This window comes from Colletotrichum spaethianum, assembly GCF_022836535.1.
Source record: "Colletotrichum spaethianum MAFF 239500 DNA, contig71, whole genome shotgun sequence".
Lineage (NCBI taxonomy): Eukaryota > Fungi > Ascomycota > Sordariomycetes > Glomerellales > Glomerellaceae > Colletotrichum > Colletotrichum spaethianum.
The window spans coordinates 1-59,844 of record NW_026054841.1 but is presented as its reverse complement, the minus strand read 5'-3'; the positions used below and the strand labels follow the sequence as shown (position 1 = coordinate 59,844).

Below are 59,844 nucleotides of genomic sequence, written 5' to 3'. Positions count from 1 at the left end.
GGTGCTAACAGGCGCAGATTCGCCATCCGCACTTCCCAGGTTCCTTTGCTTCTCTCTGCTTGGGTCGAACCGAGCCGGACGAGGTCTGGGACATCTGCCTCACCGTCAGCATCTACCTACCTCAGGATACCCTGCCTTGGTCTGCATTTAGCGATCCACCGCCGGCGCAGGAGCTAAGTGACTGACGATTGCCCGTTGTCACCATTGCTGCAGCCGCCGTATCCAGTGCCGTCCAGTTGCCTTTGCCCGCTGTGGTAGCAACACCCGCAGAGCAGGACTAGACCTTGTTCCGGCTGCCTGCGACCTACACCTACCTACCCACCACCTACTTCACCTCCCGCATCACGCCTAACAACCTTCTTTACGCTGCTGTGTACTTCCGACCGGAGACAAACCCACTCGCACACACGTACCGTTTGACAAGCGCTCAGACGGGGGGCGACTACCTTACCAAAACACCAAACTCGCTCCATCCTGTCTTCCTTCCATCAACAACCAACCTCCAGGCCCCGTCGAATCCACCAGCCGACCCTCTCTCCCTCTCCCTCCCCTCTCGCCGTTCGTCGAGAACCCAACAACCTCTCTCTCCTCCATCGCTGGCTCGATTCGATCCGGCCAGTAGTATCCTTACCGCCCGTCCTTCCGTGCTTCTTTAGCCTCGCTCGGCCTTCCCGCCCGCCGCGTCACCTTATCACCCACCGTCGCACACCCCCCGAGGGAACTCCAAGGGCCCCCAAAAAAAACCCAAGCCCACTTGGCTCATCGAAGCGGGGGGCTTTCTGCACTACACAGCACAGCACAGCCTCAGCTCTGCCTTTCGCCGCCGTCCTTGTCGTCGTCAACGCCAATCCGGACTTACCTGACCTCATACCAGCAGAAGACATCTTTTTCTGCTGCTGCTGCTTCCCGACGTCGCCGAACGATCCCATCTCGCCCGTATCGCTGCGACCGGTCAATCTCAAACACTTTCGCCGCATCCTCCCCAACCCCTCATTTGTTCCAAGAACAAACGACCTTGTTCTGAGCACGACAGGTATTTTGGGAGTCGACACCGTTGTCGCTGGCTATCCCGCGACGAAATGAGTTCCTCCCGCAATGATGCCGGGCAGCCCAAGTAAGTTGTGGTCTTGACCTTTTCGATTCACGATGTCGTCTTGATGCCATCGACACCTAAAGTACAATCAAAGCTAACTGTGTCGTCTCTCAGCCGCAAGCCCAACCTCCGAGTAACGAGTTTGTCATCCCTACGTCGCGTTCTCGCGCAGCGTCAACAGTAACTAACTTGGACGCAGTCATCGCCGCAGATGGCTTGTACAAGCGAGATGTATTCCGTACGTTGTTCCCTAGAGTCCCACGTATCCAGCCCGTTGACTAACCATTGCCCAGGGTTCCCGGATCCCTTTGCCGTCATCACTGTCAACGGAGACCAGACCAAGACCACGACGGCTCAAAAGCGGACACTGAACCCGTACTGGAACGAAAGCTTCGACCTGTGAGTAGCCGTTCTTCTTGTGCCCGTCATCGATGCCCTGTTGCTGACAAACTACAGCCACGTGAACGAGGATACCATTCTAGCAGTCCAAGTGTTTGACCAGAAGAAGTTCAAGAAGAAGGATCAAGGTTTCCTTGGTGTTATCAACGTCAGAATCGGCGATGTGATTGAGCTGGCACCAGACGCTGATGGTAACAAAATCCCGCTGCAACTGGCTACGCATCCCCTGGGTATGAGCTGGACTGACCTATTTGTGCCGCACAGATCAGATGCTCACGCGAGACCTCAAGAAGTCGACCGACAACCTAGTAGTACACGGAAAGCTGATAATAAACCTATCCACGAACCTCACCACACCCGCTCGGGCCGGACAGGCTTCGTCTAGCCGACCTTCACTCGTCCCACCGGCGCAAGGATCTAGTATTTCGACACTCTCAGCCCCGACGTCTGACGGTAGGCCGGGCTCCGCGATGGGTGTACCGAACGGCGGCCCGGCACCCGGCTCTCAGGTCAACCTGCCGCACAGGCCGGCTAGTATGACATCAAGCGGGCCTCCACCGGCTGCTAACGGCGCCGCGGCTCCTGCACGCCAGTCCAGCACCCTCAGTCCCTTTGAAGATGCGCAAGGCCGGTTGCCAGCTGGCTGGGAACGCCGAGAGGATAACCTCGGCCGTACATACTACGTTGATCACAACACCAGAACCACCAGCTGGAACAGGCCGACTGTTGCCGGAGCCGTGGAACAGAGGAATGACCGCGAAGCAGCTACCCAGGTGGAGCGACAAAGACACCAGAACCGAACCCTTCCCGAGGATCGAACGGGCGCGAACTCGCCGACTCTGCAAGCCCAGCAAGCAGCCGCCGCTCAGAATGCGAACAACTCTACAATGATGCACACCGGAGCGACGAGCCCTGGCACCGGCGAGTTGCCGCCTGGATGGGAACAGAGATGGACTCCTGAAGGCCGCCCGTATTTCGTGGACCACAACACCCGAACGACTACCTGGGTCGACCCTCGTCGTCAACAATACATCCGTATGTACGGTGGGCAGAACAACCAGAACGGCACGATTCAGCAACAGCCTGTATCGCAGCTGGGACCACTGCCAAGTGGCTGGGAAATGCGCCTTACAAACACCGCCAGAGTGTACTTCGTGGACCACAACACGAAGACTACGACGTGGGACGACCCTCGCCTGCCGTCCTCACTCGACCAGAACGTGCCGCAATACAAGCGAGACTTCAGAAGGAAGCTCATTTACTTCCGCTCGCAACCCGCGATGCGTATCCTCTCTGGTCAATGCCACATCAAAGTCCGGCGTTCCCACATTTTCGAGGACTCCTTTGCAGAAATCACTCGGCAATCTGCCACTGACTTGAAGAAGCGACTAATGATCAAGTTCGATGGTGAAGACGGTCTCGACTACGGTGGTCTTTCCAGAGAATTCTTCTTCTTGCTCTCCCACGAAATGTTCAACCCTTTCTACTGCCTCTTCGAATACTCCGCCCACGACAACTACACCCTTCAGATCAACCCCCACTCTGGAATCAACCCTGAGCATCTGAACTACTTCAAGTTCATCGGTCGTGTTGTCGGTCTGGCGATTTTCCACCGTCGTTTCCTCGACGCCTTCTTCATCGGTGCTTTGTACAAGATGATCCTCGGCAAGTCGGTCGTTCTGGCTGACATGGAGGGCGTCGATGCCGACTTCCACCGATCTCTGCAGTGGATGCTGGACAACGACATTTCCGGGGGAATTCTGGAGCAGACGTTCTCCACCGAAGACGAACGCTTCGGCGTCATGACCGTTGAGGATCTTATTCCAGGCGGTCGTGACATCGAGGTGACGAACGAGAACAAGAAGGAGTATGTCGACCTCATGGTCAAGTGGAGAATTGAAAAGCGTATTGCAGAGCAGTTCCAGGCATTCAAGGATGGATTCCATGAGCTTATTCCTCAGGATCTGGTCAACGTCTTCGACGAGCGTGAGCTTGAACTGCTCATTGGCGGTATTGCCGAGATCGATGTCGACGATTGGAAGAAGCACACCGACTACCGTGGTTACACTGAGTCGGATGAGGTTATTCAGTTCTTCTGGCAGACTATCCGTTCGTGGGACGGAGAGCAGAAGTCGCGTCTACTTCAGTTTGCTACGGGTACTTCTCGTATCCCCGTCAACGGTTTCAAGGATCTCCAGGGCAGTGACGGACCGAGAAGGTTCACGATCGAGAAGGCGGGCGAGATTAACAACCTTCCCAAGGCTCACACATGGTAAGTTATCCCTCCAGATTTGTTGGATGAAGTCGTCCACGCACTAACTTACTTTTTAGTTTCAATCGCCTGGACCTGCCGCCATACAAGAGTCTCGAAATGTTGCAGCAGAAGCTCACAATTGCCGTTGAGGAGACTATGGGCTTCGGTCAAGAATAGATGTCCCATCGTTCCTGCCAAACCCTCTTGGTGTTTCTGCGTGGCAGAAGCACAACCAAGGCCTGTGCCTCTATCACACAGTGGTCAGGTCCTATTTTGACTCGAGGCTTGCGTGTCATACACGGCGCCCCCTTTGCGTCTGGGGATTGGGCAGACCTCGAAGCTTGTTAGTGTGAAAATTTGCAGCATCAAATTCATTCGGATGTTTGGCGTGCGGTAGGGATACTTGGAATAAACCTCTGTTTCTCTTTTCTATATGTGGAGGATTGTGGAAAGTGATGACGAGACGAAGCGGTTCGTGCCGAAAAGCGGCGTGAAGTACAAGCAGAGGATTGAAGGATAGGCCGTGTTGTACCAAAAGCTTCTTGGGTGCGGCGAGTTTGCATCGAGAACCTAGACGTCTGCGAAGTGAGTCGCAGCCAGAAGGGATTAATGACTGGCCTGGAGAGAAGACCTTGACCGACTGACACTCTCGAGAGCAGGAAATGGAGGGAGCTAGCCATTGGTTGAAGGGCGTATTTGATTACAACGGGCATCACAACACTAGTGCGGAATCCGCATCAGACATATAGTTTTATATATACACATACCTCACTTGAAAGCCTCCGGTTGCGTGACGTGCTAAGCAGTTTTGTCTTGTTTGCTACGATAACGCTGGGTTCGCTGCGAGATGTGTTGCCTGCGTGCCTGATACTCTGGTTCTTGCGATTCGTCCCTATTGTTACGCATTGATTAACATCCTGGGCTAGAGATGTCACTCGTGAATCTTTACAAGTGGTGTGATTATAGCCACCAACATAGATCCCACGGGAGTAGATCACTGCACAATGGCGAAAGCTGGGCATGATGAAAAGAAATGGAAGCAGAACTTGTAATCTACAATCCATCCGAGGTCGTCTAACGATGGATCCTCCGCATATGTACACACACGCGCACGCACATCCGCATACAAAAGAAACGAAGCCTCCTGGATCGGCTCCCATGCGCCTGGTGTATCTCGGTCTCTTTCTGCGGGCCAGGTTTGTTCACCCGCTAGGCCACAAAAGGGCCCCCTCGAAACACATACGACCAGAGCAGCTCCCCTCTGCGCCCCAGACTTTCTGCAGAATCCCCCCTCCCCGATTGCTTTTCTTTCCCTTCCTTCCTGCCAATGACGGAGCAAAATGGGCGAAAGCGTCTACTTGCGGTACCACATGCGGGTGATCTTGGTGTTGCGCATCTTGCGCTGAAGCTGGAAGATGCCGTACATGAGGGCCTCGGAGGTCGGGGGGCATCCGGGGACGTAGACGTCGACTGGGACGACGCGGTCGCAGCCGCGGACGACCGAGTACGAGTAGTGGTAGTAGCCACCGCCGTTGGCGCAGGAGCCCATGGAGACGACCCAGCGGGGCTCGGGCATCTGGTCGTAGACCTGGCGGAGGGCGGGGGCCATCTTGTTGGTGAGGGTGCCGGCGACGATCATCACGTCAGACTGGCGAGGAGAGGCACGGAAAATGATTCCGAGGCGATCCTGATCGTAGCGGGGCGTGGAGAGGTGCATCATCTCGACGGCGCAGCAGGCGAGACCGAAGGTCATGGGCCAGAGGGAGGATTGACGGGCCCAGTTCGTTATTACGTCGAGGGAGGTGCTGTGAAAGAAAAAGATCTGAGGTTAGTTATCTAGTCGTTGGAGAGGTGGCTTCGATGCGGGTATGGATCTGGAACGTTGAGGCGGTTGGGGATGTGGGTGTGGGAGCGGGAATCGTACAGAGCGTATTGCATAACACCCTTGGTGCCCTCCTGGCTAGGCAGAGGAACTTCCTTGCGCTCCTTCTTGATGAGGCCGGTCGAGTGCGCAGCGGCGGGACTGGCATCCTTTCGTGACGAGGAGGAGATGGAGGCGGCGGCGATTCTGAAGGGCATGACGGACGCGGTCGGCTTCGCTACACGGAGGCCAATTGAGGTTAGTCAATGTCCAGGCATATCAACACGGTTGAGCCTCAATTGAGTGACTGAAGCTATTCCGAGGTTCGATTCGATGATGGTGGCATATCGGGTGGTGGGCGGTCCGCGAGGGAGTTTCGAGTGTGTCGGGTGCTCGGTAGACCGGGCCGGGGGACAGAGCTTACCTCGCAGGGCCATTGAGGCCGCTGTCCTCGTGGAGGAAAGCATCTTGTCGTGTCTGGTAGGAGGATATCGTTTCTTTCGCGAGAGGAATCGGGTTTGATGGAGTGGAGAGGGTATATCGCGGGGGAGGGAGCGGCGGCCGGCGACTCAAAGGGCGAAGGGGGTCGGGGGGCGGACCTTTTTTGGGTAGGATGGTTGACGTTGTCGATGGCGGTTGATGGTTTTCGCCTCTTTTCTCGCTAATTGCATTGCGTGCCCTTTGATTGGTTGGCCGGCGGCCGGGATGGTCCGGGTGCTCGGTGTGCTCCTTAGGTAAGCGCGTGGGGACGTCGAGATCTCGCCGTCATTTGAGCGTCGTCGATAACGTTTCGGCGGCCGTGGGCTCGGGTCGAAAGGGGCGTTCACACCATCTTTTGCTGGGTCGTCGCTGTCCAACAGAACCCAAAGCTGACTCGATAACGGCGCATACAAACACAATCTTTGCCTGGTCATAATCGGTGTCTTCAAGGGCATCTAGCGTCTTTGGATGCTCGCTGTGGTCGTTCATAGGTAACGACTAGTTCATGCCACATTCAGCAATGTGACTATGAGGCGCCCCCAGGTGTAACTTGAAACCTAAAGATTGGCGCGTACCGTGCTCGATGTCTTTCAGCGGCATTGCCTCACTAGGTCTCGCCAAGACTGCAGGTGATGCGCATGTGCGATGATGGGCTTATCCATAACTCATTTACCGCCTTTGTCGTTGCAAATCACCGATATTATTGCTAAAGCTACCATCTTCAGACCAAAGTAGACGGCGACTTACCAGTCTACTGGCTATGTCCCAAGGAAAGGCGTTTGGTCATGCCGGCACCGAAGTCTCATTCTTGTGAATATTGCTGGGCAATGTCTGTCATCCATAGTGTAGATTCTGATGGTTTCGACATCCTCGGTACGCAGAACATTCGGCGAAAAGTTTCCTGCCAAGCGAACCCGAGTTGAAGTATCCTGCAATGGATGTCTGCGGCTGGCTGCAGCCTTGCCGCTTTTTGGACCAGCAGGATGATTAGGACGGGGAGCAAAGACTATATGACACGCGTGTTGTCCTGGTTAAACTTCACAGAACGCATGCATCTGCAGGTTCTTCTCTACCGGGCTTGAACCCAAATCAACCTACCCGACGAGCTCGCATGTATTGTGGGAGCTGTTAAGAACATGCATTTTATTTAGTCACATCTGTCGCCCTGCCAGTATTCGCCATGATGCGCAGAGTGCGTACCAAAACACAGTATCTAGGTTTACCAGCATTATTTACGCGGGAACCCTGGTAAGAAAAGAAGGTAGTCAGAGACCACAAAGTTCCAAACCTGGCTCCATGAACCCTTTCAATGTTGCAAATGGTTGGTTGACGGAATGCTTGCATAGCCATGTCTGTTGCTCGAGGCGCGCTCGGGATCCCATACGGACCAGAATTCTCGAGATATCACCTATTTCGCAAGTAATTTACATATTACAACCACGGTCTCACGCGCCATCTGCTGTTCTGTCCTATTGCTGGGGTGAGTTAAAGAGGCTAATGCTCACCAAGTCCGAAACCCGCCTCAGTGAATGGACCTTGGCTATCTCCACGTTGTCACAAACTCTGGGAGATGTCAATCAGTTTACCAAGGAGGTTGGCTTGAACTATCTCTGAGTTGAAGCCGTGTATTATCCGAGACGCAGAAGAATAAAGTTGGCTGGAATCGGTCGTATGTCAGAAGTTTAGTAAATTCTCACATGATCGTTATGATCAGCAGGGCAGAGTGTCAGAGGCTTTCCGCACTCTTGCCGCCCCATCTGTCCCAGGGAAGCAACGTCGAATTTCCCTCTGTCGGGTTGATGCGATGACGGGGGAATTGTTCCTATCATGGTAGCTGGTGATACCTTTCACGCCAACCCTCTCCAAAAAGGCGAGTAGGCGTTGCAGATGGTGTATCTGGAGCTCTTCTTAATATGACTGGAATAAGATGGGAAGACGGTCGCTGTGGGAGCCGTCCGTGATATTTTGCATCAACCAGTTACCGCACTGCTATACCTACACAAGTGCCACTTTCTTCTGTAAGCCAAAGCAGTTCGCTGGCAGGAACCTCCGCCTGCTCGACGGTAAAGTCAAACCAGTGAGCCAGAAAGCTCGGTTCAGCGCGGTTGAATCTTGGGTGTAGGCGGTATCTGGACGAGCAATAGCTACTACCTATAAGCATCAGTAAAGTCTCTTGTCAAACGTGGCAGAACATGCTCGTACCGAGTGGCTGAAGAAGGGAAACGTTAGGGAACATGCCACTTACCCAGATGTGGTGATACAAGATTTACAGGATGTCCGTGTTGGTAAGCTCGGCTACCTCTGTACCTACTGAATTCAAAAGACAAGAGTTATATTTGGAATATTGTTGAGGCAGTCAGATGACGGATTCCGTGTTCAAGTGGTGGAGATTCGAATCGAATTTAACGTGGACGATGGCACCATGGAAAACTTAGCAACGGGATACTCCAAGGGTCATGGCCACCCCGGTGAAACGTATGCTCAATGCAAAGAGACACTGCCGATGGAAATATTCACCATTATCTAACAACGGCATCGAGGAGCCAGTAGGAGGAGTATTCCCAATCTCCCTTGAAGGCTGAAGGTGACAATGGAGTTTGACACGTGTAGTCATGCGGCTTTCAGTGTTCTCAAGGGAACTTAGTAGCTTTACTACCCATTCGCTTGTAAGCGAGAATTAAGATAGATCGCTCGAGGCACACCCCATTGGTTTGCCTTCAAGCGATCGAAATCCGCTCGTGAGATTGTGTAATGGACGGCCAGGGAATTACTAACGGAGGGCCTCCAGCGCAAACCCATGAACGGAGTGACCTTACTTTAGCTTGCGCATGCATCTTTTCAAGGCTTTCTCAAGTGTTTTTCGTCCCTTTGGCCCGTCATGGACCCTCCATAGTCCCATAGCGCTCCGGCTAGCGGCGGTGTTCGAATCGCCGAGCCCCTACGCCAACCATGAACAGGAATCTGCATTTACAAATTGGGACAAAGAAATGGACAGCTCTTACTTCACAGCTCACCATACGCGCGGTCGATAACACGTTTACCGGCCGAGTTTGGAAAGGGCCAAAGGATGTTGACGGCTGAAGCGATGGGGCCGTGCTGGGCCGACCTGCCCGGCGGATTAGAACCGCACCGGTACCGAGATGACCACCAGTTGACGTGACGTGGTTCGAGGAGAGGATGAACAAAATACCTGGCCTATTTCCCCGTCAACCAAGTAGCCAACAATGTGGTCAACAATGCATAGGCAACAGAATACACTTGTTGCTCCCGGGCCGATGTCATTGAAATATTTGGGTCGATAACTCTCAGACAGTTGTGGTTCAAACTTAAAGTGGCTCGGCGCAATTTCACCCCACCAAGCAAAATGATCCCCATGTCAGTGAACTAGGGTATATCCAGTTTTGTCGCATCGACGGGAAAGGGGGTTCCAGAGCCGCGTATTCTATTTACGAAAGCTACCCGCAATGCAAATGGCTTACCGCTTCCTCGAATGAAGGCTGTGGGCTGTTGCGTTCGTGGATCCAGTTCCCTACCTCTCTTCAGGCTCATCATGGGCAGTCAGTCGCATCCAAGACCTTGCCGATGACCTGATTTCTTCGTGGGCTACCAAAGCTGAAGAAACCTCACCTTCGCGATGGCGTGGAAGACCAACCGTCCGCCGCCCAGCTCGGCCAAACCCTTGCTTAAAGGCGTGCTGGCAACCTTCATCTTGACCTTGCTGTTGACGAGCACCTACATGTATCGCGACACGATCAGCACCAAAGCCTCCCGAATCAAGTTTACCGACGGCACCGCGACCGATTACTTCAAGTACCCCTTCAACGCTAGCGACGCCGATGCGAATCCGATCGACTGGCTAATCCACGACGCGCGGACGAAGCAAGAGGCGATCCTCCAGAAACGAAGCCGTACTCTTCACAATGCCGCCCTGCGCTACCGAGAGCGTCGGGGCAGACACCCGCCCCCAGGGTTCCAGGAATGGTTCCACCACGCCATGGAGACCGATGCGATAGTTGTCGAGGAGTTCTTCGACCGGATCTATGACGACCTCAGGCCGTTCTGGGCCCTTGACGCGAAGACGATTGCGAAGCAAGCCAACGCAGGGGAGCATGTCGTAAGAGTGCGCAACGGCACAGCGATGGGCGACGGGAACGCAGAAGATAAGGAGCCGTGGCTGGAGTTATGGACGTCGCTGGTGTCCGAGTTTGCAAAACACCTGCCGGACGTGGACATGCCCATCAACTACATGCAGGAACCTCGGATTCTGGTTCCGTCGAAGGATATGGAGAAGTACGTTGCCAAGGAGGGTAAAACGAGAAGCATGCCTACCAAAAGCAAGGCCACAACCGACTTTCAGAGCTTGGTGAGCGTCGATGCCGCCCGAGAAAAACCGTACTTTAAGGGATGGGCAAGCGGCGACCGGCGCAAGTACTGGGACCTTGTTCGAGAGGCCTGTCCTTCGGATTCTCCAGCCAGAAACGTACCTGCGGCGACGGACCTATCACTGCCACCAACCTTACCATACCTGTGGAAAGCACCGTTTGCTCGTCGGGGCTATGTATCAAACTTCACTTGGTCCATGGACCCGTGTGTACAACCTCATCTACGCTCACTTCACGGCACCTTCGTCGAGCCTCTGAATGTTAACACGACAAAGGATCTCATCCCCCTTTTCGGGGGCTCCAAGCTTCGTGTCAACTCGGACATCCTCATTCCAGGCGCCATGTACCTCTCCGACGATCCGAGCTACACCGGCGGCAACGTCCGCGGCCCCGCGTGGCCCGAGAAACTCAATCGCCTCGTATGGCGAGGCATCGGGTCCGGAGGTCTCACCCAGTCTGACAATTGGATGCACTTTCACCGCCAACGCCTGGTGGAGATGCTTAACGGCACTACCGTGCGCGGCATGGAGGCCAACGACGTCCGCGCAATGACCTTTGACATGCCCCCACTAGAACGCTACAATACCCTGCGCCGCCGCGAGAAGCGGCTCGGAGAGTTTCTCTCCGGGTTTACGGACGTGGGCTTCACACATCTGCAGTGCGGGCCAAGCCACGATCGGCGCAAGGAATGTGACTGGCTCGCGCCGCATCTATCGGTGGTCAATGCCACGCCCATGGCGGAGCAGTTCTCGAGCAAGTTCCTTCCAGACGCGGACGGCTACAGCTTCAGCGGGCGGTTCAGGGCGTTCCTGATGTCGACGAGCGTGCCGCTCAAGGCGACGGTGTACGCCGAGTGGCACGATGACCGCCTCACGCCGTGGTTGCACTTTGTGCCGCTGGACAACACCTTCCAGGACCTCTACGGTGTATTGGACTTCTTCACCGACGGCGATGACGAGCCTCAGGGGTCGTGGGGCGTCCACAAGGTGCTGGGGAAGAAGAGCAAGGGCGACGACGCGGCGAGGTGGATTGCCGAGCAGGGCAAGGAGTGGGCGGAGAAGGCACTGCGCCGTGAGGATATGAGGCTGTACGTCTGGAGGTTGCTGTTAGAGTTTGCGAGACTCTGCGATGAACGTCGAGATACGCTTGGCTACGTGGATGATCTTCCTTGAGTATTTTAGGTTTTTTTCTGATGGACTGCACAGGCATACACCCTCCGGCATATACCATGGGATACGGCGTTTGGGTTGCAAAACCCTGGGGAAACTTTTTGATTAGCATTTAATAACAATAAGGAAGGATGGGCGGCTAAATAGGTAGGCAAGTAGCAGAAGCAAACGCAAAAAGAACAGCCTCGACGGCTCCCTCCGGCTAAGCTCGCAATCGCCGTCAATGAAGCTTATCGCTTTGGCTCAATACACCGTCATTGCAGTACAACCTTACTAAACCAGCCCCCGTCGTTTTCGTCAACCTTCACACGTTTTGCCTTGCGGGAAGTCTGTTTTATACGTCAAATATAAAAGACGGACAATTCGGACTCTGGTTAAGCTTTGCCCCCGCCCGCTAAGCTGGTGCGATGTTATTTAACTCAGCGAAGCCTTCCGTCTTAGCCCTTGGGCGGTGATCAGGTTCGCATACCGGACTATTGGCAAGCTCGGCCGTCCGTCACCGAAGCAGGAATTTGGGAGCTTGCCGGAAAGCTTGGATGGTCGTGACTTTCCAGATGGTCAGCACTTCATGAACATGCCATCTGAATCGAGGTACTAACTGCGCGCCTGACTAGGAGCTCGTTGACCAAGCGAATCATACTTTCAACAAAGGGGAATATTTAACAACCCCCTTTGTGCGACCAAGCCCTCCACTCTTCTTCCACGCCCAACGAGCTACAATTCCAGTCGCCGTCGAGATGCATGTTTGCGCAATTCCACAGGAACCGGCACCCAGCACCAACAGACCGTCTCGGTCGGGCTGGTCTGCTAATTGGCGTCGTTGGCGACCGAGCAACATACAGAGGCCAAAGTCTCCCATGTTCTCCAGGAAGGACCTACCTACTAGACCCAAGACACAGCAAGTCCGCTCTGCCTCACAGGTAGTTAGTGTCCCCTTTCGAGCCACATAGCAACGGCAAAGGTCTAGTACTAACTCGCTCCCAGACAATGCAAACCTCCCAGAAGGATGAGGAAAGAGCCTCGATGAGCAGTTCTGTGGACGAGATGCAGCTCGAAGAGAAGGCGAACATTGCAGAAAAGTCCGAGGCGGAGACTGCGTCAGTGCTCGAAGATGACGAGGACCTCTCTCGACACTCCACTAGAGGCTCCCTAAGAAAGCGGTCGATGAAAGTCCGTCACAGACTTCAGCAACTCTTCCGTTCGCAGGGCAGTCGCAGCCATACTGAAAACGACGACTCAAGAGAACCTTCGACGAGGGAAACAAGCGGCAGGTCAATGAACGACATGACTTACCACGTTGCAGCCGGTCTGTGTTGGTATCTGCCGGCCCCGTTCGATTTGATGCCACAGGGGTATCCGACGAGAGTGTTTTAGGGGTCATTATGGTACATTTTGGAGTATAAAGGGATGATGAGGGTTTTCTTCAGGCGTTGCTGGGTTAGTGAGGGCCTTTTATGGCCCAAGACTGGTGCACAGGATACTAAATGTTTGTTCAATAAGACATGATCACGGAACAGCATTTTTGAGGGTATGATGATATTCCTTTGGGCGATGGATACTAGAACCCCGGTGACCCGAAAGCTGGAGTCTGTCCTCTGATGTCAAGGGTCGAAATCTTGCACATTCAACCAGCGACGAGGCCAAAGAAGAGCTCCTCACACCGAGGATATCTAGACACATCATCTTAGATAAATCCAGCAATCTCCAAAGCCTTTCAAGTCGCGCTTGAACTACCTAGCTGATTGCCTATAAAACGGCGCAGAGCATTGTGAATTTCTTGTCAACTTCAGGAGTGAGGAGCCATCTCATACGTCATTTTCTCTCTTTTCTTGAGGTACGGCCATCAAGCAGTAAATAGGCTATTTCTACCTTCCAGGCTTTACTGCCTAAATGATGGAAGCAGATGCTGGGCGTTATGCTTACCTGAGGAAGCTACCCGGCTCAATGAACATAAGTGCCTGCCTTCTTCCTGTGGGACCATGTTGGCTAGGTTCGAATAATTCTATCGCCGACCTTTCTTCGTAGAGTTCGGGGAGGAGCTAGCTCGAACCACCCATTTCATGAGAAAGGAGGCATGCACATTCACTGACAACGCCCTCCGCGCCAAACATGACGATAGTTAGCCACCCCGTCGGGAAGCCTTTGACCTTGCGGCGGCGGGATTCCATGCATAATTGCCCAAAACGTCGAGACTGCGGGGCTCACAGGTACAACCAGGCATAACTCACTGGGACGCATCGCCGACGGCCAGAAACAGAAGTAACAAGAGTCATGGCAGGCTGGAGACAGCTTTAAGATTGGCTACTATAGGAAACTCTCGGTCACACACCCCCGAGGAAGACAAGTAATGAACGCAGGGGCTACGGAGGATAAATTAGAATCAAGGACGACACTGAGCTAGCGTGGGTGGCTTTGCTATGCTACACAGTACACGGAAAACGCTTAAAGTAGGGGAAAGATCTTGAGATCAAATGGAACAAGTGCGTGGTTTCGAAGTCGGGACGAGCTTCGTAGCTGGAGGTGGTTGGGGGAGAGGACGGGAGCGAACGCGAGCCGTTAGCCGGCAAAAGCGGGGCGGGGTAGACGCCACCCGGGCGGGACCCTGTCGTTCCGCCCACTGTACCGGCCACCTAACGTCCTGAGCAAAGGGTACTGGATCAAAGATGGGGGGAGGTGGGGGAAGCTCGAGCTGGATTACCAAGCTGCTAGACAAACGGACAATAACTTGTGAGACACTACGCGGGCTAACGGTGCTATCTAGTATTCACATGCACTTGTGCTCATGTGATGAGGGACTAGGGCGAAGATCCAATAATTGATTCGTGCCTCTCTCATTTTCTCCGACTCTTTCCACAACCACAAAACCCGCAGCAACCCTGTAAGCTTCGCTGAGGTGCAAGTGCTGAATGGCAACGATATCGGCCCCGTCGCAGCGTCCGTAACAAGGGCATTTTGGCCACACGAACCCCCAACATGGTGGATGGACGAGCACCTCCTCAGCTCTGGAACCGGCAGCAAGCCGCCGACAACGAACCCGGGCGACGGGAGGAGGCTTCATTAGCCGATGCCACCGAGACGACGACGCTGCTCAACTCCGAGACGTCGTCCCGGACCCTCCGTAATGAGTCGCCGGGAGGTGGCCGCCGAGATCGGAACTCGGACGACGACGACGACGACGACGATGAAGGGCCCAAGCAGTCCATAGGCGCGACCCGTGCCGCGGTTCTCATGCTGAGCACCTGGATCCTCATCTTCCTCCAAGGTACGTCGTTGCTCCCGATATCCTCGACTCGGTAGCCGAGTTGACTAAATAAACCAGCATCAAACACGTCGGGCATGACAATGACGCAGTCCGTCGTCGCCGAGGACCTCGACGCCTACGCGGACGCCATGTGGTTCACCAGCTCCTACCTCATCAGCATGGCCTCGCTGGCGCCCCTCTTCGGCCGCCTGGCCACCATCTTCTCGCCCCGCAGCCTTGTGCTGCCCCTGGGCGGCTTCTTCGCCGCCGGCGGCATCGTCACCTCCCAGGCGCCCTCGTTCTGGGTCTTCATCGCCGGCAGGATCCTGACGGGCATGGGCGGCGCAGGCATCATGACGCTGGCCGTCATCCTGGTGCTCGAGCTGGTTGGCAAGAAGAGGCGCGGCGTCTTTGTTGGGCTGGTGAACGCGGGCTTCACCATCGGGTTATCGTTTGGTGCCGTGGTGTACGGGGCGCTGTTGCCGGTTATCGGATGGGTTTGTCTCGTCTTCCAAGTCCCTGGTTGAGGCGGGAAAGCTGACACGGTTTTGCAGAGAGCCCTCTTCGGCCTCCAGACGCCCCTCGGGCTGCTTGCAGGTCTCGGCGCCTTCTGGAGCATACCCAGGTCCTTCAGCTCTGATCACGAGACAAAAGGAAAGTCCGTCATGCAGAAACTGGCTCGCATCGACTACGCGGGTGCGTTCATGCTGGTACGTCCCTAGACCCGAACATCTCACACAACCCCCGACTCACCTCGCCAGGTCCTAACCATCGTCCTCTTCCTCTACGGCCTCTCGGGCGAAATCCAAGCTCGCCCTCTCATCCTCTCGGTCCTTTCTCTCCTTTTATTCATTCTCATTGAGTTCAAACTTGCCGCGGATCCCGTCATCCCCATCTCCATCCTCTCCTCCCGCGGCGTCCTCTTCTCCTGCATTGCCCAGCTCCTCTTCATGTCCATCCGCTGGACTCTGCTCTACTACGCGCCCATATTCGTCCTCGCCGTCCGTGGGTACGCCCCGGCCGTCGCCGGCTCGATCCTGATCCCGACCAACATCGGCTTCGGCTCCGGCGGGCTGATCGTCGGCTGGCTACACGTCCGTCGCAACGGCGCTTTCTGGTCACCCTCGGTTATCAGCATAATGTGCTTCGCGGCGACCATGTTCGGGTTGTCCCTAGTCGGCACGGCAACCACCCCGTTCTGGAGTTTCGTGCTGGCCGTCGTGCTCAATGGGCTCGCGACGGGTGCTACGCTGAACTATACACTCGCGCACCTGCTGCACCTGAGTCGGCCGGAGGAGCACTTCATCTCGACGTCGTTGCTGGGCACGTTCCGCGGGTTCGGGGGCAGTTTTGGCACGGCCATTGGCGGGGGTGTGTTCTACCGCATCCTGCGCTCCGGCTTGGTGTCCAGCTTCACGGAGCTCGACGGCGGGAGGCTGTCCGAGGAGCGGAAGGAGCTCATCACAAGGCTCATTGGGAGTCCCGCGCTGGTGTTCAACGGCGGCCTGAGTCCTGCCGAGCATGACATTGCGGTGGAAAGGTATGCCAGCGCATCGAGTGGCACGTGGCGGGTGGCGGCGGCGCTGGCGGTTGTTGCGATTGTGATTCAGGCGAGTACGGGGTGGAGGGGCCCCGCAGGCAGGAAGACGGTAGATGATGAGACGGAGGCGAGGGCGGCGCTGATGGGGAACGAGGGCGTTGGAGAGGCATGATTTGATGTAAGCGGACTGGGTCCAGATGGACTTTGGCATTCTAGACGGACATGGTAGGAGCATATCGCATCGGTTAGAGGTTTGCATATAAGCAGTATTCATAACCGAGGAGTATAGTATACGGCATACTGGGACCAGCACATTTTTCTGGACATCTGTTCGAATTCACAAGTGTATCTATTCTAGGTTAAGTGGCGATGACTTGGGAACATACCATTGAAAAGAGCGCTAGTTTTCAATCACAGTCTGGGGAAGCTCATGTACGTCCGGACCGTGTGAGAACCTGGTTTGGCACAATCGCGCCATGATTATATGTGAATCATATGGTATCCCAAATCCCCCAGAGGTATCAGTGAAGATGGGCTTGAAGTGCGTGAGAAACACGTCATCATGTGAATCAATGGAGCCTGCTGTGGTGTGGACGTGAGGGGAATCCTGAGGGTGAAACAAGATATCACAAGTATTAACATCTTCAAGCTGGCTGCCAGAGCGAGCTGCGTTGGTTGGTGATCGAAACATCGGGCTCGGAGGTCACGCACAATCGTCGCTGTATTACCATCAACGTGACGGCAGTTACATCCAATCACTTCGCATCTTGAAAATGCCTTCACAAAACACCCAAGACTGCTTGGAGGCTTCAGTTAGCAACCCCTACGGGCAGATGTGTTTCCTCGAGGTACCAGTCTCGGACCCGGTCCGCGCCACCCCGCGTTTTGCACAGCGGTGCTCAGGTGGGACTGCGCCGAGACCGGGATACCGTCGCCGACTCCTGGGATCAAGACGATGCACTTCTTCAGCAAGGGCGAGCTCCACGGTGGATTCCTGCTGATGGAAGAGGGCAACCAGATTGCCGGCCACGACGCGGCGAGACCGGAGCGCATGGTGGTGCTGCCTACATTCTGCGTGAGGAACATCGAGGGGACCGTTGCCGAGGTCGAGAGATTGGGTGGAAGGGGTTCATGTGTAAGTCGAAACTGGACTGCGCGTCACCGCATCTCAAAATACTAGCCTAATGCTTGCTCTTAGGCCAGAGACTGAGATCGGCGTTAGGATGGGGTTCTGTTGCCGGATTATCGATTACGAAGGAAACATGGTTGGGACTTGGACCCAAGAATGAGTACTCGTTGGTCGCTGGTTCGGAGGATGCGACCTTGTATGATTGCTGTCAATCTTTTCGTGGAGTTGCTCGGATAGTCTCAAAGGACCCCTAAGCCGAAAAGTTACATTTAATCTGCATTCGGGTCGCTTTCCAGGTCGGCGTTGATTTGTTTCGTTGCAGCAAAGGGACCCCTCGCCTGCCACTTCACAACATCTCGATGTGAAGGTCCCTGTTCTTTTGGGAATCTGAGCCCGCATGTCCGGGCCGGTTCGTCCTTGGCGATGGTGCATGCCGGTGAAAGGGCGAGAACGGTCGGGTGGACTGATCTGCTTCCCTTTTATGCTTCTTCGCTTCGAGAGTCTTGGCCTACATATTGAAACGGGAAACTCGACAAGATGCTCCACCTTGGCACCGTATCTTTGTTTCTCCACCAACGGAGAATGTCGACACAGAGGTTCCGGCGAGACATGATTGTGCACCAATGAGCCCTTGGGCGAGCCGAATCGTGATGTGCTTCTGTTTGATTGTCATACGTTTGCCTTGCAAGCGAAGTAATATCGAGATCGAAAAGGTGAAACTTCAAGGTTGGGCCCAGGACTCTGATTTCGTGTTGGCCACGGCCGGCATGGGGCGATAGACGGGGCCGTTGTCCCACACTAGTGGAAGCCGGAAGAAGACGTGATGATATCCACGAATCGACATGGGAACAGCTTCATGGTAAGCCCACCTGAAGGAGGTGACTTCCGAAACAATGAACCGATTTAGAGGAAACTTTGCGAACGAGAAGAGGAATCAAAGGATACGAAGGCTGGCTGGCTCCACCTTTTGGTCGGATTGGGCCTCTCGGAGTCGTTACCAATACCCAACAGGCCAGCGTATGATTGTTGGACGGGCAGATAAGCTTGTGATGTAAGTAACCTTTTTTCTCCGAGCGCACATTGGCGTCTGCAGCAGCGGCTAGGTATGCCGGTTGCAGTGGTTGTAGGACCGAAGATGCGGTAGGCTGAAGGCTCGCGATCCGGGCCCGGTTGTTCGTCCGAGCAGCTGCAGCCTTCCCGCAGAGCTGAAGCAGTTCTGCCAAAGGGCTGGGCTGGCTGTATCTGGAAAATTTCGTCTGCCACGGGCGGGAAGACGAGGCCCGATCTCCGTCCGTCTTTAGCCGGCTGCAGGCTCGCGGCCTTCCAGAAGACGGCTACCTGCACAGCAGGTGTGGCTTGCGTGGTGGTCGTTGGGCGATCCCGAGATCATCGTTTGGCCGGCGGCGGGGGTCCAATCAAATATTTGCCGACGAGTGTTTCACACTTATCGACTCACATTAACAAGTGACCTCCGTTGGAGGCAAGTGTTGATGGTGAAGCAGTCGAAGAGACGCCCGGGATAAGCCAAGGGGTTTGATGCGGATGTCGACAGCGAGACTCGGGTCGCTGTCCCCGTCAGGTGACAGCCATCAGCTGTTTAATGAGGAGATAGCCGGGTGTGTTGTGGGTGTCGGCCTGGTATGAATTAGGTAACAGCTGCTTTGTGAAACCATGGTATTATCAATATCAACAGAGGCAGACTTGGCCGAGATGTTTCGAGGAGCGTGCGTGCAGACAACTCGGGAGAGGGGAACCCTACCGTTCCATGCTGATAAGGTGACATTGGCACCAAAGCAGGCAGCGACATGGGCGGCGGAAGATGTCTGCTTGCTCGGCTGCAACCATACATCGACAGGTCTGGAGGGTTGTCGCAAACGAGATAATGACTGCAGTGGAGGATACGGCATGGCACGGTAGAGGCAAGTCAAGTTTGGAGCCAAAGGTGTTCCGATAGGCTAGTGCGTATGGTGCATCCCGTACATTTGTGTCAAGCCAAGACGGGATAAAGTGATTACTGACGGGTAGTGATTGGTAAGAGGGAAAAGACTGGGGTCCAAGCTGACGATGAATAGGTAACGTATGCTCTACCGCCAGTCCGAAGCCTACGAGGCTAGAGGTGAAGTGTGAGGTGAGGTGAGGTAAGGTGAGGTGCCTGGAGAGAAGAGTACAGTAGTGTGTACAACAACAACAACAGCGTAGAGAGACCCTTGAACCTTGCAACAGGAGTTTCCCTCCCTGGCGGCACACTAACGGTGCCAAGTCGTCCCGAATGGCGTGGACGGAGCAGTGTGTGATTGGCGGAGAATCTATGTCGTCCAAATCCCGGAAATAGGGAAAATGCGGCAAATCTTTGTGGCGACGATTGTGGGAAAAACGTCCCCAGTGTTCCCCCATCCCCCCCCCCCCCAGCTCGGCCTCCCTCCAGAGTCTCCCCAAGGGACCAGTTGCCCAGCCAAGTGCTTCTTAGGGGAACATGTCACGGAGCCACAGGGGATGGCACTCCCCCCAGGCTTTCCCCATTTACCCCACCATTTGGCATGCAAGCTCAGTTGAGTCGCTATCGTAGCTGGACGGACAGTGTGGCCGGGTCCCGCACATCTCCAACTTTCTAGCTTCCCTCCCTCTAGTCCAGTGTAATAATGCCAATTAACGTCTCCCTATCTATCCCTTCCTGTTCGTGCCCGTGGTCCTTTTTCTCCCGCTGGCACCGCTTGAGCCAAGTACCTTTTTGTTATCCCCCTCAGGGAGGCACTCATAGACACACATACACCCCAACACACACGCTACGCACGCAAGAGCAAGTCTGTACACCCTCACCATCAACAGTCAGCTGAAGCAAAGGGGTTTCCGAATCACCGTACAGAGACGCCTCTGACTCTACCTTGCCTGTCTTGGGGGAGGATCATCGTTGGACGGTGTTCTGGTCGCCTGCCATCGAAATCGACATTGAAATCCCATCAAGTGTAGTTCATCTCGGTCTTATTATCCCATCCCACCTCGGGCCACGGTACCTTAGCCCGCCTCGCCTCGACTCGCCTTGACTCAACTCAGGAACGATACCGGCACAACAACACCCCTCCTTTTGTTCGTCGAGCACCGAGACCCAAGCTTTTCATCCTGCGGCCTCGACTATCCAGTCAGCGAGCAGCAATCTTCTTCCTTGGGACCAACACCCCTGGCTAGACTCCAGAAACGTGCAGCAGCAGCAGCAGCAGCAGCAGCAGAAGCAATAGCAGAAGCAGGAGTCGAAGCGGCAGCGGCAGCAAGGAGCCAAGACGCATCAACAGTCCCAGCTCTGCCAGCTCCCATTCCCAATCCCTGCCCCAGTCTGCCCCATGCCAAGCTTGTCGACTTGCCCCTCTACCCCCTTCTGGCTCTTGTCAAGCACCTCGGTGGAACGCAGCGTCTGTGGTGGAACAATTCGTCTTCCCCAACTTCCATCAATCTCTCCGTGTCCTCCACCAACGACAGGCCCCGGATTGTTCATTGCGAATTGTCTACGCCGGCTTTGCCGTCCCAAACCCTCCACCGAGCCTGCTCACACTCTAGGCCCGCCATCCCAGCATTACCGTCCTTCCAGTTGTCCCGGTCTGGCCAGGGATCACCACCCTCTGGTCTAGCCCAGACTTTCGTACCGTCCCATACCACAAGGAACTCAAACGGACGAAGGAGAACCTTGTCTATCCTCATTGTCCCTCACGACGACGCCGTGTTGTCCCTCAAAGCTACCGCGCCTCCGCCGCCGCCTCATAGCTTCCCTGTCGGCGAAATACTTCCTTGCCCAAGCGTGCCTATTGACCAGCCTGCGGCCCTATCCTTCCCGTGCCACCGGCCGGTTCGTCTCAACTTTTCTCGTCAACTCCTCATATTGCGACAACGCCCGCGCAAACGCCCTTCTACTCAGAGTCGGCTTCTAAGATGCCAATCTGAGCTCTATATGCTCCCTTGTGCTTGGCTGCTCTGACCGCGCTGACACCAAACTTGCCCCCACGGTCCAACTCGCGCACCACATGCGACTGGCCCCGGAGCACCATCACCAGAGCATCAATCGAGATTCCTGCCGCCTGCGCTTCAATTAGACGACCCAGCCCACCCTTGGAATCGCGAGTCTCCAGTCCTGTGTCGAGACGCACGAAAGCATCCCGCGAATTGGTGGAAGAAAGTACCTGGCCCCAGCAAACCGGTCCGTAGGGCTCTGCTCAGCGTCATCGTCCTCTAGTAATCCCACAGAGCTTCTCTTACGTCTTATCAGTCGCTACTCACGCAGCGCACATCGCGCCCCCGATCTCGAGGACACATCATATGCACCAGCCTCACGACGACCCCCACCGGCTTCTGCTTCCCGGCGCATATCTCTAACACCACCAGGTCACCTGACACGCCTTGGCCCTGCTCTCTCTCTCTCTCTCTCTATTCCCCCTCTCTCTACCATAGTACGCCGTCTATCCCCGCTGTGATCCCTCGAATCTCTCTTCATTCGTCCCTCGAACTGCCATAATCCTGCTTGGACTATCGGTTCGTCTTGTCATGGGACTTTGGCCTCACATATCCAACACCGCTAACCACCGCCACGATACTTCCTCACGATCATCCAAGTCGTCTTGACGGAGGAGAAGGGGAGGGAGCGGTTTATCGCGGGTTCGTTGCGTCTTATCCACCTCAGTACACCGTCCCTGGCGTGGCTGCTCGGTTCTCGCAACTCGGAATCAACGGATCATCAAGCAGCGCCATGGCATCGGTTCACCAGCTCGGGGCTGGCCCAACCCCGCGCGCCCGCGGAGTATGAACGGTTCTGGGAACCAGGATGTTGAGATGGACGTTGACCGGAATGCCAGCCCTGCCGTGACAACCGGCACGAGGTTCGGCAGTCCCCCCCAGAGAGGAGACACTAGGATCGTCGTCATCGTTTATGGCCACGGCCAAGACAACATCGTGTCAGTTTTCGCCGATGTTCTGGGGAAACCGTACGCCATCCGTTCGGCATTCCAAGATGTTAGCGCCGCCGACCAAGGGCTTGTGGTGGGCATTCCGGCAGAGCATGCGAAGAACGATATCAACTCTCGCGACAAGGAGCTTGTCGTGGCGATTAACGCTCACTGCGTCAACCTTGGGATGCCGCCGGACGTCTTTCTTTCGGCGCAGTGCGACTACGAGTTCCTGTACACGGAAGCCCCTTTCTTCCGGCGGGACCTCTCGAGATTCATCTCCTTCACCCTAGGCCAGATCAACCACCACGAGACGTTGATGTCAAAGCCACGGACCTACTTCATCTCCACAACGTTCCCCGACGTCAGCGCTGCATTACCAAACATCGACATTCTCACTGTAGGCGCCGACGCGGTGGAAATCCGAGTTGATCTTCTCAAGGAGCCTCTTGGCGACGGCACATACTCTGCCATCCCGAGTCTCAGCTACGTCGGACAGCAACTGATGCTCCTGCGCCAGCGAACGGAACTCCCCATCATCTTCACCACTAGATGTACGAGGGAGAACGGCCGCTTCCCGATGGAAAACCCAGATCTCTACTACGAGTATCTGTACCGAGCCATCCAATGGGGTGTCGAGTACATCGACGTGGAGCTATGGCTTCCTGAAGCTATCCGGAAGAAGCTCTACGAGCAGAAAGGAAGCAGCCGGATCATGTCTGCGTTCCACGATTTCTCTGGCACCTTCAGATGGCCTTCGTCCCATGCCGAGCAGGTCTATGTTGAATCGAGCAAGTACGCCGACATCATAAAAATGATTGCCATTATCAATGACCATAACGAGAACTTCGAGCTGGAATACTTCCGCTCCAAGATGCGGGCAGACTACCCAGATTCGCCCCCTTTCTCGGGAGTCAACATGGGGGAGACGGGCCAGTTCTCTCGCACTCTGAACAGAGTTTTCACGCCCATCACTCACCCGCTGCTGCCAATAGTCGCTGCTCCAGGCCAGATGAGCGCTTCGGAAATCAACGCGGCTCTAGCCCTGCTCGGGCAGCTGCCCAAGAAGAGCATATACGGCATCACGACCCCGGCTTTTCGAAGTTCGACACCGCAAGCCCCTTTCTATGAGAAGTGCTTCAACGAGCTTGGCCTACCACATTACTTCGCAGTCGTGGAGCGCTTGCCCAACAACTTTTCAAGCATGGAGGCCTGGTGCAACCAAAAGAACTTTGGCGGTGCCTATCTCAGCCCACCGGTGTCGTGGAACAGCCTTCTGAAGCACAGCTCGTTCTTTGCGTCGCTTAACGGCGGCAAGGGCCCAGAACTGACCGAGGCTGCTCGGCTCATCGGAACTGTGGACACCATCATAGTCAAGTCGGGATCGTCATCGTCGGCCTCCTCTGCTCCGGCGTCCATACCGTCGAGTCCGCGCCATGGACATCATGATTCTTTTGGCCATCTCGGGTCGAACTTTTCCGCTCTGTCGCCAAACACATCCCTGATTCTGGACAATGCCAGTTGGCGTGGCATCATCAGCACGCTGACCAGAGACATGGCGCCTTCGGCGTACTTTGGTCGGACAGCCGTCGTTCTGGCCTCGTCCGGCGAAGATGCCGCATCAGTCATGTACGCCCTGAAGGCTCTCCGCATCGGCAAGATATATACCGTCGGTTTCCGGACACCGCCAGCCCTGGCTCGCGATGGACCCGTCATTGAACCGTTCAATAGCCTCGAGAGTCTCAAGAGGGCACAGACGGTCGGCGACGATGCAGCCCCTTTCCTGGTCGTCTCGGCCCTCGGGGCGGAAAAGAGCAATCTCGTCGGTATGCTCGTCCGTGTGTTTGGCGCAAACGTCCGGGGAGGGTCCAATTTCAAAAAAGTCTTCCTCGATCTTGCCGAGGCCTCAGGTGCAAGGAAAGGCGGCGACCCGGGCCTCATCGCTCAACAGGCCGGTTTCTCTGCCTACGGTGTCGCCGACACGGCCGCCTTCACGACCGTAGAGACTCTCAGGCTGCTGGTCGGCCAGAACGTGCCCTACAGCTTTGTCAGATTGGCAAGCGGCAGGGGCATGTTCTGAGTTGTGTAGCAGACGTAGACATCTGAGCTTCAACCCCCTTCCGCATTTTCACGGGACCATTGGTATATCTGCATAGCTACGGATAAAGAATGGCGGCGATGCGAGCCCCAGATCGCGGGCTGCTCCGCAACGGCGCCCTGGAGGCTTGCAGCTCGGAGCGGGCGGCAGGTATTACGGGGCGACACGCGGCGACAAGCGATGCAGCCGACGAGTTCCAGGCCCAGGAAAGCTAGGTCACGCGGAGGCCTGTGGAGATTCCCACGATGGCCAAGGCACACTATCGGCCGCCAACCCCAGTGCGGAGAACGGAGGAAGCGATCGAGCCATGCTCGAAGCTGCATTCAAGCTGCATTTCCATGGCCTCCCCCGGACATGGGAGGACGGAGGTTGCGGCCCCCCTCATCATTTCCGATGTCAGGGTGAGAGAGCGCGCAAGCGGATATGGCCCCGATGAAACGTCCTGACTCTATTCTAGCACGGACGGCTCGTCGAGGAAAGGAGATGATTCATTGCATGTACGGCGTTCAACTTGGACAAGGGAATCTATCGATCGGGCAGGAGAGAGACGATTCGCAAGGGGGAGGGAGTATTTGCGAGATCTAGCTCCATCTAGCCAATGCGCGAGGACGGACCCCCGGCCCGGGACGTCCCATTGTCCTTTCACGGGGGGGTGGTTTATTATCTTTTTTCTTTCGTTTTGCGTGCGGTTTTCTCACAGCCATAGCGGTCTCGGACAGCGTTAGCAGACGGCGGCTGTAGACGGCCTTCTAGAGAGGGCGGTCCCTTTTGTGTATCGATTAATGCAATTCACTCTGGACACGGATATGTCTCAACAATGGTGAACCCTGGACTGTCGTACCGAATCACTTGTGGCCAGAAATCTGGGCATCACCACACGCAGATTTCATGGCCTGTTATGGCACCTTTCCGGCCCGGTGGCGGGCTTTCAGAATGGTACCTGCGCCGTCTATGAAGATCGACACTCGTGAGTTTCTTGGAGTCTCAGGGTCTTGGGGTCTCAGGGTCGTTTGCCTGATACGTCGAGGACCCCTCCGCCACTCTTTTGCTGCTTCACCGCGTCAAGAGCGCCCCGTCTCTGCGACGCTGGAAGACCACGGTGTGGGACGGTTCTTCTATCAGACGGAAACCACCCACCTCGAAAGAATAACCATGTGTGAGCTGCATCATGCTGAGTAGTCGGTGTCTTGACGCACACCCCCTTCTTGCCATATCGCCCCGGTGGAAGCGCTGCGCAGCCCTCCACAATCCATTTCCTCTGTAGCCATCTCAAAATGTCGTGGTCTTCGCATCCGTCCCAAGCCACGACGTCGTATTTGGGGGCTGACATTGGCACAGCCGCATCACTCGTTCGCATCTGACGCAGCATAGTGTAATCATTCCACGAAATGAAGGCTGGAGAGCAACGCTGGCCTCGAGTGAACACCCTCGGGGTCTACATCGTATCCGTTCCGGGAAAGGATGCTTGGAAATTGCAATCTGGGATAGTCATATGAGGAGAAAACATCGGAGAAACGAGCTGCTTATTGCTTTGCGTGACGGACAGCAAACGACTTGGAACCAACAGTGCGCCAATGAAGAAAACTCCGTCAGCAGACCCCTTTGTCTTCTTGCAAGACGGTACTCGGAAATCGTTGTCAAGGCGCTGCGGCCTTGCGTAAAGCATGCGGCGGCAATTACTGCTTAAGGGGTGACGTACTACATGTCAGTAGAAGACAATCGCAACGTCGATACGAGAAGACGACGGGATCTGTGAGAGCACTCGCCCAGTAAGCAGGCTAGGGGCTAAATATATCCCACTAGCTATCCTTAGCCTTCAAACGGGCGGGAGATCCATCTCCATGCTCCCATTTCAAGGTTCATCTCCAGCTGAAAAAGTCAGCAGGGTGAGGAGTTGCAGCACCGAACCGGCCCATCCATAATCTCAGCTCTTTCCACAGCCCAGATGAATGTGACAGTGCGTGGATCGTAAATTTCCCCAAAGAGGGAAACCTCGTCAAGGTTGGGCGGGAAAGCAGGACCAGGCCGTCCGTCTCCCGGGCTGGGCCTGTCGAGCCGATCGGCAACGCATTGTAGCTCTGGGACGACGAATGAGGGGAGGGCAATGGCCGCGATGATTCGGGCGAGGGGGCGCAAACTTCGACGAGGGTGACAACGGCGCCTTGAGACGTCCCGACAGCCCCGGAAGGTTTGTGACGGAGGGCAGGGGTGGCTTCGAGTTTGTCCCACAGCTGGAGGCCGGGAGATGAACAAAGAGAGAGTTGATTGCGAGTCCAATGCGGCCTCTTGTAAAAGAAATGAAAGGGTGAACCATCTTTCGTCAAAGTTAGCTGATTGGCTTTCCTGTGCTTCTTACGAGAAGTCGGCTCCCGTCACAATGATGTTTTTGACGTGCCACAAGGCAAGAAGAGCGCGCCTCGAAAATGCTCTCTTGTGGAGCGTACGTCGAACTTCCACAGCATGGCGCATATGCATATGCTGGTTTGACCGCTGGATATGCCATTCATGTACCAGGTTGTAAACGAGCCGAGACATGGTTCAGGACGTTGTCCTACCCAGCGCGCATGGCGATGCGGAACGCCCAGATCATCCAGCCACTTCTCGGCTTCGTCAAACTACCCACACTGGGGCAGAGTGACGATGTCGATTAAACAGTCAATGCAGGCTGATATGCAAATGTGCCACCTTCTCTGGTGGCGTTTGCCAGTAAGTTGCTCCTCAGCTAGCCCCGGAAATGCAGCTCAGAACATGATCGGTAGCTTTGCAGGCATGCCTCGAGTAGAATGACCATGAACATGGAAGGAGAGGGTGCTGTCAAGCCCGTTGATGATGACTCGCTATTCGCTATAGATGAGCGCGAGGCGTCGTCGTTGCACGGGACGTTAGCCCCCGTGTTTGCCCGTATTGGGTCAAGACTGTGTTGCCCTGCCTCTGGGGGCTCAGTGTCTGCCACGAACAATGGCGTGTCGGGCCGGCATTTCTTGATGGTCAGGTGTCGCGGGGTACGAGCGTTGTTATGGGTAGCCTGTACGAAATCAGGGTTCGAGACCTGCAGAAGTGGTGGATGTGTGGAGGAGTGTGGGGAGATGAACGGAGCGGAGTCACGAATCGCTGGTGTCCTTTCGACCCCAGCTTCAAAGAGAGGTCTTGACTCAGAAGAGGGTGGTCGGCTTCGTTCTCCAAATTCCCCAACATCTGCGAGGTCCATGAAAATGATTGGCACGGCTGTCAAAGGCCCGTAAATCGAGGGCGACGAGTCTGACTTGGTGCAAGAGATGTGGGACGGGTGCGCGCCTAGCCGCCCATAAGCTTAAACACAGAGTGCAAGGTAACTTTTGAGGCGAGAGAAATCTACAGAGGTATGGTCTCATGCGGCCTTCAGTATCGAAGGATTGCGGTGTTGGATACCGTTGCCCATAGGCGCGAATTGGCGGTGAGCTATGAGCAGAGCCTGGTCCGTCCTTGACAAACCCCAGACCTCCCGGAAGTTTGGGCAATGACAACGTGGGCACTGTCCTGGCTTTGGAAATCCCCCATGGAAACGGAAACCTCGCCACAGAAAGAAATTAAGGCAGAGGCAGGCAAGCCATATCTATCACTACCGTGGCAGTGGATTGGTTGCAACGGCGTGATTCTGGCCGCCATCGACAGGGGTTTGAGAGTCTTGAAGTGACTCCTCGACCCCGGATACCGAGATACGCATGCAGAGAGCATAAGAAGGCACCCCTCTGAGCTAGTGCCTGTAGGACATAAATTAACTGACAACTCGACGTTGGCTTCAAATCAGGGCAACAACGTTGCGCCGCTCAAACCGCTCTGAAAGGCTCGATGCACCGTCATAGGGCAATCTTGGGCGTTCCCGCCGGTCCGGCTGTCTTTCAGAGCCGAAAGACCAAGGATCAGCGCAGTTTCATGCCTGGCTGATAACTGAGAGTGATATAGATTCTCGGTTGGTGAGCCGGCGCGAGGATCTTCAGGATGCCCCAAGGAGCGTGGGAGGGTAAGAGATTGCTGAGAGTGGTAGGTGACATCAGCTGAGACCGCACCATTAGCTCCAGGTCCTTTTTCGTTGGTGTGATATTTGCAAGGAAGTGGTTATATCGGACATGGCTGCAGTTTCCTCTCGTCCGGGTTGCGGCAGTTGTGTGGGTGTAGGAGGGCAGTCGTTGCTTGGCGATACGAGTGTTGTCTCCCGTCACACTGTGACGGTCCTCCCGCCGGGCAAGGGACTGTCAAGTTCGTGTCAGAATCTCGGACTTGCGCAGACGCTGCCGAGCCGCTTTGATGAGGAACCAGCAAGGTCTAGAGATTAGATGCGGGTTTGTCTTTCTAAGATTGGATGGCTGACACCGGAGCCGAGACCGGCGGGCTCGAGGGAATTTACGATTGAGGACTTGCAGAGCAAGCGCGAACAAGAAGACCGTTGTTGTCCACAGTGTCTAGGGCCCCCGCAAGGCACTCAGCATATGAATGCAACACCGGCAGAGCGATGGGTGTATGGTCGACGAGGAAGCGGCCGACGGTGGTTCTAATGAGGCAATGGATCTCCGTCACTTGAGCTACCTGGTAAAGCCCTTCATCGGAGCAGTCCCGCTCTTTTCGAGTAGGTACCTGGATACATCAATCTCGAGATCGGGGGGGTTGCGTCCACGGTGCCAACTCTTGCAATCGATGGGGGTTGCTGCGCTAGCTTTGTCTTGTTTTCTTCGAGGATTACCCCTACGTTGCTGGTCGGTGTGCACAAGGCGAGATGCAGAGTCAAAGCTTTTCTCGGCAACCGATCTTAACTGACATCCTATAATGGTTGGCGATCTCTTCTCGAACAATGCTTTCCATAGTTGGCGTCTTAAGAAATGGTAGCTCAAGAGTCCGGATAGCTAGCCTGACCCGTGCGTTGCAGGAGACAGACACGGCGACCACGTGTAACGCGAATTTCTTTCGCGGAACCCTGCTCTCCCCAGCCGCCTCTGGCGTTTGTGTGGTCAGTGCTAGGAAGCATGGACATTGGCCCCCAAATCTGGAGAATATGGCCGTTGTTCTTTTCGCCTCGGTGCAGTAGCGCAAAAGCTGTCGCACGACGTGAGTGGCCGTCTGACGTCGTGGTTGCATGCATGCAATCGGTCTCGGACCTGAAGCGAAGCAGCATGGACAGCATGTATCCGGCTGCTCCCTTAGGGTCCCGCGGTTCCCAGTCGGTATGTTTGGCTGCTGTCATGCACCGGCCTGCGTCGGGCTCTCGACCTGCCAGCACAAACGGAAGTTTGGTCGCTGCTCGGTTCTAGAGTGCATGAGGGGTAAGGTCTTTGGAAGTCAGCTGTACAAGTGCGGGGGCAGCTTACTCTTCGTCCACGGCTTGCGAACAATGAGTTCGGCTGTGACAACATGCTACTCGGCGCTTCTGTCAGGCGCATAGCTCGACGACCGTAGCCCCAAGAAGTACTATGGTGTGATGGGTAAGTCTTTTACCCACAACAGGTAGTTCTTGGATTTGACCCCACAGCCAGCGAGGAATCACAACCCAACTGGCTGAACAGTCACCTAAGTGTGCGAAGTACCAGTGCTTAGATCTGCCTGCTTGCAAGCCACAAGATACCTGACAGGGGTAAAAGACTTTGGCCTGGTACCATAGTACTCGAGTGATATGTGTATGGCATCCCGGGCGTCGAGGTGTCCACCCCTGAGTAGGGATCCACGCGACGACCGGCAGACCAACCGAGCTGCCTGCCTGATCTCATCGACGCGTGCCCTCACGTAGATAAAGAATTTATCCTCGATGACGGAGAGGGAGGCAGCCAATATATCGGAAGGCAACTGTAACGACTTGACACTGACAACAACATAGTTGAGACCGAGACGCAGCGCACGTACATCTTTGGGTGCCTAACGAACGCAGGGAAGGATAGAGAGGCCATGACTCTGCTGCGTAATGATTGATGTGGCGTATTACTGAGCATTCTAGGGACGCCCTGGACCAGGGCGTTAGCTGTCGAGCGAAAGCAGAAGGATGTGGCTACGAGTGGCTTGCTTCGGTCCTACTCGACACTGGCCAGCATCTTCGATCTGCTAAGCAGACGCTCTGATTCGAGCGGCAACCAGCAGGTGCCATTGTCGTCGACGTCGAGGGAGGTTCAGTAAGAATATTGATCTTCGAAATCTCGTCTATCGTCGTAGGTGACCTTCGTCTGCTGGGTTTGGGGAAGAATTCGACTTGTCACCACCAATACAGAGAGTACTTCCTTGCCACATCGAATGAACACCCCTCCCCCGGCTCCAAGGGTGAGTTGAGACGATCTTGGCATTAGGCGTGACGGATTGCACCAGCAAGGAGACCAAAGCAGAAAACTTCTCCGCATCGATCAGCACAGTTCCCCGCTCCCCTTCGGCCGGAGGCTGATGGTGTGGCATACTCTCCCCCAACCCTTCTTTTCAACGGAGAAGTGATGCTTTGGTGATGCGCCTTTGGTGTTTTCTTTTTGCCTGTGCTTCTTGTGTGCGTGTGCCTGTCCCTGTGCTTTGCCGCCCTCCCAAGATCTCTCTGGTCCCGAGCCGCCCCTCCTTGCGCGACTGAGTGTTGGCAAACCGGGATCACCGCCGAGCATTCACCACATCTGGCTGCCATGTGGTGCGAATTCCTACGGTAAGCAGTCGGACAGGCCGGACTTGCTGCCTGGGAACCAAGGAGAGAAGTAAGGGACCTGACCATAGATGGATGGACGGATGGATGGGATAGATGGTGGATAGAAGGAGAGCCAGTGGTTCGGGGCCGAGAAGAGCAGACACCAGCCGTATCCCTATGGCTGGGTTGGGTTGGATTGAGGACGGGTGAGATTCCTTTTCCATGCGCAATGGGTTGCCTGAGAGACGTGCCACGGTCTCGACCGAGGGCTAAAATGTGAGACAATGGAACAGCATCTGGAGGGGTAAAGGATAGAGCAGGGTGTAGTGGTGTTATCTTGAAGCAAAGCTGCAAGCACTTTTCGCGATGCTGTTGCTGTTGGATGTCGACAGCAGAAAGAGTGGTTCAGTTCCTCACGGCTTGTGTACCCAGGAGAGGGTGCCCAGACGTTATCTCGGGAAACGGATTTAAACATGCTAATCGAGTAGCTGCGCAGGGCACGGGTAGGAGCCTCGAACCAAGTCTGGGTCGATCCCGAAGCGTCCTTCCTATTGTGCAACATTCTGACAGCGCACGCCGCCCGCAACGATGACGGTAGATACCACAGCATGTCGTCAATCAGCAATTGTCAGAATCCTGGACAGAAGCAACAAGGGCAGGCCGGAGGAGGGTGCGTGGGAGAGTGAGCTCCTACAACCAAAGGACAGCAGCCCGCTTGTCACAAGCTGTGGCCTGGGGCCGCCAAGCATCGGACATCGAGAGCGACGGGCCCGAGCAGATCCAATGAAGATTGGAAAGACTGCAGATGTGCATGAGGACATCGCCCGTGCCGCACTGTACTGCGCTTACACGGATCGAGGCATGTCACCTGCCGCCTGGGTCATCGAGGTCTGGCCGCACACTTTCACAACACCCCTGCTCCGTTACAGAGTCCTTTCCAACCCGTCCGCCGGCCCCCTGGCGCGCAACCTGGCTTGATTGAGGTAGCTCGTACAAGGATTCTATTTCATCCCATCTATTTTCCCTCGTCAATGACCCATTCCCCCCTTTCCCACCATACCTAGGCACAGAGAGGCAATATGGGTGTTCTCTGCAGCTGAAAGGTGCGGGATCCAAGGATCGAATGCCGCCAACTCAGAAAGGCAATCTTTACGAATGGGCAACAGGCCTAACCTGGGCATGCCGCGCTCGTCATTAGCAACCGGTACTTGATGAATTTTCACCTATAACAGACTTGCTCATGCTTAAACGGTGGAGGATGAGGACGGGGTGAAACGCCAAATTAGACCTGGTGTGCCGAGAGGTCACGCATGCTGCTCGTCCTTTCTTCTTTCGCTTCTCTCATGTTTGACTGCATCTCTTCGAGATCTGACACTGACACAGCATGGTCTTGTTTGACGGACCGGCCTTTGATCTCGGTGCTAAAGGTTGCCAGGCGGGGGTCCTGGAACTAATCAATCCAGTGCTCGCCCCAAACACCAACAGCAGAGCCTACGCACGAACTTGTAGGAAGCCACACCATAGAAAGAAATGCCATGATGCAGGCACGGCAAGGCTGCGCCAAGGACATCCCTACTGATGGACTGATTAGATGGCCCGATCTTGGCGGTCCGGTGAGTGCCGGCTTGACCAGCAGGGTCCGACACAATGGTCTGGCACCCAAGTCCGAGGACCCATGACAGGGGAATCCATCACTTTCCCGTGTCTCCTTTTCCGCCAACGTCAGTGCTGGATATCCGTTTTCGTATTTCCAAGTCTAGGTCTTCGCCCCTGCGAGTACTCCCAGCTGGCGAGCGAAGTAACATGGCAAGGTCTCACGGGGCGCCTTTGCCGGGAGCATCGTCTCAAACGGGCAGGATGGCGGAAGCCGGACGATGACGGCATGCCGGGGATCTAGGTTGCAAGATAGCAGAGCCCGATGGTTCCCGTTCATGTCATCGATCTGGCGGAGCATCGACAGGAGCGCATGGCATGGCACTTTGGTGCTTGAATGTTCAAGTTCGTCCCAAAATTGTTCAACTGCCGACACCAGCGATCCAAACGGGTTCCGTCTCAGCTTGCTGGAGAACGGCTGGTCCTGCTGCCCATTGGCGTTTGCTTTTTGTCGTCGTGGCAAGCCTGTTTGATGGGATGTCATACAGTAATTAAACGTCTGCCAGGGAGTTCTGGGGAAGTGCATGCATGCTATGTATGTAATTTGGACAAGTACCGGCCTCGACGGGTGCCGCCCTGGGTCGCTAAGACACCCATCAACTGGGCTCCTCTATGTCAGTGCGTGGCCCTACACATTGCATGGGTGGTACGGAGTGGCACAATATTATTCTTGAGTACCGCTCCAAGGGCATCAGATGTTCGTGGAAGGCCAACAGCGAGTTGCATACCTAATTTTCTGCCTTGCTTTGGATGCTGTGGGATCGACCAGCCAGGCGAGTTCCGGGTACTGCATTCTTCGTAGCGTGGTCGACGAGCAGAAGCTTGGGCCAGAAGCAAGTCAGGGCGGGTCGAGAACACGGCGTGGCGGAAAGTTGAGGCATGCGCGGCCCACGTGTTGATTAGCTTGTCAAACGCCAATAGATATATCCAATACAGGTTACAGCTGTAGTGGGCAGTTGCATATTGCTCAACGTCCTCTCGCAGGCAACAGGTGCAAGTGAGGAAGTTTAATGAATGAGATGTGGATAGGTCTTTTCGAGAAACGACCCATATTTACGAGGTTATGGTGAGTTGCGGAGTCATGCTCTCTGCTTGCTATGCGGGCGGAACGGGTGTTGCGTGCCTTAGGGTTTGTGGAGTTGGTAAAAAGATCACCATGTGCCCTCAGCTAGATCTGGACGAGTACCTAGCGCTATGCTGCTTACTCGAGGCTATGGCGAGGGCATTGATGAATGAACTCCATACCGGTCAGCAAGACTCGTGCGGTTTGAGTCTTCCGAAGGCCACCCCTAGCTTGTCATGTCGAGTCAGCCGAGGAGTCGACGGATGTCCATGGGGTACGGAAAGAATACGGAGCTATCCAAATTACAAAGTCCCTGATCAGCTCGGGTCTGCCCAGTCGCAGGGGAGGTAGGGGTAAAGTTCATCTGTGGCTGACCAATCCCGGTGGGAATGCGACTGGACAGGGTCAGGTTGGAATTGGCTCAGTATCGGCACTCTAGAACTCTGACGAGGCCGCCGGGATCATGTCAACGTCCATGATCAAGCTGAGGACCAAAGCCGAAGTCGGTGTATTGTCCTGGATCCAACTCCGCCTTCCCATGCCCATCGCACTGGGTCAACGAAACTTTGCTGGGTGGATTATCGTCTGGAACCTACCTTTCATCGGACATTGTATGTGCTTGATATTAGACAAAAACCCCCATTGGCAGGGAGGCAACGAAACGAAGGTGCAGGCAGAAACGGGGCGGCGATATCGATTTGCTGCTCGGGCAGGCCATGCTGCGGCTTGCCGTTGACTCGGGACTCGGTAACTTCCCGCGCACCTTATGTTGACCCCCGTGAAAGCCGCCAGCACGTCTGTGAACCGATTTTCATCTTGCATCCCAACCGCCCTGGATAGTGGGTACGTAAGGTAGGCACATGGCGCGGTCAGAGTACAAACGCAGGGCAAATCTGACCGTCGCTTATGGACATGGAAGCTCTTGGAGGATCAAAGGTACAGACAGGACACGACGTACCTTTTATTGGAGTAGGAGTAGGTATCGGCCTGTTCGTTCCTTCGTCCTCCATCCACATGGCATCTTGCCCTGGGCTGTCCTTCCAACCTTCGGCTCATCGATAGAGTTTCAAGGTCGACCCTGGAGAACTGAGAAAGCAACACCAATGCCAGTGCCAATGCCGTTAACAACAGCGTATTCCATGTATCTCACATATCATTTATACTTTTATTTCTTATTTCCTTTTTTGGCTTAGCAGGCGCAAGCTCCCCCGACCCGAGCCGACTGCTTGACTTGGTTGCAATTACGCCCCATTGGATTGAACTGTTGCAAAACCCCATCATCACTATTACACAATCACACTCACAGTGTCCGCTTGCCGCGTCGCCATGCCGGGCATCGACCTCGTCCCTGGACTGGTCCCTGGTGCTGGTTCTCCACGGGTACTGGGGAGACTTCCATTTCACGCATTTCCAGCTCCACTCCTTCGACACGCACCGTAGGCGCCGCCGGGAGGCGTGGAAACTGTGAGAAGCCGCAGTGGTTCACTTGGTGAGTTTGTCATGGGGGAGCTTCTGCTCCCCCCCCCCCCCCCTCCCCCAGCAGCAGCAACGACGTCGGAGATAGCGCGTGAATCCTCGCTCTACCTTCTTTCTTTCCTTTCCTTTCCAAGCGAGGTCTCCTAGGTAGCACTGTCACTGCAACCCGGCTTCGTCAGTTCTCGAAACCAAGCCCAACTTCAACCGCCCGAGCAAAACACGCCCAACCCGAGCCAATATCGCTTGTCCTCAGGCATCATATCACATCTGACCCCCTACCGTCTGAGATGGTCTGCTGCTGGTCTGGCCCATCTGGGAAAGGCGACCTGTCTATCTTGCATCCCTCCTCATTAGAGAGTGCGCTGCAGAGGTGCGCTGCGGTGACGGCATGTATTGCGCCTGCTCACAAGCTCGCTTTTCATCTCTTCACGACTCCACACATCCCTCCAACTTGACTTGGACCCTGGTTGTCTGGGTTCATTTTTCGTCCTCCCATGTATCTCGGGTCGTGTGAGACGAGAAGAAACGACGCCGACGCCACAAAGCAGGTACATCACAGTTTTTAGCCACGCGAGTCTGCAGCTGTCCCGTCTCGAAGAGGGAGGTCGGCCGTCACCTTGCAATAGTTCGTTGCTCTACCGGGCCCCAGTGTTGGCGCACCTTGTCGGATACCGGTAGTTTCATCCTCCTTCTTTTTTTTTTTTTCGTTCCCGTTTATTCTTCTTCTTTCTCCTTTCTGTTGGAGTTACTATTCCCCGGTACCTGTGGTGGAGCTTGTTTTATGTACAGAAAGAAGGTTGAAGGCAACGACGGGCTACATCAGCCCTGTCCTTGTCCGGCTCTGCTTTTGGGCTTGCCGCGACTCGCTCTCCTCAGACTTTCGGGTAATGCCCAGGAGGATTTTCTTTGATTTTGGCTTTCTCTCCCTGTTCCATTGCCACTCTCACCTGCTGCCGACACTCTCTGTCTTTTGTGTGAGTCGAAACCGGGCCAGGTCGGCTGGGCCTCTTCAAGCAGGGTCTTCAGGATCGACCAACGACGTCCCATTCCGTCGTCTTAGCGGGTTTTGTTGGGCAGGCCTCGATGGCTGGCCATCGTATGGAAGGCGTTTCTGAGCATTTCTGAGGTGTAGCTTCCAAGGCCTAGTACCGGGCTGCGTACTCGGAGAGTGCTGCAGTGCCGCCGGGTACAAAGGCAGTTTACGGCGGATCCTCTCCTTTGATGAATGGATCCCTCATCCGGGGCACGACGAAAGGCAGAAGGGAATGGGGACAAGGGCTGGTCGGCGGCAACCCCAACATCCATCATCCCAGCCTGCCAGCAAAAGCCCGGCTCCCCAGTCGCATCGAGACCTATGACAAAATAAGACAAGCCTCTCGACTTACCCCCCAGACCCCGGCCTCCACGCTGCCGAAGCAGCAGCTTGCCCCATCTTTCCCCAACATCGTACCCACCTCTTCTCCCCCGAGTCCCTCTCAAGGCGCTCACACGTTCCTCGGCCCTTTCCTTGAGGGGGGGGGCTCCCCTTCTCCTCATTCTCCTCAGGCCCTCTCTCTCTTCCTCCGCTCCTCCTCCACCTAGGTACCTTGATCCGGAGAACGCACAATACCTCGTCGCCTGCTCTGCTGGCTGCCCACCCCGATCGATACCTTGCTCAGCACTCACCTGCTCACTGATTCACTCGCATTCACACAGTCATCCCATTCCGAGGTGATCCAGGCCTGACCAGCAGACGTCCTCGAACGTCTCTCGACATGCTAGTGCGCTCTGCTACGACCCCCGGCTGCCCTACTTCTTTTTTCTGCCCCCCTCTGTGCAACCTCCTCTTCTCGTCTGCCTTGATTGGGTTCGAAGTCCTTGTCAATCTCTGCCCCCGGTTTTGTAACTGTTCCCTTCCAATCCCCCTGCTGCTTTTGCTTGATGCATCCGAACTGCTTCCCAGGGCAGGGCGACGAGAGACGAACACACCCTAGTCATATGCACTAGCCACCTCCACATGTCTACCTGCTCCTAGACGGACTGCACTGCTGGGGGGAGGGGCAGTCTTCATTTCACCTACTAGGCCAGGCCTGGCAACCTCTTTGCCTTTCCTTACTTCATAACTTCACCGGTCCCCGATGCCGTCTCGCTAGCCCGGCTTCTTTTTTCTGGTTTCTGTGCCTCTGCACTTCCCCACAGACCTCACCCAGTCACACACTCTTGGTCTATACTGGCCAGACGACTCGCACGCCCAACTGAAGCTGCCTCGACATGTCGTGAACGACGCAACTGTCTGCGAAGGAGCCCACGCTAAGCTACTCAGCTTGCTGAAACCAAGTGCATTGCTCGCCACATCGGTCGGTGCCGTGCCGAATTCCGTCACGACTTCAAGATTGTTCCTATCCCACAGCATCTGAGGTATTTGGATAATGTCGACATCTGTCTACGAACCAATGAACGGAATACCGCCTCCTGGAGTTCACCCTGTGGCCATGTCCCGTCCACAAGTCGGTATCGAGCGCCTACCGACCCGGCGGCTAAGCAATGAACCTCGGGAATCCATGAACTGCAAGTCATGCCGCAAGCGCAAGGTGAGACAGCATGAGTACCTCTCTTGGTACCGAGCCCAAGGGAGGTTTCTCTGCCACGCATGAACCGATGTCTAACTCAACTCAACGACCAGATCAAATGTAATCGGCTACGCCCATCATGCGAGGCTTGCCAGGTTTTTCAATGCCCTTGCGTATACGGTGAGCAGAAAGCCCCTCCTACCCATGCCAATCGGACCATAGCGTCAGAAAAGGTGTTGGCGACTGACGAGTGTCCCATTTCTGTCTTCAGATGCCGTACCTAAGAAGCGTGGGCCCAAGACGGATGTCCTGGAGGCGCTCCTGAAGAGAGTGGATGGTCTGGAGGCAAAGTTGAAGGAGAAAAATGCAGGGGAAAAGACTCCGACTACTCCGACCACAGCAGGTATCAAGGATGAAGACGCTTCGCGACTAGAAGACAGCCCGGAGGACGACCCAAACCCCAATCCTAAACGTCTGGCACTGGACACCAAAATAGACGCCGATGAATCAGCCGTCTATTCGCCTGCCCCAGCGAGGTAGGTCACACTGCTAGGAGGAGTCACGTTCGCTAACCTAACGCTACCAGTGAGCCTTCGCCGCCCAGCGTTCAGCCCGATGCATTACTGGACACATACTTCACAAGATTTCACTCCAAGCCATACCACATCTTGGACGAATCTTCCGTTCGGCAACGGCTTCAGCTAAACCAACTGCCAAATTACTTGGTTCACGGCATATACGCCGTTGCGGCGAGGCAAGAAAGATGTCTCCGATGACTGAGAGAGGTTGCTAACCTGTTGGAAAGATATACACCCCATCCTAGTGGATATCAATCAGCCGTCCAACTTAGCGAAGAGTTCGCGTCACGCGCCAGGGCTGAGATCAACACAGATGAGCCTTCAGTTGACGCCCTGCAGGCCCTACTTCTGCTCGTCATTGCCTTCACTGCAGCAGGCAAGGGCAAGAAAGCCTACATGCTGATGAGTAAGTGGGTGGATCATCAATATCGAAGCTTTAGCTAACAGACACAAGCCAATGCAGTGGGTATGGCAATGGCTCTTGAGACTCACCGCGAGTTGGACAACAACGCCCGGGTCACGCCCGTCGAGCGAGAAATGAGGCGGAGACTTTTCTGGACGTGTTATCTACTGGACCGGTTTCTCGCATGCGGTTCGAAACGCCCCTCTCTCATCGGTGACAAGACCATTCTCCTCCGGTTGCCGTGTTGGTCGCCTAACCCTACCGTGCCCCCGATTGACGGAGAGTTCTTCCAATCCGGATCCAACCTGCAGTTCCTTCAGGGCAGCGGTAAGAAGTCGCAAGGGAGTACAGGTATGCTCATTGATATCAGCCGTATTCTTGGCATCACGAACCGTTACCTGGCAGCGGGAGGTGTAAAGGGCGACTCTCACTTCCCATGGCACTCGCTATCGAATCTGTCCAAAATCCGCCAAGACTTGGATATTTGGGCTTCTGGTACTGAGGACGTCTTCTCAAGTCTTGACACGTTGTTCGGTCAACCCGACTCAACGATTTTGGTGCTGAGCAAGCTTATATACCACCTCATTCACTGCCTCATCTACCGACCTTTCCTACCGATCGACCTGGCCGAGCTTGCCGGAACCGGACAGCACCAATCTTGGCAAATTGAGGCAACGAACATGTGCTTCCTGCACGCGAACGCGATCTCCGAACTGGTGGAGCTTGGAAAGCAGACCGGCACAATCGAATGGCCGGCCTTTGTGGGATATTGTATATGCACCGCCGGCACAGTTCATATCCACGGTGCCCATTACAACAAGAATGGCAGCGGCGATTCGACTGTTTTCGGCATGTCGGCGGATTTCCTGTCTCGGGAAATGCAACAACTGAGCGAGCTGCGATATGCTTGGGCAAGCGTCCAGCATCAGAGAGAAACGCTCCAGGGCATCTACAACGCGCACTCGGAGCTGGCTAAAAGCCTCGCAAACAACCCTATGCGGTATTCTCCAGCATTCCATCTCGAGGATTTCTTTGATCGATATTCAAACATTGGCGGACCTGGCGGGCAGACCTTCAACTTTGACGCAGCGAACCTGAGCCTTTCTGATGTCGTTGTTGACTTCACTACGGATACGTACACGGGTCATGACCTCTACGCGCCTCGCGCAAACAGTATGCATGAAATGGAGCGACCCAACCTAAAGCGAAAGAACACAGCTCCGTCCGGCCGGAAGCGCCCAGATGCCAAAGTTCTCTCGCCGCTTAGCACCACCAGCATGGCACCTCCCCACGGCCTGCCGACGCCGTCTCATGCTCGACATTCGTTCTCTCATCCGACCCCCACGATGGCCGCCCACCCCTCCCCAGGACTGCTTGCCACACCCACGTCGCTGCCTCCGCACCCCGAGGTGATGGAGCATCCTTCAATGCCTGTATCTCATGGCCATTATGACGAGGCGGCAGCCAACAATGCGGCTGTTGCAGCGGCGGCAGCAGCTGGGTTCTCACTCGGACACCAACCTCATCATCAAGGGAACGTGCCTGCGCTTTCCTCGACCGCCTTCTCCCCGCAGTTTAGCTTCGCTACTCCTGGGCCAAGCGGGAACAGCGAGGGAGGAGGCAGCTACGATCCCATGTTTGGCGGCCTGCCCACGAACGCGTTTGGGAGTCCAGCGGCCTGGCACGGCGATGAAGGAGGTAACAAAGTGACGGGGGTTGCCGCGCCTAGTCCAGGAACAAAGAGCAACAACGGCAGTACGGGCACTGGTCCGGGCGAGGAGAAGGACCCCTTCCTGAGTCTACTGGAACAGCTTGCGGAGAATGAGCACCAGTTTGCGCGAGGTCCCGGCAGTGAGCTTGATTTCTTTTTTAGCGGCACCGGAGCGGCACAGTAACGAACTTCTGGACAATATAAACAACTTCTTTCCGGCCTCCGCTTCCTAGGCCGAGGCCGCGACCATTTCTTGACAGCATGATACCTCTTTGACTGGATACAATTTTCTTCTGAAACCGGATCAGAGAACTCGGGGGACGGTAGTCAACATTTAGAGAAGGACAGAGAAAAGATTATCAGGATGGCAACGGCACTTCCGGGTATGGGCCCTTGACGATGGAACGATCTAGCATGCGCAGGAGTTTAAGGTACAGGTGCTTTCCAAGGGGTTGTGTAAGATGAACAGGCATGTAGGGGTCGTGCCTCTTGGGGCCATGACTTTCCTGGGATGAGGCAGGAGACTTCGGTCTTCCAGATGGGGGAGATTTTACTATTCTTGGTCGCTGAGCGACGGGTCTCGATACGGGGCATCTCGTCTGCCTTGATATGGCCCGCTTGAGGGGATTTGAGCTTATTTCAAGAGTTCGCAGACTCGAGTACACGCTGACCAGAGCCTGTCATAAACAATGAAACAAAAAGACCATGAATATGTGCTATCCATGTAGGGCACGCCCTACACTACATAATGGCTTTATCGACGTGTCGCGTGAGAACCTGGCGCAATGGCGCTTCACACGGATCCGATCGTCTTGCGCGTCTGGCATTCTTCACTTTCTCCAGTCTGCCGGCCAAGACTTTATCGTACGTATCAAGGGGTTTCGTCTGGCGTTGAGTCCAGGGACGATATGTTGGTTCAGGTATGTATGTCATCGGCGCAAGAGCAGAGGCGGCGGCATGGGAGACGTGAGCTCTGCCTCCCGTGCATCCACCAGCCTTGGCATGCCGATTGGTGAAGAAAGTCGCGCAGGTCATGACCACCGCGTGAGGTGTGTGGCGTCTGGGGAAGTCACGCCCTCGGCGGGGCGGGATGGCAGATGCCGAGGGGGCGGGGGAGCTCGGCGTGGGTACGAGAGAGGGAATTGGCATGCGCGCGCGCGCGCGCGCGCGCACCTGTTTGCCTGGTTGCGACCCGGGGCTTCTGGTGGCGGTGGGATACACGCACGCACGCATGCATTCAGTATATCAGCATTGAGGCCTCTGGTATCGCAGAACGGGACGGGACGGTTTAGATGGGCATTCGGAGAGAAAGCAAAGGAGATGGTGCTTTTTTTCCCGCATTTTTCTACTCTTTTCTTTGGCTTCCTTCTTTCGAACAGGGTGTGGAGGGACGGTGCTTGCGGCTCCGTGGTTACATGGCCTGGCGGAGGAGTGGAAGGGTGTGCTGGCCGAATAGCAACGGCATGGAGGAGGGGGCCGTTGTAAAATAGGGAGACGATGTTTTTGGGTAGGAATGGGAGGTTCGACTCTCCCGGGAACCCGGGCCGTCGCATCTCAAGGCCCTCCGGGAGCTGAAAGGTGCCGAGAAGAGGGGGCGAGCGCAAGACTGGTCTCCCGTGGGTTCATGGGGTTTGGTAGTGAGGCGGTACGAGGACGGGGTCAGCTCTTAGGTAAGGTATTTGATGGCGAGGTAGTATTCCGTGGATCAAGGTTCCGGGAAGTCCGGGGTCGACGCGTACACGCTTTTGCCCAAAACGGGAACGAAAAGGCAGGGGGATGAGCCCTGGGCGGAGAGCAGGATTCGGGTGTGTGAGGCTCTCGTGACGGGGTTGACTGTTCATATGGAGGTGCAGCGGAGCAATTCATATGGCGATCGGCTTGTAGAAGGATCAATAGGATGGGAGGGAAGGGGAGAAGGAGGCTGATGGGTGACGAGGCAGTTTGGTGTGTTGGTTTTCCGTGGGTTTGAGTAACCTTGGACCCGGAGAAGGGGGTGGGACCGCCGGAGGGTGCACCAGTTTAAGGGTTTAGCAATCGCTGCAGGAAAGGCGAGGGGGACTGGTGTTGGTTGCTTTGGACGGATGGGTGGTCAGTGAGGCCGGGGAGAATGGACATTGTGGAGTGCAGGGAGTGTGGAGGGTTATATGGGTTTGGAAAACGGTAATTGGTGAAATGTAGACGGCATGTTATAAGCTGTTATTAAACCTAGGGTGTGATTGAGTGAGATGGCTGCGATCAAACGATATGCGGTCTGGGGAAGACTGCTTTAGTCTGGTAGAAAAGGCGATGAAATCATGGGTTAGATGCGGCTGGGCTGGGCAAGAATGGTCCCACAATGTTCGCTAGGTGGTCTTGTGTTTATATGATCAGTTGAGGTTCTCGTAGTAGCGTCGCAGGGCATAACAAGTGACGAAAATTGAAGATGAATGACTTGAACTTGAAAGATTATGGCTTATATGCAGAATTCAGAAATCAACATGACTGGCTGTGATACAGAAACAACTATTGACATGGTGAACATCAAGTTTACGTTGCAGGTCCAGAGGCACAAGCATTGTATACAAAATACCTAGATTCTAAGTAGCACATTTCTCATCATGTTCATGTCTCGAGAATAACGGGGCACAAGACTGTTTGTGTGCTTCTAGTATTCAAGATGTCAGTAATAGCTTGAGAATGAGATACTTGAAATCGCATTTCGACCAAGAAATTAGGATATTCAAGAAGCGCAAGACGATGGTCAGGATTTCAGAGAGAGTGAAAGATACAAGAAGGGTTGCAATTGGTTCTTAACAATACTAACCCAGGACAGCGCACCAAAAAGGGGGATGTTTTCGATTCAGCGACCGTCTTCACCGTATGATTCTCATCTCGGGAGGGAGACGTTCGATATAGCAATATGAAAGCAACGCGTTTGTATCTCCAGTAACTGACTCACACAGCTGTCTTGTTCCTCCTGCCAAGATGCGGACCCCGTTCCTGAACCAAACCCAGCGAGCGTCGGATATGTCAAGGTAAAGACGCGTTTTGTGCGATTCGGAGGAAACATCAATGTCGTCGCTGACTTTCAAAGGCGACTAACAAGTATCTAGTAGACCTTTACCACGTCCTTGCCGCCTCTCAGTATTCCATCTTCCCGTGTTCAAGCATTACGCATTCTCGAGTGAATACGTAGGTATGTTTCAAGCCGGCGGTAGCCATGGAAGTCTAACACTATAGACGGCCCCAACTCCTCTCTCGACTGACTTCTATGTACTCGATCCAGTCCAGCCAAATTCTGAGCCTTTGGGACCTTATTTCTTCTATTTTAGGCCTATGTACCACTTCACCATGGCCTTCCCAACCAAAGGCAATGTACACTCACCGATATCAGACTCCCGTATTTGGAGTCTAGCAAGACGTGCCTAACCGATCGCTTTTCCGCTTTTCCTTTTAAGTATTCAGAAGTCGTTTGCTTTCAACACAGAGACAAGCAGAAAATTCGGATTATAGCCACATGTGGGTTATTGCAGGATACCAAGAGGCATCGACGTTGTGGTTGTCTGCCCAGCTTATACAATATATCTCAACCCGTCATTAATGGCATGAGTTGGTCCTACTTGAAAAATCTAAATCGTGACGAGGCGCTATTGATGGACCATTGTATTGCATGATGAAATGCCTCATTCTTTACAAATCCGTGGTCTGAGTCCGCTTTATATCGAAGACTTAGTCTGAGCTAACCCTTCCAAAGTCATGTCGGATGCTTCAAGGTAGCCATCCTTCTACCAAATGTCTTTGATGATGATCATATCACCCAGATCTCTGTATCCAAGGGAGTGGTGGGAGTGGTTGTCCAAACAGTAAAAGCCTCGAAAGCCAAATCCCTTCAAGCCCCTTGCCAGTACTTATGTCCACCCGTAAACCCCAATGTACGGCGGTTCATCGTTCCGGATTGCTATGAGACTGGTAAAGAGGCTCATCTGCCAAAGCCGTACTCCAAACCGATAATTTCGAAACGAGAGACATCTAAGCTAGTCACGGTGTTAGGTATCCCCGTCACAGTCCTTCCGAGAACCTCTACAACGATGCGATGTCTGTTTCCCACCTCTCGGGTGCTAGTTTCACGGAACGTATCATGGGTATTCACACAAGTTTTGGCATGTACACCACGTGATGCCATTACTCAATCTGACGGGCCTGATATTCATGTGGGACGGTCCTAAGGAGAAGGCAACGACGCAGCTTTGTTCATTCTGTCAATCCCCAGATGGTCAATCGTGGTCTCGAAAATGCGAGTCGGAGTCCAGAAAAACAACCTGCTATCGACTGAATACCTCCGTTGAAGGAGGAACGGTTTGAGGCCTCTGGCTATAGAGGAAGACCAGCCGCGGTGGACCGTTCGTTCCCTCCTACGGTGCGAGGCATGATAGTCGCTTACACATGGGAGGCCATGCCTGCTTTGGGTATGAGATATTTTCACCACAGGGCCACGAACTCACACGTTGGACACTACCCCGTAAATACCATCGCTGGTCCTTGGCTTTCTCTTTGGCACAGACAAGACCGCCTGTATGACAGACACCACAAGATGCCATGGCTAGCCCATGACTGTGAGCATAGTTGCACACGGCAAACCCCCAAGATGACGGGCCAAAGTGTGACAGTTATGCGTTGTCGGTCAGAGGCCTGGACCTGTCCAGCTTGTACGAAACGTGTCGGATCTAGGACTAGAAATACTGAGGGAAAGTCTCGCCCGTTTCCTATTGTTTTGAGCGTATAAAGGTTGATGTAGTGTGGCCACGGCTCTCGAGATGGACCAAAGAAATACTAGAAAAACCGGATGAAAAGCGGCACGGTTACCTACTCGTCGCTGCTCAGCGAGCCATCAACGCCGCCAACCCATGCGGGAGAACTAGATAATCTGACCGCATCGAGTGATGTAATACGCCACTAGGCTACAACAATGTCGGAACAATACGATTTCTCCTCTCATCCTCTCGAACTCTACAAGTGTGTCAAGAGAATTCGCCGCTTGCAAGGGTTTTCAAACCAACAAACCAACCAAATTTCAGACCTAGGTTGTCTGACGGTAAACCAACTCGGCTCCCCAGCACTGAGGACGAAACGATGCCCTGCTTTGAGATACGACCCGGTCGCGATATCTCCGCTCTGAGGGCCATACTCGACCATTGCAAAACACTTGGTCAAGACTGGTCCGGTTTCCATAACAAGATCGGGGACGCATGCCGCGAGGCTAGATCTTACACAGTTCTAGGCTTGAGACACTCGCGCGTGATGTACAGGCCAGGCTGCTTTCTAGGCTGCAGGCGCCGGCACGTGGTGACACGGTACGTGGGCAAAGCTGCGGTTCATGGAGTCCACTATCAAAGAGGTAAGCTTGTTAGATTTCGAGTCGTTCACCATCACTCGCGGCTGTCGCCTTTGATGAGCATGTCCCCTCAAACATCGATTAGTCAGGTGGGCCATCCCAACGAGTCAAGAAGGGGCCGAGATAAGGTAGCATGCGGCTGAAAGGCCAAGGGAGACACAAAGTCTATCTTGTCCATCTTGTCTGACAAGGAGTCAATTGCCGACACTTACAAAAGCATGCCTTGCCAACAGGGTCCATCGTGAATGTAAAAATTTTCTGGAGTCGCCACAGTTGTCTGGTATATCTCGATGCCGTGGAGAGTGCTCCCATTAGGCGAAACTGGGTTTGATGAGGGGAAACGGCGTTTCGTTCGTCATTCTCGGTCCTCTTTTTACCAAGAAAAAGAAGATCGACTTTTGAAGAAACGTACATAGAGAGCGCGGGTGCTTGGGGCTTCCTGGCCAGAGTCGGGATCGCCTATTGCAACATGTACAGTAATGTAAAGACTGCCCAAGAAGGGTTGGGTTGTGTACTAGTTTCAAAAAGCCCCCGAGGTTGCGGAATCCAATTGCGAGCGAAACGTGCGCGCACCGATGCGTGGGTATGCTTGTTGATGCTGGGAAGTCACCTAAGCACCCGGTTACGGTTTGCCGGTCGTGATTAGTAGTTTGCCCCGCGTTGCTCTGATCCGACCAGCGGCAGCGGAGCGGACGTTGACCGTGAGTTCGTACAGCAACGACACTAGACAGGATGCCTGCCGGCAGTGTTGAGTGAATCAATTGCGTTTGCTCCACGACAGCTGCCAATATCTTGGCATCGGAAGTTCTTGGAAGGGGAGTAAGGTCGTACGAGGTTGGGTGCTTTCGCGGTGACTGACTCGTAGCTTACTGAAAATGCTTGGCACAAGACGTCAACCCAGTAGGTTGCAGGGCTAAGTTTTTTATCATTGGCGGTAACATGCAGTCGTCCAAATGGCCGGAAAGATTCGTAAGAATCAGAACATCGTTAAAGTCCCGCAACTCACACGTCAAGATTTTCAGCCAGCCCATCATCTTGAAACCCCCAGAGTTGCAGTTGGTGGAAACCGGTCGGTGGACTGGATCCATGGTGATCCAACGTCTAGTGCAGGCACTCCGCGGTGGTGGCAGCTTCCCCGTAAGGTTATCGATGATCTTTGCACGCAATCTGAATCGGGACGGCAAAGGTTGCTGACGTGGGGTTGGCGGACTACCAGTCAGCGCGATTGACCCGGGATCGGAAATTGGCTTAGGCGGCACCCTGATACGGTGAGATGGATCATAGGAAAAGAAGGTTCCTTTCTGACGGTTCGGATGACGTTGTTTCTCCATGATACCGTACGGGCATGATTTGGCGAGGCTTGGTTTCAAAAGAGGGGTGATGTCTTGACTCGAGCCCAGAGCTGGCCGTTACTGTTGTTCGCAGCTTCAAGTTGTAGTTTTTGTCTGCAGCACAGGGGCATAGATGGCCGAGAAGAGCCGCAGGTTGCCTCGTGCACCGTGCAAGACCGAAATTCAAGTGCAGGGAATGAATGGGCTGAGTCAGCGCTGGTTCTGGACGCCCATGCGGTTCAGAGCGACTCGTGATACATGAGCTGGGTAAATGGTACCATGTTTGATCTGTTCGCAAGGTTTTTTGACCACTTTTTGTCTGATCTTTTGGTTTTAGCACAGACGCCACCATGAGCTTGTCGCAAAGCCAAGTTCGGCCAAAGAATGCATCGGCGGGCACTTTGAACGGGTTGGGGCGACTCGCAATCCGGAAACGGAACGGCGGAACGTGGTTGTGGAGTCATCAGTCATGGCCTCCGAGGAGAAGACCGGTGCGGCGAGCATGCTGCATGGCGACTGTGCGGGTGCTGTATCTGTAGATGGCGGCGGCGGCAGGAGGGGGCGCTCTGCAACGCCGTTCCATCGTGTCGTGCAGAGCAGAGCAGAACAGAGTAGAGGCGGGCAAGGATGCAAAAGCGATCGATGGCAGCAGTCGACTGGCGATTATCGTGCTGCATCCGATTGCCTTGGCTGGTAGAGAAAACGGGTCTCCGGTAACTCGATTGACTCGTCGATCCGGCTTGAGGGTTGGCAAAGGACGGTTGACGGACCCGAAAACGAGGTCGGAGTGGGCAAAAGACGGTATCTTGGGCACACATCTACACGGATTAGCTATTGATTACACGCGAGCACGGCAGGAACAGATGTGGATGGCGGGACACTCTGGGCAGGCAGTCGAGTGTCCCACCATCCCCTGCTGCTTCCGCCCTTCCTTCCTTCCTTCCTTCCTCCCCTCAGGACCAGACGCGGTTTTCGGTCTACAGACACCAACTCTCAACTCTCTCTCTCTTTCTCTCTGCCTTAGGTCATCAGCGAACTGCGCAAGCGTCCGTCCTGTTCGTCCTCCCTACCTCAAGGGTCTTTGCTTTCGTCCTTCCGTCCGAAGCAGAGCATCGTATGCCATACGGCCCATACCTACGCGCGCACAGACATGCACACGCATCCAGCTGCCTCGGTGCTGGCATTGGATCTTACTGCCAATGCGACGACATGTCATGGTACCCGTTTCCTCTCGAATGCCCACAGACTATGTAGGTAAGACGACGGGCGGCTGCGGCGATTCCCCTTGCCATCTAAGCGACCGTTTCTGACTGGCTGGCACGTCTGGTTCCCCGAGTCCCAACGAGTCCCTTTCTCACCTCCTCTTCCACCCCCTCAAATCGATCGACAAAGGGGTCCGTATTGGCTGGGCTGGGCTGACCAGACAATGGCAGATCACGAAACCCCATCAGCCCTTTGCCTGCCCACTTTCACTTTCGCGAGCGAGCTACCTACCAGGAGGTGCAGCGCAGCCGGTGCAAAGACAGAGCAGGCCCGCTCGTACTTCGGTCCCTCTTCTCGCGCCATTGCTGGGGACCACATTTGCATCAATCCACCGCCGTCGACACCAGCCAAGCATTCGGCGAATGACTGCATCGAGCAGCTGGCAGCGACGTCTTGGCATCGGGGGGTTCGGGCATTGCGTCGGCGAAGAAGTTTTCCTCCCCTTCCAGTTGGGATTGCAGCGAAGTGACGTCTCTCCACTTTACCATCATCACCTCACTCCAGGTGGGAACGCGCTCATCCGTATTTCTCACCTACATTTCGCCTCATCACCGCCTTTAGACAGACATCTGCCCAAGCCCCCGTCACTGAATGTACATTTGGATCCGCGAGACAACCAGAGTCGCGGAAAAGAGGACTCGCGAAATCAACCTGAAGAAGAAGAATGAGGAGGGGACTCTAAATTGAGGAGGGGCAGCCCATCTTGTGGCAAAGGCGTCGACTAAGTTTAGGTTGTTGTTCCCAGCGAGCCGGATCTTGCTTTTCGGGCGGCTCCAAGACGTGACTTCGGGCTCGCTCCCTCAAAAGGCAAAAAGCCTCCCGCTTTTTACGGAGCACCCAGCCAGCAGAAGCCACTGAGGGGAAAGGGAGGAGTTGCGAGGAGCAGGCCACGAGAAATGCGGGTTCTTCGAGGTGGGTGCTGTGCTGAGCACAGCGAGATACCTCCCCTCCTTTGGTCACGAACCGCTTGCTGCCCAGTGCTCCAGTCCCCCCCTTCGACTCATTGCAGCCTTTTCCGCCCTGGATGCCCATGGAAGCTGTGAAGCTTTTGCTGGTCTCGCGGTCTGACCCTGGGTGTGCCTGTGTTCCAGCGAGGCGTCTTGTCGAGCTTGGCCTGAAAAGGTGCAGAATCCGGGGTAGTCCCGCTTCGCACCGCCCGCTGATTGGCTTCCACGGCGCCGAGGATCGACGTTTTTATGTCATCGCCCACCGCCCATTATTACCGGTACGCCAGCCCGCAGTAATGCCAATTACGCTATTGCCATCCCGCCGCAAGAACAGCAAGTCTTGCTCGAGTACCCGTACCGCCGGAGCGGGGGTGCCTTGCTTGGCCTGCGTCCTTCCGCCATCAAGGATTCTCTCTTTCGTTGCTTTCCTGCTTTCCTCACCTCTTCAGTCCTCACAGATGGTTCGTGCGGGTGGTCGAACAGAGAGGGACAGACAGATGAACAGACAGTCAGACTAGGTCGGATAGCTGACACGCGCCGCCAAGCCAACGGAGGCTCCACACTTTACAACGCTTCGTTCAGTCGCCGCCCCAACCTGCCCTCTTTTTCTCCCAGGTAGTGTGTAATGTACTCGCTGATGCGCGCGCACACATACTACGGTATCGGGCCAAAGTTTAACCCCCTAGTCAAGTACCAGTGGGTCAGACAGTTCCCCTTTGTTGGCCAATCAGATCGTCTATATCCAGCAGAGATACCCACTTATCGCCAGCAGCCAATTTTTCCCTTTTTCCCTCACACAATAACCACCTTTTCTACTGATCGTCAATATGGTACGCCTAACGGGCAGTACGACTAAGCACCTTACTGAGGCTGACTGGTAGCGAATATGTACCCTTTATAACGATGCGAAGTTATTGCAGCTAGATATCGCTAATCTTACTAGTTATATAAAGCATCAAGTGTATACCGCTATACGGGCTAAATTAGCTGCTGTTGTTGCCTGGTCGGGTTGGCCTTGGGTTATGATTGCCTAATAAGAAGAAGAGCTTGTTAAGTATATTATTTCATTAAAGGAGGGCTACTAGGCCTTGTTTCTTTAGCTCTCTTTACTGCTTTTCTTGTCCCTATTTAGCGTTTACGCTATTCGAGTAGCTCTCTAGTGCCTCGGCTTTAGTAGGTGCGCTGCTTAGTGGAAACCTCTTATATTAGAAGCTAACTGGTAAAAGCGCCTCGCTTAGGCTCACGAGCATTTCTATTGGACCGTCAACGACTAGAGGAAAGTTCTTTAGACGGATGAGATATGGATCACGGGCAGCTATTATAGGAAGCTTTATGTTACTTAGCGTCTAGGTAAAGAATGGGATCTAATGTGTATTATTGAGAGGTATTAACGTAAACGGGGTTAGATATTCTAGGGATATTTCTTTGGGGATCAGAAAGGACTTAGTATCTTCTGGGAGAAGGATTAGGGCACTATAAAGGCTAATTTATACCAGAATCGCCTTATCCTTATTATTAGTAGTTAGATTAATTTATGCTAGTAATAATATGGTAATAACCTTATTCTTATGTAAGATAGCGCTTTTATATATATTACTTTGTTAACGATAAAGGACCTTTATAACTGAGGCGTTTATATTATTTATTAGTTACCTTTTTTTCTTAACCTTAACCCTATTAAGAGCTACTAGAACTAGATAAAGGACACTAAGAATAAGATTTATTATAAGAACTCTTATCTTATCTAATTATATCTTTATATCTAATAACTATATAAACTTACTATATCTATATTTAGATTAAGTAAAATAGGAGCTTTATAACCATATATAACTTATCTATATATAAGATAGGCTTATAAGAATTAGGTTAACCCTAGAATTCTAGTCTTAGATCTAGTTAACCTTAGAATTCCAGCCTTAGATCTAGTTAACCTTAGATTCTAGAAAACTAACTCCTAGATTCTAAATAAGATTATTTTATTAGATAATTATATTACTAATAAGATATTAAGAAAAGGATATAAGCCTAAGATATTCTTACCTTTTAGAAAAAAAAGATAATATAATAATATATATAAAATATAATAACCTTATCTTTTTACTTTTACTTTCACTAAGTCTTTTTACTTCTTTATAACTATCTAAGAATATTACTAAGATATTCTAAGTAGTTATAAGCTTAGCTTATAAAAGACTTATACTTATACTTTTATTTAATATAATAAAAATTTAACTTTACTAAGGGATAAACTATATTAGCTAAGGGAATTTTAAGGAATATAGCTTTAAGGTAGCTATACCTTATACTTAGTAGCCTATATTTAGCAGAATAAAGGGACCAGCTTACTGGGTAAGTACTATACTTATTGCTATATTTTACGCTACTATAGCTCTAAGTAAATCATAATTTAATTCTACTTTACTAGTTAAAGGTTATTTCTAGTCTATATTTAACAAAGACTATATACTTTAAGCTAGAATTAAACCTAAGAGCTCTAATTAAGTTATTAATTTAACTAGTTAATCTAGAGGGTAACTAAACCTCTAGACTAACTATTCTGCTGTCTAGTAAAAGCTTCTTTAGTTAAAGGCCTATATATATCTTTAACCTAAAATAACTATATAACGCTATACTATTAATAATAACATTATAATAACCTAACTACTTTTAAAGCCTATTTTTTAAGATAAATTTAATAGTACTATTAGAATACCAATATCTCTCTTTAATTAGCTAGAATCAACCTATAATAAAAAAAATCTATATTTTACGCTTTTCTAGTAGTCTAAACTATTTAGTTTAGGTAACTAGATTTGAAGCTTTACTTATAAGTAAAGATATTAACTTTAGTCTTAAAAACCTGCTAATAATAGTAAATTAAAAAGCAATAAATACTAAAATCTTAGCTTATATAAAGCTGTTTTGTAAGGATTTACCTCTATAGGTTATAAAAGACTTTATAATAGGATATAAGGCCTAGAAAAAACTAAAGGATCTATATAAACCTACTAGTTTTATTAACGAATATTTTACTTATAAAGAGTTTTTTAATACCTCCTTAGAATCTTTTAATTCTATAGAAAATTACCTTAATAAGGTAAAAGAGCTTATAAATAATCTTGCTATAAAATCTATAGTATTATTAAAACAAGTAATTATTACTTAGGTATTAAATAGCCTAGATAATAGTTATAAAGGTTTTATAATTAACGTAATATAAGCTCTAAAAAAAGATTTAGACTTATATACTATTAAATCTTTATTTATAAATCTTATAGATAAAGTAAAGAGAAAAAGATCTTTTATAGTCCTTTATACTTTTATATATAAAAAGGGAAATAAAAAGCCTTGGAAAAAGACTAAAGGGATATATTATAATAATTGCAAAAAATCTGGTTATAAAGTTAAAGATTATGCTTTTTTTTATCTTTATAAAGCCTTAAAAGGCTAAATAAATAAGAATAAAGAATCTAATATATATTAGAAATATAAAAGAAAAGCTAATCTTAGAAGAAAATAACTTAATAAGGTATAAAAAGTATTAATAGCTAAAAAGGCTATTATAGAAGAGCTTTTAGATAATTCTGAATCTAAAGATATAAATATAACTATAGTAGAAATAGAACCTATAGATATTATAACAGATAACTAAGAGGAAGAAGATTTTATTAATCTAGACTTTAAAGATATAAGTTTTCTTATACTTTTTATAAGTTATAATAATAATAAAATATTAGGTTATAATATAGATAATTTTATATTTATATATATAAATATAAATAATAACTATATTATATTTTGTATAGATATTACTACTATAGTAAATATTATAACGGATAAATCTCTTTTTATTAAGACAGTTAGAATATGTTGGTAATATTCTTAGATAGTCACAGGGAAGTAAAGAGACTTAGTGAAGGTAAAGGTAGAAAGATAAGGTTATTATATTTTTTTTTTTCATACTATTATATCTTCTTTTCTTTCTAAAAGGTAGGAATATCTTAGGCTTATATTCTTTTCTTAATATCTTATTAGTAATATGATTATCTAATAAAATAATCTTATCTAGAATCTAGGAGTTGGTTTTCTGGAATCTAGGGTTAACTAGATCTAAGGCTAGAATTCTAAAGTTAACTAGATCTAAGACTAAAATTCTAGGGTTAACCTAATTCTTATAAGCTTATCTTATATATAGACAAGTTATATATAGTTATAAAGCTCTTATTTTACTTAATCTAAATATAAATATAGTAAATTTATATAGTTATTAGATATAAAGATATAATTAGATAAAATAAGAGTTCTTATAATAAATCTTATTCTTAGTTTTCTCCTTAAGTTTATTTTAGGTTAAAATAAACTTATAGTATATTATATCTTATAGTAAAAACCTTTATATATAAAAAAAAAACTATAGTTATATTTATATATATTATTATAGTTATATATATTATTATAGTAAAAAACCTTATATTATAAAAAAAAAGTATATAAAAAATTTATTAAAAAGGAAACCTTAGTATTTTAGCTATTTAACCTTCTTTATATTAAAGTTATTATTATTATCTTTAGTTTCTATAAATAAAAACCTTTTTATATTAAGGTTTATAGTCTCTATAAAGTAATTAAATATATTTTTATTTATTACTTTAATAAATATATTAGCAATATTATTACTTATATATATATGAAATAAGAACACCTTATTATTATTAATAGCTTATTTAAAAAAATAATATTTTATATCGATATACTTTACTTTCTTATATAGCTCTAGATTTTCTATTATCCGTTATACAGCTTTATTATCTATAAGGATAATAAGTATATTAAGATTTAATTTTAAATCTAAATTTAGTATTATATAATTATATAAATTATATAAGTATATTATTTCCTTAATAGCTTCGCATAAAGCCATATATTTAGCTTTATAAGTAAATAAAGTAATAGTTTTCTATTTTACACTATTTTAGCTTATTATATTATAATACCCTAAAGTAGTTATATATCCTATAATTGATATCCTATCATCTAGGTCTCTAGCCTAATTTAAGTCTAAAAATCTAACTAATTAGAGGTCAATATTATAATTATATACTAATTCTTTATTAAAGTATTTATTTAAATATCCCTATATTTTATTAAGGGCAATAAAATGCTCCTTAGAGGGATTACTCATATATTAAGCATATATATTAACTAGATATATAATATTAGGCCTAGTTTTTAGGCTAGTAAAAAGTAGAAATCCTACTTCCTGTTAATATCTTATTATATCTTCTTATGTTGCTTTCCTTATATTTTTTCTTAGTTTTATATTAAGGTCTAAAGGCATATTATAAAAATATATATCTTTTTTATTATATTTATCTAAAAGTTTATTTATATATTCTATTTAATATATATATAAGATCTTATTATATATAATTATCTCGTTCCTAAGAAACGTATATAGTATTCCTAAGTCTTTTATCTATAATTCTTTATTTATAGTATTATAAAAAATATTTATATATTCTTCTAACAGAGCTACTATTATAATATCGTCTACGTAACATATTAATATAGCTTATATAATATTATTATTAGCTATAAAAATTCCTTTATTATAAAAAGATTCCTTAAAGCCTAATTTATTTATTATAAATCTTAAATATTTATACTAAAGTCTAAGGCTTTATTTTAAACTATATAAAGCTTTATTTAGCTTATAATATAAATTACTATTCTTATAGTTATTATTTATATATTAATAAATATTATTTATATAGGAAAATCCTATAAGTTATTAGACCTATATATCTTTATTTATATCGGCATAGCAGAAGGCATTAGTTACGTCAAACTACCTAAATATTTAGCCTAGTTTAATACCTATTATAAATATAGCTTTATAGTTTTCTAGTTTATAAGTAGTACTAAAGGTTTCTAGGTAATCTATACCTATATATTAGTTATAACCTTATACTACCCATCTAGCTTTATATTTAATAAGTTTATTATTATTATTATATTTAATTTTATATACCCATTTACCTCCTAAAGGCTTAATATCTTTAAATAAAAACAGTATTTTCTAAGTATTTAAATTATATAGACCTAATATTTCTTCTAACATTACTTAAATCTAGCGATCTCTATTTATAGAGGTTATAGCTTGTTTATATATAAAAGGGTCTTTTATAGTAGTTATAAATAAAATATAAGAAGCTTTATTAAACCAATTTATTTTATTATTATAGTTATTTATAGTAGAAAATATAGGTTTAATAGTAGGGTAGTCTTCTATAGTATATAAAGCACTTTCTTAGTCTATTACCTATTTATATTTATCTTTAAGCTTTTTATCTAGCTTAAGAAGTTTAATTATTATCTTAGATTTATTATTATAATTATTATAGTTATAGTTATTACAATTATAGTTATTATAATTATTATAATTATTATTATCTATTATATTACCTCCTTAATTCAAGGCTTTCTTTTCACTTATATTATTACATAGAATATTATTATTATTATTATTATTAGTATTATTATTACTAGTATTATTTAGTATTTTAAGAAATAAAAATTGATTTTCTAGTATAGTAATATTTTTAGTCCAAAAAGAGGATCTTTTCTGAAAATCATATACTTTATATATATTATTTTTAAAGTTTAAAATAATAGCTTTTATAGCTTTATTATCTAATTTCTTTATTTTAAGGTCTTTGTTTTTATAGTAGTATATAGAGCCAAAAGTAACTATATAATCTATATTTAGCTTTATATTATTTGCTATTTTAAACAATGTTTTATAGTTTAATACCTTATATAGGGTTATATTATATAAGTCTACTGCTATTAAAGTAGCTTTTCCCTATAAATATAAAGGTAAGTTAACTTATAATAGTAAAGCCTTTATTTTATTAGTTATAGTCCTAATAACTCTTTCTATTATACCATTAAGTTCATGTATATAAAGAACTTTTATATTATAGTTTATGCCTTTTATTAAATATATATGATTTATAGTATTATTATTAAATTCTAGACTACTATCTATATTAAATTCTCTTATTTTATTATTATTTATATTATTTTTATTTATATATTCTAATATAGCAGTATTTACTTTTTCTATTTCTTTAGTTTTTAAGAGTTTAATAGAGGTAAGTCTAGATTTTTTTTCTAAAAAGATAATAAACTATCTATATTTATTATATATAAAAGGTGTTATAGGTCTATAAAGATTAAAAGCAACTTTTTCTATATAGTTATAATCTTTATTATAGTTATTTAAGTTTTTATTTACCTTTATAGTAAAGTTTGCCTTTATATAAGTACTACATATTAAGTTGTCTTCTTCTATAGTTATATTATCACTTATATTAGTGTTATTCTATAGTTCTTTTAGAACTTTAGGACTTACGTAACCTAATCTATTATGCTACTTTATATAGTTATTTCCTTCTTTGTTATTAACCTTTTTAAACTTATAAGGTTTTCTTTTTATAGAGTTATTATCTTTTATAGTATTTATATATATATTATTATTATTATTTTAGTATAAATCCTTTTTATTTAAGACTTTAATATTTAGATAATATAGTTTATCTTTTAGTTCCCTTTTATAAAAGGTCTTTTTATTAACTATACTTATTAAAGATACCTTTGTATCCTAGAAAAGAGAAGCTATATTAAGCTTTCTTATCTTATTTTGACTTAGTAGGTTAATACCTAACTATAGCATATAATAACAGTTCTTTAAGATATATATGTTATTGTTATCTAGAGGAAAAGAGATAGCAATATTACCTATAAGGGTTACTTTTTGCTTTCTTGCTTCTTCCTAGTTAACTTGCTTATTTGTTATAGTGGTCTTAATAAAAAGAGATTTATCCGTTATAATATTTACTGTAGTAGTAGTATTTATATAGAATATAGTATAGTTATTATTTATATTTATATATATAGGTATAGAATTATCTATATTATAACCTAATATTTTATTATTATTATAACTTATAGAGGGTATAAGAGGACTTATATCTTTAAAGTCTAGATTAATAAGATCTTTTTCTTTTTAGTTATTTGTTATAATATTTATAGGTTCTGTTTCTGCTATAGTTATATTTGTATCTTTAGATTTAGAATTATCTGAGAGCTTTTCTATAATAGCCTTTTTAGCTATTAATGTTTTTTGTGCTTTATTAAGTTGTTTTCTTCTAAGATTAGCTTTTCTTTTATGTTTCTAATATATATTAGATTCTTTATCTTTATTTATCTAGCCTTTTAGGGCTTTATAAGGATAAAGAAAAGCGTAATCTTTAACTTTATGACCAGATTTTTTGCAATTATTGCAATATATCCCTTTGGTCTTTTTCTAGGGCTTTTTATTTCCTTTTTTATATATAGAAGTATAAAGGACTATAGAAGATCTTTTTTTTTTTTGCTTTATCTATAAGATTTGTAAATAAAGATTTAATAGTATATGAGTCTGAATCTTTTCTTAGAGCTTGTGTTATGTTGGTTATAAAACCTTTATAACTATTATTTAGGCTGTTTAATACCTAAGTAATAATTACTTGTTTTAGTAATACTATAGATTTTATAGCGAGATTATCTATAAGCTCTTTTACCTTATTAAGGTAATTTTCCATAGAATTAAAAGATTCTAAGGAGGTATTAAAAAACTTTTTATAAGTAAGATATTTGTTGGTAAAACTAGTAGGTTTATATAGATCCTTTAGTTTCTTTTAGGCCTTATATTCTGTTGTAGAGTCTTTTATAACCCGTAGAGGTAAATCCTTATAAAACAGCTTTATATAAGCTAGGATTTTAGTATTTGTTGCCTTTTGATTTACTGTTATTAGCAGGTTTTCAAGACTAGAGTTAATATCTTTACTTATAAGTAAAGCTTCAAATCTAGTTGCTTAAACTGAATAGTTTAGACTACTAGAAAGGCATAAAATATAGATTTTTTCTATTATAGGTCGATTCTGGCTGATTAAAGAAAGATATTGGTATTCTGATAGTATTGTTGAATTCGTCTTGAAAAATGGGCCTTAAAAGTGGTTGGGTTGTTATGATGTCGTTGTTAACGGTATGGCGTTGCGTGGTTGCCTTGGGTTGAAGATATATATGGGCCTTTAACTAAAGAAGCTTTCACCAGACAGCAGAGTAGTTGGTCTAGAGGTTTAGCTACCCTCTAGATTAATTAGTTAAATTGGCAACTTAATTAGAGCTCTTGGGTTTAATTCCAGCTTGAGGTATATAGTCTTTGTTGGATATAGACTAGAAATAACCTTTAACTGGTAGGGTGGGATTGAATTGTGATTTGCCCGGAGCTGTAGTGGCGTAAAATATAGCGATAGGTGTAGTGCTTGCTTGGTAAGCTGGTCCCTCTATTCTGCTGAATATGGGCTGCTGGGTGTGAGGTGTAGTTGCCTTAGAGCTATATTCCTTAAAATTCCCTTAGCTAATGTGGTTCGTCCTTTAGTAAAGTTAAATTTTTGTTATATTAAATAAAAGTATAAGTATAAGTCTTTTATGAGCTGGGCTTATAACTAGTTAAAATATGTTAGTAATATTCTTAGATAGTTACAGGGAAGTAAAGAGACTTAGTGAAGGTAAAGGTAGAAAGATAAGGTTATTGTATTTTTTTTTTTTCATGCTATTATATCTTCTTTTCTTTCTAAAAGGTAGGAATATCTTAGGCTTATATCCTTTTCTTGATATCTTATTAGTAATATGATTATCTAATAAAATAATCTTATCTGGAATCTAGGAGTTGGTTTTCTGGAATCTAGGGTTAACTAGATCTAAGGCTGGAATTCTAGGGTTAACTAGATCTAAGACTAGGATTCTAGGGTTAACCTGATTCTTATAAGCTTATCTTATATATAGACAAGTTATATATGGTTATAAAGCTCCTATTTTACTTAATCTAAATATAGATATAGTAAGTTTATGTAGTTATTAGATATAAAGATATAATTAGATAAGATAAGAGTTCTTATAATAAATCTTATTCTTAGTAAGACTACTATAATAAATAAGTAAGTTAACTAGGGAGAAGTAAGAAAGTAAAAAGTAACCCTTATAGGTAATATTGTTATTTCTTTTCCTCTAAATAATAATAACATATATATCTTAAAGAACTATTATTATATGCTATAGTTAGGTATTAACCTATTAAGTTAAAATAAGATAAGAAAGCTTAATATAGCTTCTCTTTTCTGGGATATAAAGGTATTTTTAATAAGTATAGTTAATAAAAAGACCTTTTGTAAGGGGGAACTAAAAGATAAGCTATATTATT

General features: G+C 49.9%; 10 protein-coding genes across 10 annotated transcripts; 8 read left to right on the top strand and 2 right to left on the bottom strand.

Annotated features, from left to right (window-relative positions):
* Positions 1-1,098: 1,098 nt before the first annotated feature.
* ColSpa_12720 (E3 ubiquitin-protein ligase RSP5) lies at positions 1,099-3,923 on the top strand (the record flags this gene model as incomplete). The annotated part of the gene is made up of 6 exons (XM_049278932.1): positions 1,099-1,114; positions 1,293-1,331; positions 1,387-1,492; positions 1,550-1,722; positions 1,757-3,764; positions 3,824-3,923. 6 exons carry the CDS (start codon positions 1,099-1,101, stop codon positions 3,921-3,923), a joined length of 2,442 nt encoding a protein of 813 aa, XP_049134889.1.
* A 1,177-nt stretch (positions 3,924-5,100) lies between these two features.
* ColSpa_12719 (NADH-ubiquinone oxidoreductase 19. subunit, mitochondrial) lies at positions 5,101-5,499 on the bottom strand (the record flags this gene model as incomplete). Its single annotated transcript, XM_049278931.1, has 1 exon — positions 5,101-5,499. The coding sequence occupies one exon, from the start codon at positions 5,497-5,499 to the stop codon at positions 5,101-5,103; it is 399 nt and encodes a 132-aa protein (XP_049134888.1).
* An 83-nt stretch (positions 5,500-5,582) lies between these two features.
* On the bottom strand, positions 5,583-5,825 carry ColSpa_12718 (NADH-ubiquinone oxidoreductase 19. subunit, mitochondrial; the record flags this gene model as incomplete). The annotated part of the gene is made up of 1 exon (XM_049278930.1): positions 5,583-5,825. The coding sequence occupies one exon, from the start codon at positions 5,823-5,825 to the stop codon at positions 5,583-5,585; it is 243 nt and encodes an 80-aa protein (XP_049134887.1).
* Positions 5,826-9,721: 3,896 nt separating this feature from the next.
* Positions 9,722-11,641, top strand: ColSpa_12717 (beta-1,2-xylosyltransferase 1; the record flags this gene model as incomplete). Its single annotated transcript, XM_049278929.1, has 1 exon — positions 9,722-11,641. The coding sequence occupies one exon, from the start codon at positions 9,722-9,724 to the stop codon at positions 11,639-11,641; it is 1,920 nt and encodes a 639-aa protein (XP_049134886.1).
* Positions 11,642-12,625: 984 nt separating this feature from the next.
* On the top strand, positions 12,626-13,012 carry ColSpa_12716 (uncharacterized protein; the record flags this gene model as incomplete). The annotated part of the gene is made up of 1 exon (XM_049278928.1): positions 12,626-13,012. The coding sequence occupies one exon, from the start codon at positions 12,626-12,628 to the stop codon at positions 13,010-13,012; it is 387 nt and encodes a 128-aa protein (XP_049134885.1).
* A 1,599-nt stretch (positions 13,013-14,611) lies between these two features.
* Positions 14,612-16,591, top strand: ColSpa_12715 (efflux pump dotC; the record flags this gene model as incomplete). The annotated part of the gene is made up of 4 exons (XM_049278927.1): positions 14,612-14,900; positions 14,958-15,376; positions 15,434-15,589; positions 15,641-16,591. 4 exons carry the CDS (start codon positions 14,612-14,614, stop codon positions 16,589-16,591), a joined length of 1,815 nt encoding a protein of 604 aa, XP_049134884.1.
* A 783-nt stretch (positions 16,592-17,374) lies between these two features.
* On the top strand, positions 17,375-17,629 carry ColSpa_12714 (uncharacterized protein; the record flags this gene model as incomplete). Its single annotated transcript, XM_049278926.1, has 2 exons — positions 17,375-17,554; positions 17,618-17,629. The coding sequence occupies 2 exons, from the start codon at positions 17,375-17,377 to the stop codon at positions 17,627-17,629; spliced, it is 192 nt and encodes a 63-aa protein (XP_049134883.1).
* A 4,701-nt stretch (positions 17,630-22,330) lies between these two features.
* Positions 22,331-24,553, top strand: ColSpa_12713 (pentafunctional AROM polypeptide 2; the record flags this gene model as incomplete). The annotated part of the gene is made up of 1 exon (XM_049278925.1): positions 22,331-24,553. The coding sequence occupies one exon, from the start codon at positions 22,331-22,333 to the stop codon at positions 24,551-24,553; it is 2,223 nt and encodes a 740-aa protein (XP_049134882.1).
* Positions 24,554-31,775: 7,222 nt separating this feature from the next.
* ColSpa_12712 (uncharacterized protein) lies at positions 31,776-32,165 on the top strand (the record flags this gene model as incomplete). The annotated part of the gene is made up of 1 exon (XM_049278924.1): positions 31,776-32,165. One exon carries the CDS (start codon positions 31,776-31,778, stop codon positions 32,163-32,165), a length of 390 nt encoding a protein of 129 aa, XP_049134881.1.
* Positions 32,166-37,933: 5,768 nt separating this feature from the next.
* ColSpa_12711 (putative transcriptional regulatory protein) lies at positions 37,934-40,804 on the top strand (the record flags this gene model as incomplete). Its single annotated transcript, XM_049278923.1, has 4 exons — positions 37,934-37,949; positions 38,200-38,464; positions 38,752-38,912; positions 38,970-40,804. 4 exons carry the CDS (start codon positions 37,934-37,936, stop codon positions 40,802-40,804), a joined length of 2,277 nt encoding a protein of 758 aa, XP_049134880.1.
* Positions 40,805-59,844: the final 19,040 nt, after the last annotated feature.